The following is a 72,089-nucleotide window of genomic DNA, read 5'->3' as shown; positions in this document are numbered from 1 at the left end:
ATTGAGGAAAAAATAGTGAACTAGCTGGCAATCTTACATGTACATTCACACACACACACACACACACACACACACACACGAGGTGCATCCATAGTACACTGCCATTACTTTAATTTTGAGGACTATCGAAACAAGGGCAGAGAACTGCCTAAGCCGTAGAACTAACTTGACAGATTAGCTTTAATAGGATTTTTATAGTCTCCTTTGGAGACAAGGGTGTTCTCATGTTATTATTTCATTTAACTCTCTTTACCACTGTTAAACTTTTGATACCTGACATCTTCTAGCTTCTCCGCTGAATCCTTTCAAGTTATTATTCTAGTGTGTTTTATTTGTTTTGTTTTTCTTTGACACTGAGCATTAATATGTAGCACTTAAAAATTTTTGAAGTTCTGTGTGTGTTTAAGAATGGGAAAGAAATGTTACAGTAAGTCCCCCTTTTATCTCTTAAGCCTATAACTCTGTTTTCCAATCCACTGGTCATCTGACTATGTGGTTGGTCTTTTAACCAGTTTCCATGACAGTTGAACGTAAATAAAGTGCTGCTTCCACGCTCACCCGAGAAGTTGCTGTGTTATAAACATATATTTTATGCTTTAGGAAATTATTCCATAGATGAACACCTGTGAGCAAACATTCATTTGAAAAAGTGCTGGCTTCTATGGGGCTCCTGGGTGGCTCAGTCGGTTGGGCGTCTGACTTCGGCTCAGGTCATGATCTCACAGTTCGTGAGTACGAGCCCCGCGTGGGGCTCTGTGCTGACAGCTTAGAGCCTGGAGCCTGCTTCTGATTCTGTGTCTCCCTCTCTCTCTGCCCCTCCATGCTCATGCTCTGTCTCTCTCTCCTTAAAAAACCTTAAAAAAATTAAAAAAAAAAAAAAAGAAAAAGTGCTGGATTCTAAATCTGCCTCAATTCGACGTTCATTTGGCATCTTGTAAAATGAGGATATGAATTTTTGTTTTTTTGTTCGTGGTGGTGTGTTGAAATATTTGAATTAGTTGCCAACACTTCCAAATTGGGAGTTTTCATATAACATTCCAGATTCCAGGCTTTAAAAAAAAATTTTTAATGTTTATTTATTTTTGAGAGAGACAGAGTGTGAGTGGGGGAGGGGCAGAGAGAGAGGGAGACACAGAACCCCAAGAAGGCTTCAGGCTCTGAGCTGTCAGCACAGAGTCCAACTTCAGGCTTGAACCCACCAATGGTGAGAGCATGACCTGAGCCCAAGTCAGACATTTTACTGACTGAGCCACCCATGTGCCCCATAAGGCGTTTTTTTGTTTTGTTTTGTTTTGTTTTGTTTTGTTTTGTTTTGAAAATTCAGTTTACTTCACCTCTCTGTGCCTCAGTAACCTGGTCTATGAAACGGGAATGATGATGGCACCCCTCTCACAAATACCACTCATTTGGAAATTGATGGAATGGTTTGCGTATGATGTTGTGAGGCTTAATGAACTGTTGCCTATCAAGTAATGAGTGTAGTTCTGGCACGTAGTCAATGTTCCACTGATGCTGAAGACTGATCATGCTCAGCACCATGTCTGAAATCGAAGGACCAGGGTGTCCCCCTTTTCTCTGGTTTCTGAGGTTGGGCACCTGACCCATGAGTCTCTGGGTCTCAGTGTTTGCTAAGTTGGTTGGCAGTGCTGAACAAGTGTATAAGGTGGGCAGGGGATAACCAGTGAAGACCCTCCTGCTGCACATCTACAGACAGAATGGGCAGTGTTGGAATTTTGTCCTCCTTTGCTTGGGCATGGGACAGAATCTGTATAGAATATGACCCCAAACTGACCAAAACCTGTAACAGATTTAGGGGCGCCTGGGTGGCTCAGTCAGTTAAGCATCTGACATCGGCTCAGGTCATGATTTCTCAGTTTGTGAGTTCAAACCCCACGCAGGATTCTGTGCTGACAGCTCAGAGTCTGGAGCCTGCTTCGCTCGGACTCTCTGTCTCCCGCTCTCTCTCTGCCCCTCCCCCGCTTGTGCTCTGTCTCTCGAAAATAAATAAATGCTAAAATTAAAAAAAAAAACTGTAACAGATTTTAAAAAATTAACAAAACAAAGCTATATTTTCTGACTGTAATGCTGACTTAGAAATAATTTATAGATGCTATGTGTATATATATGTTTATATTATATAGTTAAACAGACTATTTAAAATTTTTTTTTAATGTTTACTTCTGAAAGAGAGAGAGAGAGAGGGAGAGACAAAGGGAGGGAGAGAGAGAGAGAGAGAGGGAGAGACAAAGGGAGGGAGAGAGAGAGAGGGAGGGAGAGAGAGAATGCAAAGCAGGCTCCAGGCTCCGAGCTGTCAGCACGGAGCCCAATGTGGGGCTGGAACCCACAAACCACGAGATCATGACCTGAGCTTAAGTCAGATGCTCAACCAACTGAGCCACCCAGGTGCCCCTAAACATAGACTATTATAAATATATATATACACACACACACATATATATACATATATATACATATATATATGTATATGTATATATATATTTATATGCATTACATCTGTATAAAGTCATATGTCTGAAACCCCAAACAACCATGTTAGTAAACACTTAGGTTAAAGAAGAAATGATCAAAAAATATATAAAGTATTTATAAATATTCCACTATGGTTTTCAAAGAATTTTTGAAAATATTATATTAAAATTTATGTATAGGGACAAAGATCCATAAAGAGTTGAGTCAATTTTCAAAAATAAGAGAAAGTGAAGAAACCATAGAGTGATTATCCATCATATCAGACATTTATAAAACTCACTACACATCTATCATTTTAAAACAATGTAATACTGTCCTGGTTATAGACAAATACACGTAGAACAAAACAGAGAGGTCAGGATCAGAGTGCTGTGTGAGAAGAGAGATATGCGGTACAAGCACCATTCATTGGGAAAAGATGGAGTGTTTTGTATATGGGCCAATGCTGGTACACTAATTGGAGCAAAAGGAAGCTCTTTAAAAAAACAAAACAAAAAGAATCTCAACTAAGATGGATTAAGAGAAAATAAAGTTATACAACTAAAAGATGGGCACACAGGAGAATAATTCTGTCCATTTGTGTTACAGGAAGTTTTTCTTAACGAGACCCTAAAACATAATAAAAAGTTGGATTTTGTTACATAAAAATAATTTTACAATAAAGGTCATCAAGTAGCATTTTTAAATAAATATCACCACAGATTTTTGCATGAATGGAACCAAGTAGGTATTAAATATCTAGATGTACTAGGTACATATACATACTATCTAGAATACTAAAGGAATTTGTAAAATAAACCAAATAAAACCAAACGAAACAAAACCAAAATACAGGAAACACATTAGGAAAGTAGCTAACATTAATAGTTAATAGTTAAAATTGGCAAAAAGTTAAATGACTAAGTGACACACAGGGGGAAGTTCTGAATGGTTAACGAATAGAGAAATTCTGTGAATAAATGGGGCTGTGCAATTAAAACAATGAGGTGTACATGCTCTCTAGCTAAGATTAGCAAAAATGATCAGTACCAATTATTGGTGAGAATGTGGTACAAAATATTCAGTGTTGGTGCTGTAGGAACTGGAATGGTCCTTCTACAGAAATGTACAATTATTAATGAGATTAATATTCATGTAGCCAACACTCAAGCATTCTGTTCTTCACAAATTAACGGTCACAGAATGCATAAGGGGGACTCTTTCAGGACATTCTCAGCAGCACAGATTGTAGTATTAGGGATCTGAAGACGAGTTAGGTGTTCATCACTCTGAAAATTAATATGTAAATAGTTGTGTAGGCATTTTTCATCAGTAGCCATAGCTTTTTCCCAGTTCTTGCTCTTCGCTAGACAGGGCTTATTTCTGTGGCCCTAATTCCTACAGAGAGGTTCTTGACATGGTCCTGGAACCTGCCAGATTTCCCTGATGTCTGGATTCTGATAAATACCACCCCTTTCCCAGTCTTATTCCAGGCCCAGGAGGGGCGTAGCGATCTCCAGCTGTCTTTTTGCTAGTGCTCTCCTCCGGCTAATCCCTGCTTTGTTTCACTGTCCTCATTTTCCTTCTCAGCTTTTCTATCATTCGTCTAATTCTGTATGCTGAATTTCTTACCTGAAATACTAGACTGGTTTTCTGATTGGAATCTGACTGATAAGGTATTTGGGCGGATCCCAGGATACGGACCCTGCAAGTAATACTGAGACTGAGAGACCCATCTGCCGCACCTTTAGCATGGTGATAACTTCCTTGCGAATGGAAATTGAAATTATAGTAATCCATGAGAGGCAGAAAGGAGCATTAAGGCTACAGGGGCTTGAGGTGAAAAACACTGGTTGAAAGCAAGTATTTGGAAGATTGAGTAATGGCTTCATGTAACCATCATGGAAACGGTTCTGGCTACAAGGGTGCAGCTGTTTCCTTTCTCTTTCTTTCTTTCTTTCTTTCTTTCTTTCTTTCTTTCTTTCTTTCTTTCTTTCTTTCTTTCTTTCTTTCTTTCTTTTTATTTCTGAGAGAGAGAGAGAGAGAGCAAGGGAGGGGCAGACAGAGAATGAGACACAGAATCTGAAGCAGACTCCAGGCTCTGAGCTGTCAGCACAGAGCCCGGCCGGGGAAGGGGGTCTTGAACTCCCGAACCAGGAAATCCTGATCTGAGCTGAGTGAAGGTGGATGCTAACCAACTGAGCCACGCAGGAACCTCGGACTACAGCAGTTTCTAACAATGATGGAGAGTTTACAGAAAGAAAAGAAGCTCAAGGCTAGATATCTTTCTTGCTCTTGGTCACACTATGGTATTCAGAGATTTGAATTATTAGCACATTCCAGAGACCATCACACAGGTCAGTTATATTGATGATATTCAGTTTGTTCCTGGGGAGCAGCAAGAAGCAAGCACCCAAATGCTTTAATGAGATACTACATGGTGTCAGATACTGGGAGATAAACACCACGGACATTCAGGTCCTTGCCACTGAGATGTCATGTCCACGGGTCTCCTAGACTGGGGCATATTGAGTTATTTCCTCTAAAGGGAAAGATCACTTTAGATTTGGGTGCAAAACTTGCCATATTTAGTGTGTTGTTTCAAAGAATTTACTGAATAATGTGAAGGCTTTCTTTCGTGTCCTAATTCTGTTTGCTTCAGTATCTGTTGTTCGTCCCCCATAAAGCAATTCTCTCATATGAAACTCCCTCTGAAACACAAGATGGCTTCTATATTCTTGAGTAGCCATTGCCTTGGACAATACAGACCCAAAGACATACTCCTTACAAAGTAGTGAGTTTCTATGTGGCAGATAAAAATTAAAGACAGTATCAGACTAGAAGAGGAAACTATAAAACAGTACAAAAGAAAGAGCTTGAAGAGAGTGTGTTATAAAAGAAAGAGTATGACTCTGATCATCTTAAATGACAAAAAAAAGCGATGTACACAAAACTAAGTTTCTGTGACCCATTTTTAGTGGCAAATTAGAGCTAAAACTCTGATCTCTTGACTCTTAAGCTATTTCAAGGACTCTTGCTACTATGCTATGCTTGCTTCCATGTTTTAATTTTTATTCTGTACTTTTTGAGAGCCTCCTTCAGGGGGAAAAATAAGGATATATATGAAAATGCATACTACGAAGAAACGAGTTTTGAGAGTGGAAATTGTACACTTGAAGGAGGATGGTTATTATGAGAATTTCCATTAAAAACACTGTGCTACATTTTTCACCCAAAGCTCTGTGGTTTATTTTTCTGTCTTTGGGAATTTCACAAACAACTTGTAAAGTTCTAGCCAAACCTTTGAGGTTTGCCTTTCCATAAGTGTATGGAGCAAGCCAAAGGCTGCAACTGTAGCCAAATGAAACAATGGAAACCACAAGACCTGCTGGCCTGGCTCCTCTCTCCTGTACTTGATTTTGAACCCCTGGAGAGGAAACCACCTGAGTCACATTTGTGTATGGTTAGAGCTCTTGAGAACTAAGCCTCCTGACTAATAGTTTTTGCTTAATTTGAAATAAGGGATCAAAGTATTGAACCCTAAGGAAGTAGAAACAGTTTTGTTCCCACCACTCCTGTTCTTTTCTTTTTAAAAATCATTGTCTTAATTGCAAACATTTAAAAGGAATCTCTGCATAGGTGCATGGAGCCAGAGCGTGCTTCTCTTTTCAGGAGTTCTGGAGGGCACAGTGATGCACATACCTTCTCAGAAAACCCTTTAAATGCATGGAATCCGCTGGGCCCCACCAGCTGGGGTGATGGACTGTATACTGCTCGAAAAGAGAGTTAACATGTTTTAAAATCATTGTACTATTCGCTAGTAAATTAAACGTCTAGGATATTATTCAGCAGAAGTTTATTTTTAACTACCTAGCTCAATTTATGTACGAGACAGGGCTGTGTCATACACTACATCTGTCTTCCTTGTCACTAGCCTTTTAGTGCCATGCCCTTCTCCAGTCCTAACCCTTATTACATTATAGTGCAAATTCAATTTAATTAAGACTTAACTATGCAGTATAATCTCTGGAGCCTGATTGCTGGAATCACTTAAACTTTTCGTGCCTCAGTTTCATTATGCACTTTATTCTTCATAGGATTGTTGTGAGATTCAATGAATGAATACATACAAAATGCTTATAACAGTGCCTGGTACGTTGGGAATGTTCCGTAAATATTTGCTGCTGGTAGTAGTAATAGCAGCGGCAGCATAAGCAGTAACAGTCGTAGTAGTAACAGTGGTAAGAGTAGTAAATTCCAATAGCATGTCAGGCATTGGAAAGTGAAGAAAATGGGAAATTCTGAGAAGCCTTATGCAGCATAATTAAAACGTTTAATTGACAGCATTTGATAATAGGCCTGCCTTCCTCTCCAGTGTCATTTGTGTTTTCATGGAGATCAAAAACTAAAGACAAACAAACTCTCAGGCTGCTGCTTCTTGCATTTAGTTAAAGAGAATTCTTGGACAGCTGGGTACTTGTACTCAGTAACCCACTCAATTATTCATTTATTCTTTCGGCAATTGTTGAGTGACCTGATGTTCCTGTGTGCGCTAGGGTAGGGTAACTCTTGTTGCTGTAACAAAGTTCAGAATTTCAGTGGCTTAACAGAATACAAGTTTAATTTTGGTATTAAGTGTGGATGCTCCTGTATTCCTGTATGGCATGCAGCTTTCCTCTAGCTGGTGGTTGAGAGACCCAGCTCCTTTCCATCTTGTGGATCCACTATCCCCCAGAGCCTCAGAGCGCTGTACTTCTCACCGTAAGATGGAGGAGAAAAGGAGATATAAGGTAGCACTGTTGATTAATTGCTTTGTTCTGGAAAGGCCAAATACCCCTTCTACTTGACAAGACTCCAAGAGGACATGGGAAATAAGGACTCTGCTTGGGTAGCTCCTTTTCAAACACACCTCTCTTACACAGCGAGAGGGAGAACAATTTTTATTGTATGGTTATCCATTTCTTCCGTACAAGGATACAGGGATAAATCTAAGACTTGTTGTTATTTATCAAGGGAATAGTGGGGACACAGGCTGGAAACCAAGAGATGCAGACCCTCATTATGCCTGGGAGGTCAAGCAATGCTCTAGAGAGGAAGTGGGCAGCACGACTGCATGGTGAATGAGCAGAGTTCACCAGCACAAAAGGAAGGGTATCGCATTAGAAAAATAGAAACTATGATTTGCAGAGGTAGTGAACCAAGTAACTCCAAAAGACTGGCGCACACGCGTGGATAGCTGACTGAGAGATGAGGAATATGTTAATTGAGTAATGCTTTGTAGAGGACATAAACTAATTTAAAAATTTTACCCTGAAAACAGAGTATAATATATTTGAAGGTGTTAGAGGCTCTGAAGCTAGTTGACAGATGAAGAAACATAAGTGGAGGCGGATGGAGATGGTAGATTATGCAGGAAATTTAAAGAATTTAAAAAATCCTTTTTGCAAGTGATTTCTGCCCTTTTTTGCGTGTTTCATAATACAGACAAAACAAAAACAAAATAGAGTACAAGTCTTATGAGCTTTTGGAGAATTATAAATTACTTTTTGTTCCTTTAAAAGTTATATGGCAAAACAACAATAACGAGAGTCAACATAGCATGTAGGGTGCTGTAATATAAATGGTACAAGCGCGCACACACACACACACACACAATCTATTACATGGGGACCAAAGCAATTAGGAATTGAATATAAAGAAAAGGAACATTTAGCCCTTCTTGTCTTTCTTCTGATCACTTACTTCCCTTACATATTCCATAGTTAATGTCCCAGTAATTGTAAATCCTCTAGGAGACTTAGCTTACATGTGAGTAACCACTATCCGCTCAATATTTTCTGGGAACTTGGCTGTCATTTGGGTTCGTCAAATATTTGAGGGTTATTTTCAAAGACTCCAGGCTGTCCAGTGCCAAGCTATCCTTGGCCTAGCAACTTACCCTTGATTCTTAAGTAGCTTCTTTCTAGAGAAACTTAATCTGCATGTTTCTAATCCATTTAAAATTAGATCATCAAAATATAGTTTTGTTAAGAGCTATCCAAAATCCTTGTGAGAGAGTTTCCTCATTTTTTTTTCCAAATGAAGATGTCTAATTTGTTAAACTTCAAGTGGGTCGCAAAGCTAGAAACCCCTGAGAACGGGATTTTAAAACTTGGCAGTCTCTATTCTGTTATCCCTAAGGCATCTAGTAGGTGCTTTGGAAGTTTCTTTTTGAATATGTTTTTAGAACATTCCTTGGAGTTCATTCATGTAAGGCTGAGTTCCTTCCTTTCCACCAAGCCACAGTTTTCCCATTTGGAATCTTTCCTGAATTCAAAGGAAGCTACACAGGTGAAATGTCATGATGGCTTCACAGAAAAATAGTCTGGGACAGATATTTGCAATTTTCAATTCAAGATAATCTTATGTACTTCTTGAAGCAAGGTTGTGTTCAAAAATCACTTCCTGCCACAAGAATTCTGAATTTCATTGTATTTTCCTCCTGTTTGCTATCAGAATCAATCCCATTTTAAGACAACCCTTTTTGAATCTCCATTTTATGTATTTTTCTTACAGAAACCTAGAAAACTTACCCAATCACCATATACATGCTACATTAATTATAATTGAGTTATTTTATTTGATGTTACATAATTTCTTAGTTTATTGGTATTATTCACAAGTAAAAATAGAAGGTTAATTATTTATATCAACATTACCTCAGATGAATTGCATGATTACCTATCCCTAATTCCATTTATTCGCTGAAAAATTGGCTTGCCTTAATGTTCAAAAGTAATTTAGTTTCTATGGTGAAAACTAAGATGAATAGGATAAAAGAAATTAACATGCAATGCTCAGCTTAATTGTCCAAGTGTGCCGTGCTAACATGGGTTCCAAATGTTTAATGCTTATTCAAAGGAAATCCATAGCGTGTCATATAATTATTACTGATACTGTATTTGTAGATTGTTTAAGAGGGTTTATGTCTCATGAACAGTTAATACAGTTTCATTAAACTTTCAGTCTACAGTGACAAATAAATGTTGGGGTCATGTATCATTCCTGCTGATCATACGGCCTTATCTTCTTCTAGCCCCTTAGCCACTCCTCAACTCTGATCGGCATTGTTTCTTTCATCCCCATTTCTCTGGCCTCCCCACACAAGTCTGGGTCTAATTGTTCCTGCTCTGTTAGCCTTTGTTTACATGGAAACATTTACATTACAATACATTTGCATTTTTCACTCATCTTCTACAAAATCCTACCAAGACTTTTCAGTTTCTGTAACATTCCTCAGCATTCCACTCCATCCTGAGGCACTCTTTTTCTTTCTGTAGCAACAGTCCATCCAGGTTGTCCCCCTGTATGACTGTCCACCTCTTCTCAGTCTCTTAATTTGGCTCCTCCAATACCTAAGTTTCATTAGTTCTTTATGACAACCTAATCAAGCAGGCATTAGTTTCATTAGTTTAGAAGTGATGGATTTCAAGATGCTTTCAGATTACACAAATAATGAATTGCAAAGCTATGATCTGAATCCAAGTTTACATGCCTCCAAAGCCAAAATTTTCCAATAGACACTTTGCCTTCCTGGAGCATGGTCGGGCTGGCTCCAGGGCTTGCCTTGTTTTATCTCTGCTGAAGATATCATGGCACTACTGTTAGCTTTCTTTCTGTCTTTGAGGCTACTTCTCTCCTTGCCTATCTCAGCTCTAGTCATTCAGTCTCTTATATTTCATCCCCCTATATGCCTGGTTTTGAGTAGCACAAGTTCAAGTTCAAGTTTACCACTTTTTTTTTCTTGCTGTTTGAAGACCTTGCTGCAAATCACAATAAGAAAGTAAAAGGCATAACGGTGGGATTGTTACAAAGGTGGAATAACCATACCAAGTTCTTCATGAATCCATATAACCTGCTTACTTCTAAATTAGTGATCATATTTTAATGCCAAAACACTGTAATCTATTTGTTCTCCTGTATAAAGGAGAAACTTAAATGCGCTTAATAATTACATGATATCTCTTACATTTGTTTCCACAAAGATTCACAACCAAATGCTCCATCAGTAGAAGTTATGAAGTTTTAGCCATTTATAATTAACAAGAGGAAAGTCAAGTATAATTAATCTTTGCCAACTCTCTCAGCTCTCCTGTATACTTTAGTTCTATCACTTTGGAAATCATTGAGATTTAGGTGTGATTGTAACTAATACATTCCCATACGTGTCTAACACCTCTTCTTAGCAACCCCAGACTTCCTTATGCACAATCATTCTGGAAAGTGTAGATTTATTCCCTTCTGAGCATTTTCAAAAAGGTGCAAACTGAAGTGTAAATGGCATTCATCTCACCAAATCAATTGGAATGTAGCTGCTGTTAAGGTGGTTTAAAAAAAAAAACAAAAAACAAAACAAAACAAAACAAAAAACCAGAAAAAGGAATATAATGCCTCTCTAAGTGATAAAGATTTTGAAAACAAAGTATCTAGGCACTGACACCAAATGGAGACTTAGTTCAGGCAGTTTGATTTGCATCTTTAATTTGGGGACAGTCATCATTCTGGTGTGAGTTAAAGATAAAGCATGGAAACCTGACAAAAAAATGACATAGGTCACTCCCAGTGTAGTGTATTCCTGCTTCAGGAATGAGTGTGCTTCTGGAAGAGAGGTAAGTGGGACTTTGCTCAGGTGACAAATCTGTTCTGTTCTGTCATGCATGTAAGCACAATCTAAGGCTAGCTGTGAGGGTAATTTCATTTTCAAATAATTTATTCATTAAACACTATCTTCCACATCTTATGAAGACCCAATGAGGATAAGAAAAAGAAAGAAAAAACACCAATGGTTCTATTAGAAACTACAATCAATCTCATTGATTCAAAAAGTAAATTGCAACCCCACTCCCTCCTACCCTTCCAGATTGAGTCTTTTAAATGAAAGAACTGGGATTTAAGAATCTTTGTTCCTCTTGTGCTTCTCACAGTAATGACACACACATACAATAGAAATGCAACAAATGGTTGCTGTAATAAACTACAGACATAAATATTGCTGCTCTTCAGACATATTAGAGGATCAATAAGATGGTAAAAACATGGAGCAGCTTAATAGTCTACTATTACAAGGTTTGAAGTTGAAATTAATTGTTTTCTTATTTGTCAGACCTGGGTTTTTCAAATGGCTAAGCAATGGGTTAATTTTGACAGGTAAGTTTTATAGTTTGGATACACATTAGACATTTGGTTTTAATTGAGGCTACCCCCCAACCACCCTCAGGCCACCCAAAAGCTTCCTTGTAAGAATATGTTTATAACTGTATGTATTTTCCCTGTCACCATTTGCTGATGCAGTATTTAATTTCTTTCATTTATGACCTAAAGTATAATATTCTGCCAATTGAAAAAGAGTTCACTAAGTATGAAAAAATATATTTTCCAGTTTTCCATGAGGAAATCCAAACCTCCGTAGCTCCATTTGGATACTGCATTTCACTATTTTGTCCCAATTCACTAGTTACAGATGTTTTTAAAAGTGCTAGAAGGCATAAGACCAAGATCTAACAGGAATATGGAAATTAACTCAGTAGGTATCCCAAATTTTATTTCCTCTCAACCTTCATGTTAAACTTACATAAAACTAATATAACCAGTGGACTCATTCAATTTAGTCTTTTTAATGCATGAAAATAATTGTTTCATTGCCCGATTTTTAGGTAAAAGACCCCCCCCCCCACACACACACACAGCAAGAAAGAAAGAGAAGAGATTGATTTCTTAACAATTTCTTTCCCAAATCTGGAAGACATCAAAAGTCCTAAAACTTTGCATTTCATTTATTGCTGTCTTCATGAGTAGGAGAGCATCTGTAGACTCTAAGAAGTATATACTCCAGGAATCTGAGGACCAGATCAAAAAATGTCACTTTCCTAGCACAAGAATAAGTTCATGGTGAAGAGATTATTAATTTATAGAATTAACCTCCCCTAAAGAGATGGTTTTTAACTTTGTCATAAATTGAGAGGTTTGCGATTTAATTCATTTTATTTAAAGGAATACACCCTTTCAGGAACATGGCATTCTGTAAGGAATTGTGAGAAAACAAAGTTAAAAAAATAAGTATTTTTCTAGAATTATTGAAATGAGAACAAGACATTATTTGAGAAGTATCAGCACTTGAGCCATTAGAAAGTTGTATTTTATAGAAAAGCAAAGATAATTTTCCAAGCTCTACCACAGCCTAAATGAAATATCCCTCAAGACCACACAGACGTCTTTGCTTGGATTGCATGCTCAGCATATATTTTTATAGTAAGAAAAAGATGCCACAGTTTGCAAATATAAATATTTCCAGGAACCAGAAAAGAATGTTAAAAAAATTGTATTCTATGTGAAAAATTGGTGTTCTATTTCATAAACTAAACTTTTGTTAAAGCATACAATTCAACAAATATTTGTTGATCTAGGCAAATAAATATGAGACATAGTCTCTATACTGAGGAAATTCACAATTTGAAAGGATAGACTAGAAGGCACATATCCAACACTACTAGTCCAAACTTGTTGATGTCCTGATGGTTTAAATGCAGACACTAGAGAATATTGATCCTGTCTGGGTTTGTCCACTGATGGCTTCCTACTTGAGGTGATATTTCAATTTCAATGGATAGTTTTTCTTCATGAGTTAGCATAAATTGATTGAGTTAAATTTCATAAGAAGTAGATCATTGAATAAATTGCCTGTCTCTCTTTACTTCTCTTTATGCTTTTTAACAATAATGCTGTTCGTTGAACATTATTAAAATATAGGTGTATAATCAAATAATTTTAGGTGGGCCCAAGAAGTATGACCTACATAGAATTGGGTGTGTTTGAACCATACTAGATTTTACCTTAGTATTTTATTGCAGTCAAGAAAATAGACACAATTGCATGTACATGTACACACATATATGCGCGTACAAATTCAATGAAAAAATATTAAAAACTGATACAGATTTTCTTGAACTTTTGTTTGGAGGAGGTAAAATAAATATGTACACTGCACATATTTTTGGTGTTTCCTTCTAAATTTGCTCTTGTCCCTAATGCTTCTCAAATCTCACATCTTGTCCTCTGTGCTTATACCCTTAACGTTTGTTTCCATTGTCAGGAGGGGAGAGGGGGAGGGGAGGGAAGGAGAGGGGAAGGAAGGAAGGAAGAAAGAAAGGAAGAAAGGAAAGTCCACTGCTTGCCTGCCTACCTACCTACCTACCTACCTACATCTACTATATTTTTTTTTTTGGCACACATATTTAAAGTGGAGATACAATTCACATGCCAAAATTCCCATCCTTTTAAAAGTGTACAGTTTGGGGGCATCTGGGGGGCTCAGATGGTGAAGTGTCTGACTCTTGGTTGTGGCTCAGGTCATGATCTTAGGGTTCTTGAGTTGACCCCCACCATCAGGCTCTGTGCTGACCGTGTGGAGCCTGCTTGGGATCCTCTCTCTCTCTCTCTCTCTCTCTCTCTCTCTCTCTCTTTCTCTCTCTGTCTCAAAATAAACCTAAATAACAATCCCCTTCTAAAATCTTGGAATACATCCAAGACCACAATTTAAAAATTAGTGAAAGAGTGTTTGACAATATTCAAACCTTGCCCTTAATTAAAATTTAGACTTCTTTTTGTTAGTCAAGCATGATGTGGGGACCACATCACATGTGTAATTTCCAAATGATAATAGAAAACAGTCAGCCTAATTTTCCTTTTTATAAATGTCAGCAGGGAATGATAATAATTACATTTTTGCAATGCTCATTACATATCAGGAACTGCAGATAAAATATCATTTGTGAATCTCACAATGATGCTAGAATGGATAAGTTTTCCCTTATTTTAGCAGATGAGAAAGCTGACACAATTCCATTGAGAACATAGACAAGAACTTAGAGCAAGTTTGTCTGTCTCTAGCATCCTCACTGTTCCCTCTATACTAGGATGATTTTACACCAAGCACTAATGACAGCATATTCTAAATATGTGAGCACAGGCACTCAAAAATAAATTGGCTAACAAAAATATCAACAACAAACTTCCTAAGTCTCCCAATTATCTTTGACCTCTTCATCCCCTCTCTCGCCCATAAAAATGGATATACTTATCTGCATGCTGAAAATAGTCAATTCAGGAATATTCTCCAATTGCTGAATGTCATCAAGTCCAAGGCAGCACCATGGCTTTTGTTTGGAAACTCTCTGGTTGTGAAGGAACAGGAATCTTTCTTAAACTAACCTTTTAGGGAAAAGTAAGCTTTGAAGATCTGATTTCTTAAAATGCCATTCCATGAATGATCTACCATAGATACTCAAAGCAAAGTACTTGAGGAATGAGTCCATCAGTGACCAGGGATGGTAAGTATTGATAGAGGTTATGTGAAGCACAAAAAAATAACTAATGTTAAGCACTTAAAAATTAGCTAGGGCACTAAAATATAAAATTTTAATATGATGGTACCCTTCCACAATTATAAAATTTCTGTGCTGATCTAACTACACCTTTGGAGTTTGTTGGTTGACACAGACATTGATCAGAAAGGTACAGATGGAAAATTTTATCTATTGTATATAGATGTAAACTTTCAAACATCCCATGATGTTTAAGACTTTTTCAACCACCACTAAAACGGCATCAGGAAACTACAGGTTAAAGCATAAGACAAATGAAAAAGGTAGCATGATGGATACAGAGTGTCATGATATTCCCTGAGGGAAGAATTCAAATAACATTGAAAATAACTCAGTGTGGATGTCTACACTGAGAGGAGGCAAAGGATCCCCTACAACAACTAAGAAAAATATTATCTGCTAATGAGCCATTTCCAATTGTAACTGAGTAATGTAAGAATACTAGATAGAAAGTTTTAGAAATAGTTGTTTTCTAGTACTAACCAGCTAGATATAAAATCATTTTTTCTTTACTTCAGAAATGTGTTGTACTGTACAGAGAATTTACAGTTTTAAGAAGAATGATTGATGTGTTGAATTTGAAAAAGTTCACATAATTTAGTAATATAACCTCCTTTTCTGTTATGATTTGAAGCGTTTGCAGCTGTAATGGCCTTTGAGTCCCTGGGATAAAGGACTCAGCTAAAGCCAGGAGTTGCCTATAAAGTTCTCTTTGACAGAAACTGGGATGGAATCCAGGCTCATTTCAGCAATATTTGTGGAGAAGAGGATTGAACTCAATATATTTGACCCAAAAGTGCATTTTTGGGGCTTGCACCATATTTATTAAAGCCTTGCGGCAGAAGTAGAAGTTATTGAATGGCTGAGAGCTGGCTTATAAAGACACAGTTCTTAGCAGGCATAGTTCAATTCGACATACTTTTACTGATCACCTACCTGGAGCCATATCCTAGGCTAGGAACTCACAGCTATAAAAAAAGAAAAAAAAAAAGCAAATATCATCCATAGACTCAGACAACTCAAAACCTAGTAAAGAAGGCAGATATAACTAACTATAGCTCAGTATGATAAAAGATTGTACAAGAGGAAACACAGCACAACTGACAGTCATATACTGAAAAAAAATCAGGACTACAATCACGGAAATGTAGCATTTCAGCTGGGTGCTGAGGAAATGGTGCATGATCAGTGTGTGTGTGTTGAGAGATGAGAGAATGGGGGGCAGGATTACAGCTAAAAAAATTAGTAAATTCAGAATATTGTCCAGGAATTAAAGTTAGTATTTCAGGAAGCAACATTTTGGCTGGATTATAAGATACATATATTTTTAAATGTTTTATTTTTGAGAGTGTGAGTAAAGGAGGGGCAGAGAGAGAGGACAAAGGATCCACAACAGCCTCCCTATTGATAGCAGACAGCCTGATGCCGGCTCAGGCTCCAAATCAGGAACCAGTGAGATCATGACCTCAGCCTTAACTGGATGATGCTCCATTGAACCATCCAGAATACATATTTAATACAAAAGTAAATACATATTTTTAAAGGAAAATATCAGGGTAAATAAATTATTTGACACATGGTTTAACAATAGTATATTTGAAATTAAGACTTTCATGTCATTGTCAACGATTCAGCTGTAGTTGGAAAGGCAGGTTGGCCATATAAGAAGAAAGATGAGAAATTTGGAAATCAAACAGAGAATGGTTAGTTGTTGTTTCACTACTTACCAGTCCTGTGATCCTGTATATAGTTTCTTATTGCTGCTGTAACAAACTGCCACAAGCAATGGCATAAAATAATGCAAATCAGTTATCTGACAGTTCTGGAGATCAGAAGTCCAAAATGGATCAATATATTTCTTCTAGAGGTGCTGGGGGAAATTTTTTTTTTTTTTTTTTTTTTTTTGCCAGTTTTAGCTGAGAGAAGCCACCTATATTCTTTGGCTAGAGCACTTTCTTCCATCTTCAAATCCAATAATACTGCATTTTCAAATCTCTCTCCTCTCTGACCACTTCTGTCATCCCATCTCTGACTCTGTCCTTTTTGTCTGTTTCTTATAAGGACCCTTGTGATTACATTAGGTCTACTCAGATAATTCAGAATCATCTCCCCATATCAAAATCCTTAACTTAATCACACCTGCAAAACCTTTTTGCCATGTGATGGAATATATTTATATTTACTGGGGACTAAGATGTGGACATCTTTGGGGGACTATTATTCAACCTCCCGTACTGTGGGAACATTATCTAATTCCCAGACTAACTTTTTCTCATTTGTAAAATAGGGGTAATAATAGTACTATCTTACATGGTTGCTCTGGGGCTCAAATGAGAAAAATAGTATAAAACAGTCACCATAGTATTCAATAAGAATCATAATAACCATTGTCATTGCTGTTAATGGTGTTGTCATTTTGAGGGCTCTGAATGCCAGGTTGAGTTTTACCCACTTTATTTGGCAACATAAATCTGACCCTTTTAGGAACAAGGATTATGCTATCAGAATTTGATATGTCATAATGTTGACCATCATAAAGTTTGTGTAGGGAGATTGAAGACATAGGGGGCTCTCAGGGAAGGGGGACTAGTATCAATATTCAAGTGGACTATAGGACAAACTACAGATATTTGCAATGTATGTGATAGGTGTGGAATACTTAGGATTTTTGGAGGCCCTGAAAGTTAATAGGAAATAATATTATTCCAATAGAAATCTGGGGAAGAATGTGACAAAAATTCTGTAAGAAAGGATCACTGGTTAACAACAAATGTTGAAGGTGTATATTCTAAATCAATAGAAAACAAGTAAAAACAAAACAATAAAATGGTTAATTGACAGGGTTTTTTTAGGGTAATGCTCATTGTTTAGGAGCATTTGTAGATGAGTTTGGAGGGTAAACTGACAGCTACAACCTTACGGAACATTTAACAGATGTGTACCAAGAGCTTTAAAATAGTCACAGTCTGGCCAATAACTGTGGACACTCTGGTGTTGAAAACATTTTTTATGCAAAAAATGTGTTTACTCTTTCTTAGTTCTTTTTTTGCTAGAGCAAGAACACAATAAACATTAAATTCCAATGTGGATTATACAACGGACCACCATGTGCAAATGTCAAAGTAGATTCTAATAGTCAGTAAGATATTCACACATATTGGGACCATAAAGGAGGCAATTTGTTGGAGACAGAGAGAAAGATAAATAAGATTTCCTAGAGAGACTCCCCTGTGTTCCCCGCCTTGAACCCACGGGACAGTTGGACCGACCTTTTACTTCAACTGGAAGAGGAACACCAGTGGCACCACAGAGAGAGCTTAATATTGTATCTCTGTCATTAGTGGAATACGATGAATGTCTATGGTCCAGGAGATTTAGAGGATGAGGGGTGTAGTGGCTATTTTGGTGAAATAGAGGTGCTACTGCCTTATAATAGGCCTACAGTATTAGAATTTGTTTAAATAAGAAATGCTTGAGTTTTTGCTATGATCCATAAATGGGCCAAGAGAAAGAAAGAACTATTAAGGGCCAAAATAGTGAGTAATGTCTCTTTAATGGGTAATGAGACCTCACCTTTTGGAAGCTGGAGGGGAGCTGGCCATATTCACAGGGGTTAATAAGAAATCAGAGACAACTGAGAGGCACATTATGCAAAATGCAGTAGAACTTGCTCAGTGGTGGCCTCTGGTAAATTTAGAAACATATTCACAAAAGCATAGACTTTAAGCATCTGTCAGGTCTTGAGAGTACCAAGCTAGCTTATAAAAATTCCAAGCAAGTTAAAATGTCTTGATTTCCTTACCTCTTTTTTTTTTCTTTTTCTACTGCAACCCCAGAAAAGAAACAAACAGAACAAAACAAAACAAACAAATAAGCAAACAATGGAAAACATTCAGTAGCTCAGAGAAGGAGGACTTTCAGAAGAAACAAAAACGCCAATCATCTTTCATTCCTGAAGTCTGGTGTTCCATCTGTTGAACAAGATCTGAAAAAGTTGAGAATATTCGTCTTTGAAAGAAGTTCAAAGTTTCTATTATTACCTGAGGCTAAATTCATTTAATTGCTGAATTGAGATTGCATTCAGTGATTTAAAGTTGTAATAAGACTTTCTCTTACTTAAAAATGATTTAAAAAACCTTAAATGTGGTTTTAGAGGGAGAGTGGGAGAAAACACAATGCAGCTGCTTTTTATTACACTCTGTGAATACTGGTTATTCAATGCACTTACTACACATACGTGTAAATTGACTCAAACCATCATTAATATTAATGCAAACTGGTAAATAATCTAAATATTCAACAAGGGAGGTCAAATAAGTGATGAGATAATCATATATAGAACTTTACATGGTTCTTAAAGACTATTATTTTATCATAAGATCTTGGGCAACTGTTGCACAATGTATCTGTTTATTTTAATATAAAATTAACGTAAGTTATTTATCAGAGAGGACTGTAATAATATTTTCCATTGTTCTGGAGGGTGTGTCAATTTGGGCTAAATTGAAGAGAACTGATACTGCCCATTAGGCTTAAGGCTTAAATTTTTGCCTTAAATATATAATATTTTGAGGAGGGAAGGACATAGAAATATACAAATTCAAATGACAACTATCCTATTACTGCCCTATGAATTTCGTCAGGGCAATCACTGAGAATTTACTCAGAATATTACAAAGGATAATAAAATAGTAGTGATTGTGATCCTGCAATTTTTAGATACTTAGTATCTAGTTGACATAAAAAAATACAGTCTTATAATATGAAAGAGGAACAATGTCTGTGATTCACTGAATAGTCTCTTCTCTGTCAGGGAATGCTCCTCAAAGAAGTTCCTAAAAAAGAAAGATTTATTCTTTCTTTCAACACATATTTATTGAGTGTCTATTATAAACCAACGAACAGACCAATTTCTCGGAATAGGGAACCTAACATGCATGGTTTTGGTATAGTAAGAGACCTAGATGTTAATCAAATAATTACTAATGCCTGTAAAATCAACACTATGATAGTGCTATTAAAGACAGCATGAGGTTTTCAGAGATCATACATTAGATTGCTTCTCCATCTTTTGGCTATGATCAAGTATAAGAGATCATATATCAGAAAAGCTTCAGTTAGTGAGTGCTAATTCATCAAGTTTTTACATCAGAGAAGTGGAAAGAAGAGCATTGGGGGCTGAGAAAATTGGATGTGCAAAGGCCAGGGTAGAAGGAACTTTACAAAGTGAAAAAGGGTATGTGACTCGACATTTAACACAAGAGGAAAGGTGTTATGAGATATAACTAGAGAGATAGATAGTAAGCAGGCCACACAGGACTTCATAGGTCATTTTGGAGTTTTAAATTTTGCAGTGGTAAACATTTTGGTTATTTAACATTGCTTTTAGGTTGAATATTTTGTTTAAAAAAGTAAAGGCAGTAAAGACATGAACTCCAAGTGTTGAAGATTCCTTAGAGAAGTCTAACAATGAAAGGAAGGAACCAGGGCAGTAGCTGGAAGTTACTGTCAGTGTGATGAGAAGTATTTTCAATTGGCAGAGACATCAGGATACTTACAAGCCAATGATGGGATTTGTGGCGAAAGATAACGAAAGAAAAGCATCTTAAAATTTTACTGTCTATTTTCACACCCGCCAAAAACAAAAAGACAATTTTTTCAAGAACAAGTACAGAACAAGTGTATCCTTAATGAAACGAGCACATTGGTGTGATATTTTCATATTCATCAATGTGTTTTTATTACTGGAATTCTATTTTGCTCCCATCTTGTCTTCCCATTTCAGGATGCAGTTATGTGAGTCTAGGAACATGGGTCCAAAAAACAGAAGTTGAACAGTGGCACAACAGAGAAAAAGTTCTTGATTTTTGAGCTCAAAAAATTGTTACCTAAAACCCATAACAGATAATAATTTGAAAATATTTGATTTGTCAGAGATTTTTTTTTTTAGTTACAAAATATTTTGAAGTAAGAAGGACAGAATGTGTATAGATTAAATACAGATTTGGGAATAATGAATACAGATGTAGGTGCCAGTTTTCCCATGAATTTCATAAAGATCCCATGATCAGAAGAGAAAGGCTTAGAGAGGCAGGTTTTGAGAAGGAACTAGTTCCAGAGAAAGGATGTGAAGAAGGCAGATGTCTTGGGGTAACTCTGAAGGAGGAAGAAACTCATAAACAGTTTTCATTTGAGCCCTTGTGACATCAGACTGTTAGATTTTCCTCTACACCAGCAGTCTGGTGATAGGATAAATTATACATATAAAAACCTCCAGAGACATATGGGAGAGATGTTCCTACAAAGAGTCACATGCCACCGGAGTATTGTGAGAAAGCAGTCCTATTTTCTCTTGCCTTGAGAAAGGCATAGAAGTTTGAGGATAAACTTCCAGGGATCATGAAGGGCAGAAGCTGTTTCAAAACTTGTTTGGTTGTCAGGTTCTAGAAGATATCAATGTGGTACTATCGTTAAGTCACCCCGATGACACATTCAAGACAGTGATGGGATTGTTAACCTCAACAGATACCAGAATGAACAAACTCTAAATCATGTGGTTTTACCTTTTCCAGATTCAAGCTTGATACATAAGCCAGGAGGAATTTGAATGGCACTCTGGGGAAAAGAAGGAGGGGGATCAGTGAAAAATATTGGTTGAATCCCGAAATAATGAATACATCTAAAAGTAACTAGATTAATTTTTATAATCAACTTTGGACTTGAAATATAGATTGTTATAGAAAATAAAGCTGTTTTTATTGAACCTCTGAATTTTGTTACTTGCAAAAGTTGTGCTCACTTCATAAGGAATCAGCTACAATTCAAAATTATAAGTCACAAAGTGTGTCTTGTGATCTAGAATGTTAGAAATTGAAAAATGATTCATATTTGCCTAGACCTTGAGTAGAGAAAAAAAAATTAATGAAAGTTTCTGTCAAAGATAGGACAAGAGCAAAGGGATCTAGCTAAGTTTTAAGCCAAAAATAAAGCCAGAGATATACATTTGGAAAACCAAGTCATATCACTGAAAGGTGGTGAGGGAGAACTAAAAGATAAATAACATTGGCATATCATTATTAATTGTTTACAAACTAACGCACTAGCTGAGGGAAACTTCTGAAGGTAACACAAAGAAAGGGGGTGATGAATGAGGATACAATAATCAAGAAATTGGAATTTGACATACATAGTGACTGCTGAAAATTGAGTGAAGATGTGCTTTGGGATAGAGAAAAAGGCATATTTAGTGAAAGCCTACAAGCCACAATCCCTTACCAAAATCAAAGTGTACCAACTCATCCCCCTGCCTTCCCCAACTTACATTACTCCCTCTTGACTATACCATTATTCAACAGATAGGTTACTCCATTCAAAACTAAAAGTCAATAAAGGAACCCACAGAAGACTTAACCATAGATTGTACACCCCCATGCTCACGTTCCCCAGTAAAAGGCCTGTGGTTTACATATCTGCTGCTAACAAATCAGTAAATTCCCCTGGAGTTACAGGGATCCCATTAACAGAAGCATCCCCTTGAACAATGGGGAAAGAATTAATCTGTTCTATAAACTCAAAGGTAAATTTTGAGCAATTGAACTATTTTCGTCTTTTGGAATATATAAATTAGGTAATTTGTTCAGTTATTCTTTATACATAATTTGATTGAATTCTGTATTTAAACCATTTTTGCATTTTTATATTCTTGGGGGAAAGCTCAAATCATTTATTTGACTGAGGAAGAGCAAATTAATAAAAAAAGTATTGCCATATGCACATTGAAATTTTCTTGAAGTATAGTTGACATACGATGTTAGTTTCAGGTATACTACATAGTGATTGGACAATTGTGTACAATGCACTATGTTCACCCTGCTAATTGTAGTATTCTCTTTTTCTTTAATACTCTGTAAGAAGAATGTATTTTTCATAATGTGAAAAATTTCATTTAAAAGACAAAGTTTAGATGAAAAGTTTTTGGTCAAAAGTATACTTTGGTCAAAAGTATACACACACACACACACACACACATATATATATATTGCATATATATATAGTCCCAGATCTCAGGGTCTTTAAAAGTTTCTCACTTATACAACTTAACCAGCACATATCAGCGGGTTCTTCTTATCACTGTTGCTCTCCATTATCATTGCAGTAGAGAAAGAGTAGCAGCAGGGTAAAACATGCAATGCCTGAAGAGCTTCCATCCAGAATTTTCACATAACACTTCTCTCCATACTTAACTGACCAAGGGAAATCACATTGCATGGCCTACTTTCCGGGAATGCAGGGAAAGGCATTCCTACCATGTAACTGGAAGCAAGGAAGACTGAAAATATTTCAAAAATACTAATGATGGCCTCAAGTGGTAATGATTATTTTCACTAAAATGGTAAAAAGGGGGTTAAGGAAGAAGAAATGCATGCAAAAAACCATATATAATATTATATATATACATTCATATATACACATACATATGTAGCTTCAATATATATAATGATTTATGTATAATTAAAGACAAGGAAGAGGAAAAACAAGAGTAATTCAGGGATTTTTAGTTACAGTGACTGCAAAAAAAGTACATTAAGAGGAATATAAGACCCCTGAGAATTATGTAAAAGATGGTAATAGATAATTTGTTTTGGAGAGAGAGTGTGCAAGTGGGGGATAGGGACAGAGGGGCAAAGGGGGAGAGAGAGAGGATCTTAGCTTCATGCTAAACACCAATCTCACTAAGGGCTCCACTCCAGGCTCCATCCCATGACCCTGGGATCATGGCCTGAACAGAGCTCAAGAGTTGGACACTTAATCAACTGAGCCGTCCAGGTACTCCAGGGACAGATCATTTAATTTTAGACTTACTGAATTCAGTGTAGATATAACATACAGTTAGAAATTCAGCTGTTTCTTAGGAAAGATTTGGAAGTGACTGATTTGGAGATGGTAGCTGAAACTGTGGACTTAGCCAAGATTCCAAAGCAAGAAGGTGAACATAAAAATGGCTGTGGGCAGATTCTTAGGAATTAGCATAATAGAAAGATGGAGGGAAAAGATGCATACATATGAGTAAGGGAAGAGACACTAAGAGGATTGCAAGATAAATGGGATAGTTCGATGTTAGGACAGCCAACAGATATCTTTGGAATGACCTATCATGACAAATGCTGTGGATTTATTCAGCAGGAGGCAACTGAAGGAAAATATTTAGTGTTTTAGGTCAATGGGAATTTCTGAAGAAAGATTTCTAGTAGAGTGGGAAGGACCTATACCAAAAAACAAAGGGTTAAGAAGTGCACTCATAGTGAAGAAGTTAATTGTAGTCCTTGATTACAATTTTTTGAAGATGAGGACTATGGAGAAAGTGAGAGGTTTTTAGATGACAGCTACCATAGATGAGTGTAGTATTACATTGGCAAGGAAAATGAACAAAAATAGAAATAGAAATTGTGATATATAGAAAAGTAGATGATAGAAACTGATGTAATAGTGAAATAAAAATGAAACACACACACATATAGTCCTTAATGGTCCTTGTCCAAGTTTTAATCAGTCCCTGATAGCTATCAAACATTTATCTAGGATATTCCCTTCACTAAATAATTGTTGACATGAGTGCTAGTCATATGAACACATTATAATATAGCCCTTCTTTAACTATTTTGCTCTATCAGTAACTGTGAAAGGTGTGTGAACATTTCTGACTATAATTTTGAAATTATTTTTATTATTTTTTGAATTTTTCTCATGTAATTTGAGTTTATTCTATTGGGGCATAAACATATTTTTTCCTCAGCAAAATTAATTGTGGTTCTCAGCAATTTTTTAAAAGTTTATTTATTTTGAAAGAAAGAGAGACAGAGAGAGGAGCGAGCGAGCGAGAGAGAGAGAGAGAGAGAGACAGAAGGGGAGGGGCCGAGAGAGAGGAAGAGAGAGAATCCCAAGCAGGTTCTGCACTGTCAGCACTGAGGCCATCGTGGGGCTCGAACTCATGAACTGCGAGATCATGACCTGAGTTGAAATCAAGAGTTGGACGCTTAACCAACTGAGCCATCCAGGTGCCTCAGTTCTCAGCAATTTTACTATGATATGCATGAATGAAGCTTTATTTTTGTTTATCCTGCTTGAAACTTGTCTCATTTTTTAAATCCAGGGTTTGATGTCTTTCATCAGTTTGGAAAATGCTTAGCCATTATTTGTTTGAATAATATTTGTATTCCACTGTCTCCTAGTTCCTTTCGAGATTCCGTTTTTATATAGATTTCTTCTTCTCTATTCTCTATGTCTCCAGCTTTCTGTTTTGTATTTTCTCTTTTATTTTTCCTTGCTTCATTCTGGATCTTTTCTCTCTTTGCTTATGTCAGTTTATTAATTTTCTCTTCAGCTCTGTTTATTATATTTTTCAGTTCCGATTTCCATTTCTTTCATTTTGTAATTTCCAATTTGCTGCTAAAATTTCCAATCTTCTCATTTCCTTGAATATCTCAGGAGTAGCCAAAGATTGTGTCTGATAACTCTATTGTTTGTAACTATTTTACATCTAGTATTTATCTTAGCCATTTTTAATGGAGAAAGAATTTGAGATCTGAAATAATCACTTGAAGTTGAGATACATTTCCACAAGGACCTTTCTTCCTCAGTTCATTTTTAGAATATAGGTCTTAACAGTCCCATCCCAGAGCAGGTAGTTATTACTCTCTACTTGGTGAGCTCTGAACTCACCACCCTCCCAAATACCTTTTTTTCTGAAATTCAAAGACATTTTAAGGGAAAATTAGCCACAAATGCTGGATTCACATCTCTGATTTTCTGTGTTCCTCTGAATCTTGGCCTTATTATTTTCCCTTGCCTTTTAAATTCTCCAAGTACATTTTTTTCAAGTATATATATATATATATATATATATATATATATAGTAATGTCAAGTTTTCTCACTCTCTTCAATAAGGTGATTGTTTCTAATTAACCTGGTCAGCCATCAAGAACCAGCAGAACTAAACCCCTATGCTGAATTTTAAAGAAACATACAGATGTGAGTATCAGCTAGATTGTGAGATATTTTTAGGACAGAAACTCTAATATATTCACCGTCATTACCAATTTGTTACATAGAAAACAATCAATAAATATTTAAAATTGAACATTAGCTGTTCTCTTAATTTCAACTACCTTCATTTAATAAGAAATTTGAGGGTTTTTCCCTAGATACTTCTGCTTACATGATTCTTCTTTTTGACTTGCAATGATATGAGATAACTTGCATTTTTTTTTTGCTGCCTATTTACTCCATCTAGATTTTTCCTGCAATTATGTCATCACTTGCTAGCCAAATTTATCCTGGATTTCAGGTTCTTGTTTCCAGCTACCCCTACCCTCCTTTTGCCCATCTGCTCAGCAGCCAACTGCTTAGACTAGTCTCCTTCCTACTTGACACCTATTTTTTAAATCTGAAAACTACCCTAAAATGCACTTATAGCAAAGGTTAGAGACAAGTGTTTATTGCTATAGCATTCTTCTTAAATTCAGAGATCTTAAAAATAACTGGATTGAGAGAAATTTCTAAATAATATAAGGCATTATTCTTATATTTCAGGTTTCATGTTAATTGTTCAGACATTTGAAATCTGATTTCCTTTCTCAAGGCCATTTTTATTTTCAGTTTGCAGGGCATGTCTGAGATTCTGTGAATTTGGGACAGGTTGTAACTTGAAATGACAGGCAACACAGTATGATTTAACATTTCAGAAATAAAGATTTGTTATTACTGTTGTTTTTTTAACTTACATGCCTTGTGAAACTTGTTAATGAGAAAGTTAATTGTTTGATTGGTTAGTTCCCTGGGGTCTGTGGTCCTTTTAATGTTTGTGAACTGGTTTGTTTTAAAAAGAAAAACTAAGAAACTATTGCAAAGTTATAGGTATCCATGAAAAACTTCTTATTTCAATCTATATTGAATGCTGTGTAAGCTTTAAGTATTGCAATATGATAAAAACAAAATATTAACTAGAGAAGGCAAAGACTGACAAACATATTTTATCATCACAGGAATCACTGAAGGTTTAGAAACAATTTGTACCTTTGAATAAACAGGTATCACATAGTAGTTTACTAGTAGGATAACCTTTTGAATCATGATTTATTTTTACCTGTATCTTTCTTTAAGCCAATCTTTTCCAGAAATGTTTTTGAAATACCTTGCCATTCAACATGATTATAATAATCAAAATCATCAGTAGCAATCTATTATTACATTGTGCAGAACCCTTGACTAAATGCAGAGAAACATCTTTTTAAATGTTCTCCTGGAATAATTAGTTCACCCTACTTAGCATTTTACCTTTCATTGGCCCAAATGGAAATAAGAAGGTAGAAATGTACATAATGTACATAATGGGATGATTTCAAACTCTTGAAATATATTCAGCAATTATCTCTGAGTGGTAGGTTAATGTGATATATTTTCCAAATTAGCCCCCAAGGTGGATCAAAATGAGCAATGAATTAATGCACATTTAAGCCCACCCAAATTAAATGTCCAGTACTTGTCATTGAAAAATACAGATTCTAGTTGTGTATTAAGTTAGAAACATGTGCTTCCTTATGAAACTGCAGGTAAATTCTCCATATATAAGCTCAAAATGGGAAAGAAAAAGTTAGTAAGCAGTTACTTTACTGATGTCAAGGAACAAACTCCTTACTGAACTTTGGAATTTTCCTCTTCACTTTTAGATGGAGTATCTGAAGCTGGACCAAAGGAATATTGATTAAATTTACCTGGGAGAAGCAAATCAGGTACATTTTCTTCTGTAATTTGGAAAGCAATAACATGCTTTTGGGCTACTCTAAAATTCAATTATCGATCTGCATAACTAAACTCTCTCCAAATGATTAGATCTATAGAGTGGCAAACCAAATCAAGGATAACTAAAATAAACAGAATTCTCTGTCACATAGTCATTTTATGTACATAAATTTGTTCTTTAATTGTTGCCTTTGGGAAATTCTTTTACAGATCCAGAGAGAAAACCCTACAGACTAGCCTAGCTATTTCATTTAAACAAAGTAAGAAAGACAAATTATCTTTTCTCCCACACAAGAGAGGAAAATGTTCTTTCAGGCAAGAGTGACCTATCATTTTACTGAGTTGGAGATGTCTTTGCGATCATTCTATCTCAACGCACCCATTTTTGTGGTTAAATGCACATACTGAACATCTGTGATTTACTAACTGATAAATACCATTTCTAATACTGAGTGTGATAAAGGACAGAACCGTGCTCAACTGGTAGAACGTGTTCTTAAATGTCAAAATGAGCTTGAAAAATACAAACAGAATAGGCTTATCTTTTGTCACAATCTGAGTAAACAGGTATGAGTTTTATAAAAACAGTCATAGAAACGAAACAGAAGCAGTGAGACGAAGACAAAACGATCTACGTCAGAGAATTAAAAACCAGCACAAAATAGTCTTCTTTTTAGAAAGATGCTAATTAATAGTCTCTTTTGTTTTTAACCAAATCTGTTTACCTCTAGAGAGAGGGAGCTATAAAAGGAAAACCTCATCGATATTATAATAAACAGAAGGCCTGAAGAGTAGAGATTTGCCAGCTAAGATTATGCATCAATATGCCCAGAAATTGATGTTGGCATAACTGGGGGCAGATCCAAAGACCAGTGCCAGAGGTGGCGCAATTATAATAAGATCAGATGAAGGGGTTCATTACGCTCACAAATGGTGAAGAGATGCCTGTCTCTTTTCTTGTTATATCTCCTCTATCTCGATTATGCACTTGGGAGCTGGTGAATACAGTTGATAGAATCAGGGAAGAAGTACGCCCAACAACATATTTGGAGCGAAAGGAGATTTTCAGAGAAGTCTAGAAATCTACACTGGCATTTTGATGAGATTTTTTTCAATGGAATAAAAAAAATATATATGGTAGTGCACCCATGGTAGTACAAAGGAAAATTCTGTTTCATTTGCCTATCCTTTATCACACAAGTGAAAACCTATCAAAACAAAAAAGTAGGTCCAAACAGGATTATAAAGTAAATCTTAGGTTTCTTATCCTTTTTTATAATTTTAGTAGTTAATAACCTATTTCTCAAAATGGGTTATTGCTTGTATTAGGCTACAATACAAACTGGAAGTACAGAGATGATTATTGTATCTATGCATATATCTTAACTACACATATATCAATTATCTATCTATTATCTATCTATCTATCTATCTAAATATTTGCCCAGCTAGCACAATCAGGCAATCAGTTTTTCTTTTAGCCTGTATTTAAAAACAATTTTGTTTTAATGTTTATTTATTTTTGACAGAGAGAGAGAGAGACAGAACATGAGCGGGGGTGGGGCAGAGAGAGGGAGACACAGAATCCGAAGCAGGCTCCAGGTTCTGAGCTGTCAGCACAGAACCCGATGGGGGGCTTGAACTCAGAGACCACAAGATCATGACCTGAGCCGAAGTCGGACGCTCAACCAACTGAGCCACCCAGGCGCCCCTATTTTAAAAATTTTTTAAATGTTTAGTTATTTTTGAGAGAGAGAGAGAGAGAGAGAGAGACCGAGTGGGAGAGGAGCAGAGAGAGGGAGAGAGAGAAAATCCCAAGCAGGCTCCGCACTGTCAGTGCAGAGCCCAACGTGGGGCTCCAACCCACAAAGCGCGAGATCATGACCTGAGCTGAAATCAAGAGTCAGATGCTTAACCCACTGAGCCACCCAGGTGCCCCGACTTTTAGCCTTTATTTAAATGGAATTAGTGTATAATATGATTATGGCAATAGGGGGTTTTTATTGAGGTATGATTTACTTTCCTTTAAAAGCACAGATGCTTCAGTATGACACATTTTCATAAATATATAAACCCACATAACACCAACCTCAATCAAACTATATAACATGTCAATACCCCAGATATTTCTTTACTTTCTCTCTCAATTAAATCCCCCTTGCCTAACTCTATACACAACTACTTTCATTTTCATCATTAAAGATTTGTTTTTGTTGTTTTAGAACTTCTCATAAAGGGAATAATACAGTCTATATACTTTTGTGTTTGGACTCTATTGTTCAACATAATGTTTTGAGATTTATTAATTACTTTTTTGTTATAGTAGGCAGTTATTTTTATTGATGACTATTGCTAAGTATGATATGAACTTACCACTGGCAAGTGTTTTTCTTGCAGGGCTTTTTATCCCCAATGTATTAGGCTGACAATGGGGAGACCTGAGTTCTAATCCTGTCTTTATTACTCACCCATTTTGCTAATTCATGCATGTCCGTTCATCAAGCTAGACCACATCCTCATCTGTCCATTTAAAGAGTAGTGCTAAATGATCTCTGAATCTATTTCAATTCAAATATTCTATGTTTTCTTGTTCATGGTTTTTAATAGCTGAATATCATTTTTTTTTCCAACGTTTTTTATTTATTTTTGGGACAGAGAGAGACAGAGCATGAACGGGGGAGGGGCAGAGAGAGAGGGAGACACAGAATGTGAAACAGGCTCCAGGCTCTGAGCTGTCAGCACAGAGCCGGACCTGGGGCTCGAACTCACGGACCGCGAGATCGTGACCTGGCTGAAGTCAGACGCTTAACCGACTGCGCCACCCAGGCGCCCCTGAATATCATTTTAATAAAGAACTATTTCTAAATTACTAGCAGATGCATTAATCTTAATTTAGTGACTGTCATCTTCAACTCAGTTGCTAAACAACAGAGTTATTATTTCTTCTCTTCCTAAGATTAGCTTTTCAATATTACTCTAAAGGGAGGAGAATAAATGGTGTGCATCCGGTAATAACTCCTAAACTTATCGTTCACTACTTTGATGCAATACTTTTAGTCCTTGCTAAACCACTTTGATCAAACTGCAATGTACTTCACCCATCTCTGTCTTCAAAATTCCCCATATCTTGGGGTGCCTGGGTGGCTCAGTTGGTTAAGCGTCCGACTTCAGCTCAGGTCATGATCTCACGGTCCGTGAGTTCGAGCCCCGCGTCGGGCTCTGGGCTCTGGGCTGATGGCTCGGGGCCTGGAGCCTGCTTCTGATTCTGTGTCTCCCTCTCTCTCTCTGCCCCTCCCCTGTTCATGCTCTGTCTCTCTCTGTCTCAAAAATAAATAAACGTTAAAAAAAAAAAATTAAAAAAAAGAAAAAAAGTAGTTTAAAAAAAAAATTCCCCATATCTTTTAAAGATACATTTCAATTGTCACATTTTCGATAAAACATTCTCTAAGTAGTGAAGTGAGGAGTAAGTGAATCTCTCACCTTTGAAATCTTATTGCATGTTATATCATTCTTTCCCTATTTTAACCATTTGCTCGCTCATTCATTCATTCATTCAAGCACTATTTCATGTGTCTAGACTGTGATAAGTGTAAGGGATATAAGAATTAACAGAAAAGATAAAGTCTCACTCTCCTGAGCTTACATTGTAGTATGGCAATCATGAAACAACCATGCTCAGTTACAAATAGCTAGTACTCTGAAAAAAAGAAAATTACTGATACTACTATGCTGCACAACAATAAGATCTGGTCTAGTCTTGGGTGGATCTGGGGGAGATCCTACGACAATATGATCTTGAAATTCAAGTCTGAAGATAAGATTTAAGCATCTGAAGGTGTGTGTGTCTGTGTGTGTGTGTGTGTGTGTGAGAGAGAGAGAGAGAGAGAGAGTGTGCATGTGCGGTTGATAGTGGTGGATAATGTAGACAGAGTGAATTGATTTCCTGGCACAGTAACCTGTATCAGGAGGCAACACAACACAGTTTAGAAATCCACAAGATTTTGAGGTGCCTGAGTGGCTCACTTGGTTGAGTGTCTGACTTGTGGTTTCGGCTCAGGTCACGACCTCACAGTTCACGGGTTCGAGGCCCATGTCGGGCTCTGTGCTTATGGTGTGGAGCCTGCTTGGGATGTTCTCTCTCTCCCTCTCTCTCTCTGCCCCTCCCCCACTTGTGCTGTCTCTGGCTTTCTAAAATAATAAAAAATAAACCTAACAATAAAAGAAATCCACAAGATTTTGAAAAGTAAGGGTGAGAAAATTGTGAGGATAGCTAGAAAGAAACTAGAAAGAGGTAGACAAGTACAAGACCTTTTACAATATTAGAGACTCTTTTTAAGGGTTTGGTTTTTACCTTATGAGCTTTTCACAGGGTTTTAAACAGATCAAATACATAGGTTTAGAAAAAGAGTTTTGGACTGAATGTGTACATGAGGAGGTCATTGGCTGATGGATGACAAATACAGTTGTCCATGTTGATGAGAAGCCCATGGAGAGTGTTAAGAGTGAGAAGAGGTGTCAATTTTGAGACTTCAGAATCTCCCAAAATAAATTTACATTTAAATGTATTGTAGATATTTGTAGAAACATCTCATTAGCTCCTGTTAATTTTAAGACAATGAGACAAAATTAAAATTTTTTAAAGTGTAAAGATTTAAATCTAAGCAGTCTTGTGTTCACATTAAGACATTTTCCTTTGCTGGCTGTGTGACCTTGGACAATCTGCTTAATTCCTATTTTTCTCTTTTTTTCCTCCTTAATATGCAGATAATAATAATTCTACTATGGGAGTCTTAAGAATCAAATGATTCTTATATGGAACAAAGAGAATAATGCCATGCACAGTCTATACACTGATACCTGTTAGTTTCTTTTGTGTTCCAATTTTTAAAAACACAAGGCAGAGCATGGATCTTTAAAGAAAATATTTGTTTCTTAAATGTAAGGAACAAAACAGATGAACATGGATGGGGGAAGAGGCAAACCATAAATCCAACTCTCAACTATAAAGAACAAACTGAGGGTTTCTGGAGGGAGGGTGGGCAGGGGGATGGGCTAAACGGGTGATGGGCATTAAAGAGGGCACTTGCTGTGATGAGCACTGGGTATTATATGTAAGTGATGAATCATTAGACTTTACACCTGAAATTAATGTTTTACTATATGCTTTTTGATTGTTTGTTTTAGAGAGAGAGCACAAGCAGGAGAGAGAGGTAGAAGGACAGAATGGGAATCTTAAGCAGGCTCTAGGAGGAGCTCCTCAGCGAGGAGCCCAATGAGGGACTTGATCCCACAAACCTGGGATCTTGACCTGAGCTGAAATCAGGAGTTGAACACTTAGTCAACTGAGCCACCCAGGCGCCCCTACACTATATGTTAACTAACTGGAATTTAAGTAAACATTTAAAACAAATTTCAAAAGTAAAGTAAATATTTGATAAATAAGTATTGAATAAGTGAGACCCCTAATGAAGTAACAGAAGATGGAATCATGAAAAAAAAAGACCCAAGTGAACACAAAGTGATTACAAAAATTGTAAAATGAGTGTATGAATTCAAGATTTTTCTTTTAATCTTAATTATAATGTGCCATATATTAATACAGTAGGACCCATAGTTTAACTGTATTGGTCTAAGTTTATACATCAGCCCTGATTTCCCCAAGGTCTTTGTTGCTTCTCTGGTTCTTGTCGAGTTAGGAGCTATTAAGGGTCTAAGATTTTACCCTGACTGCAAACTAGTAAGCAATCCTGCTATGGATTCATATGCACATACCGACAAAAGAACACAAACACCCTGGGTCAAAGTCACAGACAACTTATTACTCACTGAAGAAAAGGTTCAGCCAGAGTAATACCTTGCATTAGTTCTTCATGGCCACGTTCCCACAGGGCAATTCCAGGAGGACCAGATGTTTTAGGGGCACATGCAACACGTTGCACCACAGATGAAAAATCTTATGGTTAGAAGATGGGAAGATTTTATATGGCTACTGGCATATCTGCTCATCTTCCTCTTCAAAAAAAAAAGAAAAGAAAAAAAACAGTTTATTTCTTACCTTGGAATGTAACAAAATGTTCCCAGAGTGGAAAAAGCAACTTACTACCCTCAAATACTCTGGAGTCTGTATCTCTAGGGAGACATTAGTTTCCAAAGCATGTATATTACTCAAACATGTCTTTGTTCCAAAGACCAAAATGAGGGAGAAATCGAAGAAATCCATAGAGGATTGTTGTCCAACAGATTTTTTTTTGTTTTTCCCTGAGAGGGCCCAGGTACCAAGCCCACTCTTCCAGTGGTTGGAAAGCCATGGCTGCCATCACAGTCACCTTGTTTTCCAGCTCACCCTTTTTGCTTACCCTCCAAAACTAGGAGGGTGGCATTTCCTCCTCTGCTCACTCTGAGATGGGTTGATGGCAGCTGCAGTGTCTGTGGTTGAGATACTGGACACATTACAGGTTCTGGCCATCTTAGAAATAACACAACTCAGAAAAGTGGCCAACTTCAACCCAACGAAAGACTTAAAAGAGAAAAAGTCATAGAGCACCTGGGAGACTCAGTCAGTTAAGCTCTTGGCTCAGGTCATGATCTCAAGGTTCTTGGGAGATCAAGCCCCACGGTGGGCTTTGCACTGAGAGTGCAGAGCCTGCGTGGGATTCTCTCCCTCTCCACCCCTCCCCTGCTCTTGTGTGCTCTACCTCAAAGAGAGAGAGAGAGAGAGAGAGAGAGAGAGAGAGAGAGAGAGAAGTCAGCCAATCAATTTTTGACCCTTTCGCTTCATGGATAGACTCTTTCTGGAATAGGTGGTTGTCTATGGCCTCTCAGGAATCTCCTAGTGACTGAGAAGCCAGCTGTGATTTCTCAGCAATGACAATTCCCAGTATTTGTGTTTTCCTTCTTCCCTGTCTCACTTTCATTGTCTGCCCTTTTCATTCTCTCTTCCCCTGCTCCCTCCCCACAATAAACCATTAATGTATGACCTTTGCCATGGACTTGCTTTTTTCAGCAAGCCAGGCTAGCATGTTAACATAGTGGAGTTTTGGCTGTGTGCATGTGATGTATACATCTTTTTATAGGAAAATGAAAATCTATAGAACAAAATAAAGGGAAATGCTAATGCAGCCATTCATTTAACACACACATTATCAATCTCAGTCATACCAAAAAGCTCTGAATTAGGCGAAATGTCTCTTTGCATTTACATCTTCACTTTTTATTTCCCTAAACCAAGTGCGCTACTCTCAAGCCTGGATGTCCAGAGTCTCACAGGATGGTCACATGCTCTTGGGATTTCCCTTCAGTTCTCTGTACTTTTCACATTTCCTTACCTCACACCTCTGCATGATATTCTTATGTAACAGGCTAATTGAAACATGAATGGTCATGAATTCATGCACGAAACTTTCCGAAGAAAAAAGCTGATTTTGGGAAACAAAATTTTATTTCAATACAAAGACTTTACTGTTAATAGCTGTTAGTTTAGGTAGAAGGATAATTTAGTAGATAAATGAGTTATTTACATCTTAAGTCACACTATGTAGGCAACATTCTACGTGGTCTATTTGTATATAGTCTTCCCTTGGTATGAAAATATTCAGAAAATCCAAAACGAGCATTTGTGATACTTTGGATAATTTTAATATTGATCTGTCTCTGAATACTAACTTAAGTATGGACATACTTATTCCTTAAATAATTCTAAGGATCATTACCACCTCTGTAACAAAGTTTTTATTTTTAATTTAATACTTTTTATTTTTTATTTTATTATAATTTTTAACAAATTATATATATTTTCAATTGCTGCCCCCTATATATTGCCATAATTATAATTATAATGGTAGTTAAGTAATGTGCTTATGCATTAAGTTCAGTTGTCTATAATTAGGTATAACAGTTAAAGTAAGTCAACATAATATGCTTTATTTCATATACTCCATAAACGGATAATAGGTTACCAGACAGTATGTTTGAATGAGGAAATAAATTATTATGGAATATCTCTGTAAAAAAGGTGGTCAATTAAAAAATAAAACTGGCAATAATAACACCATAGGAATACAGGAAGTAGTAAATATTTCTAAGGGATAGTGAGGCCATGGTAATGTCATGTGCTCAGCAAACTTGTTTTCTTTTTCTGTGCCCCATGGAAAAAAAAATCAACTATAATTTCTCAGGCCAGATATCAATTATTCTTGGACTTTGTGGCAGGTATCTGGGCAGTGGAATATTTGGCATAAGTAAAGACATAATTTTTAGTCTTGATCATAAAATGTTTCATTTGGTCATACACTGTTCCTCTCTCCCATCAATGTAGCAGTTTTTGAAGACCTCTAGATAGAGACATAAAATTATATAAACTTCATTCCTTATATTTACCCCTGAAAGAGAAATTTCCAGAAGAGCCACCCATCTTCATTAGACTATGGCCAGAAAATAAACTTTTATTTTGTTAAGCTACAGAGATGTTTTTTTTCCCCCAAACAACTAGTTTGCTTATCCTAGTATAAGTAGAGTTTCTATAATATGTGTAGGGAGGAATGGTCAAATTGAAGAGTTATTGTCAAAGAAGTATTGACAAGATAAAGGATATTTCATCTGGTGGAGTGAAAAGGAGTGAAGAAAAAGGAGAAATCAGACAGCTTCAACTTCTAAAATATCAGGATAACAGATTCTCCTACAGACATGGAAAGTTTGTGAAGAAAGACTGCTTAAAAATATGTCACTTTGGGGTGCCTGGGTGGCTCAGTCGGTTAAACATCTGACTTTGGCTCAGGTCATGATCTCACAGCTTGTGAGCTCAAGCCCCACATTGGGCTCTGTGCTGACAGCTCAGAGCCTGGAGCCTGCTTTGGATTCTGTGTCTCCCTCTCTCTCTGTCCCTCCCCTGCTCGCATGCTCTCTCTCTCTCTCTCTCAAAAATAAACATTAAAAAAAAAATGAAAAAAAGTATGTCACTTTTTGTCACCTGAAAGGGACTAAGTTCCAGAATCAGAAATCCCCGTCTCTGTGGTGACAAATGATCTATGTGACCTCGATAATTAGTGCAAAAAGACTTGATTAATTCTGGTGTATATAGCTTTAAAAAAAGGATATTCTATGTGTCTGGGGGGAGGGATCATTTCTATTTTCTACGTAACTAAAATATAGTAATACATGTAGAGAATATATAATTTCTATTTCTAAATCATAAACCACAAAACAGAACACACATTGAGAAGAAATTTGGTAATTTTTTGCTTTGCTAAAGAGACGATGTTCTCAGACTAAATAAATCTGAGTTCAGCTGACTCAGTACCCTAAGGGTGAAAATTTATGTCATCTATGAATTTACTTAACTATACTACGTTAAGCCAGCATTTATTTTCCATCTTGTGTGTCTTTGTTTCAAACGAAATCATCCACGGTGTGAAATTGGTAAATTTATTTGATTTCTCTGAGCTTCAGTGAACTCGTCTGTAACAAGGATAGTTATCTGTTTTATAGGATGAGAACAGATATGAGAATTATCTACACTTAGGGGGCTGCCTAGGTGGCTCAATTAGTTAAGTATCTGCCTTCAGCTCCGGTCATTTCCCAGTTGTGAGTTTAAGCCCCAGTGGGACTCTACTTTCTGTGCAGAGCTCACTTCAGATCTTCTGTACTCCGTTTTCTCTCCCCCTCCCCCACTTGTGGTTTTTCTCTCTCTCTCTCTCAAAAAAAGAATTATTTACACTTAGAAAAAGGGAGTCCGTGTTTTTGTATAATATTGATGCAAAATTCGAATATATTATGCATATTGTGTTACCTTGATCAATCAGTCTAATAACATGAATAGGAAAGAAAAAATTACTTTAGAATCACATGTTCTCGGAGTGTATACTTGTTCGTAATGCTCATGTCTTACTTTTCTAAATGTTAATAAAATATTTTTATCATGTCAAGTTTATTATCAGTTATATGAGTTTACTTTTTTAAAAATTGTGACATTTACTTGTTTTGTGCCATGTTTTCCAACATCTCACCAATATCACTCATTGCCAGAAGTTCACAAGAAGTTATACAGAGGAGTCTCTCCAGAAAATGCACGATGTTTATTATCGTGTCTTTGATTCTAAAACTCTATCAGTAAATCTTTGTTTCTTAACAATACCAAATATCTATTTCTGGCTCTGCTAATTGTTGTCTTCATTCTGGAACACAGGAGGATGGAGTAGTGTTTATCTGGGATATTGGTGGTATTATGGCAGATAGATAAAAAAAAATACTTAGGAAGCCATGTGCTAGATGACAAAGTTCCTTCCCAGAAGTGACATACGAATTTCACTGGCCAAATTACATATACACTTCTGGGATGCAATTATGCACATAAAACTTCTATAAGAAGTATATCAGACTAGGAGACTTGATGATTCAGGGCAAGGTAATATAATCCACCACAGAAACTCATGTATGTTAATGAAGAAATTTAATTTAGTTGTGGAACTAAATTTAATTTAGTAATAGAGACAAGGAAGGAGTAGTGAAAGAATATTAAATACTAATTATGTAATTCTGGCAATTTAACCTCACTGACCCTCAGTTTACTTACCTGTAAAATGGGAATTTTAGTCTCCAGCTCCTAGAATCATGTTAAAATAAAATGTGTTAATAAAACTAAAGTATATAGAAGTATATAGCATAGTAACTAGAGCTTTGTTAAGACTCAAATGTTAGCTATTATTATCTTTACTTTTACTTCACTATTTTAATGTAAGAGCATAATAACAAAATATATTTAAATTAGAATTATTAAAAATAAATATATACCTTTTTAGTAGTGTATATGTGTTGTGTTTGTTTCCTCCACACCTCTCATTTCATCTTCTTCTGGTAAGCGACCTCAATTTTCCCGGGGAAAGAATCCCTCCTTTACTCTCCGTTCATGCCTTTGGAAGGGCCATCTAATCATCCCCCATCCTCCAGGAGCTTGAGAAGAGAATGCATGGTTTGATGAATCCTGTCATTCCACTGTCCAAAATGATTAGCTTTCCAATGGGCATGTGGCTCAGGCCAGGATAATGAGCATAGCTTCCTGGGCTGCATTTGAAAATAAATATGAAAGGGAAGCTATCTTCTGCTGAAATTCAAGACAGGAAGACAAAAATCTAGAACTGTGTTCCAGGTTTGGGTACCTGGGAAACAGATTTTGAGTGGGGATATGTTCAGGAAGTTTATTGTAGAATACTCTCAGGGTCAATAAAATAAAGGGAGTGTTTTAGTTTGTTCAGGCTAGTATAACAATACAATCATAGTCAGGTAACTTATAAACAACGGAAATTAATATCTCATAGTTCTAAAGACTGGAAAGTCCATGATCAAAGTGCTTGCATATTTGGTATTGTGCTAGAGCTAGCTTCTAGCTCACAGATAGCATCGTTTTGCTGTACTTTGACATGGTGAAGGGGGGCAAGAGAGCTTTTTCTGGCCTCTTTCATTAGGGCACTAATCCCATTGATGAGGGCTCCATTTTCATCACCTAATTACTTCCAAAAGGCTTTACTTCCTAATACCATCACCTTGGGAGTTAGGATTTTGACATGTAAATGCATGGGGGGCATAAACATTCAGACCATACCAGGGAGTGAGGGAAGTAGAATTAGGCAGAGGGAAGATTGAGTTGGGATGAGCCACAAATGCCTCAATTGACCCTCCAGAGCTCTGGAACTTTCTAAAGGGCCACTTCAGGCAAGAAGCTAGGGCCTTTATATTCCTTGTGGAGAAGTTATTGGATGCAGGTGGCCTCCAGGGAAAGGCAATGTGCTTGGGAAGGTAGATCTCCTCAGATGTGCTCAACTCCTGGAAAGGGACTCAGTTGCCATGATCAAAGGAGGAATAAATATATCAAACTTGAAAAGATAATCTAATGCAACAGGTTTTTCATGCTTGCTCTGTTTTCAACAGGGATCAAAGTTTCACAGAGAAACATAGCTAGAGACTAAAAGTGAGCAGTAGACACTGTATTTGTGCTCCTGGCTCTAGCCACTCCTGAATTACTTACCGTTAGACTTTTTCATATTATCAACTTGAAAATATCCCATCTATTTTTTTGTTTGTTTGTTTGTGTGTTTTTTTTCCAGTGATTTTTTTTGTCATCAATGGAGACATCATTCTTTCATATCATCTTCTCTTTCTCAAGGTTTTTTCTCTTTCATTTTATTATACTCATACTTTACATTATAGAATAGGAATATCCTGAATGAAACTAAGCTGAAGAGGAATATCAGAAAGTGTGTTCTTTGAAATCTTGTGAAAAAGAGTTACTCATAGATTATAATAGTTAATGGCCTGAGCAAGGTTGTAAAACTAAATTCTGTCTTTCATAGATGGGCATTGTTAAATATATTGCTCTTAATGAGAGGGAATAAAGATGGACAATAAACTTTCTGAAAACTGAGTGACTTTAGGACAAGGCAGTGCTTTTTTTTGAGAATAATGACAATGTTTCCCCATTCATGTACTAAACAGTGCTGTATCTTCAGGTCTCAATGAAAACTCAAATGCTTTGGGTGTCCAAGTATTACTTTAAAAAAGAAAAAGAAATTGCTCTAAATATAGTGCATCTCAGAAAGAAGAATGATGTGACTTGATATTTAGAACTGTGTCTCTACTGTGTGCCATGCTTTGTAAGTTAAATGAGTTTAGATCTCAATTAGTAAAATTGCTTATAAGTATACAGGGCAAGAAAACTACATGAGCAAATATAACACTTCCTCTACAATGGCTTTTAAAAGCCAGAATTAATTTCACATTGTCTGTGATCAGTTGATCACTGCTTCAGGGCAAAAGCTTGAGGTAATGTAAATTGTAATGATAGACACTATACATTTAGTACTGTTTGACAAAAGCAGTATATTAAATCAAAGTCTGACTTTAGAAGAAATATTCCAGCTCCAGGTATTTTTGTTTTTCATGCACATGATATCACTTGTTTCAGGAAGCTATTAAAAGAAAACAGTGGACAAATTTGGGACCTGGATAAAAGAGTACATTATTAACAGGGAATATCATGGTAATCATTAATTACATTTACTTTAGTGGTCAGTAGTGAGTCTCAATGTTACAAATGTCAGTGGTTTTAAAGAGAAAAAGAAAACAACTAAATGTTCTAAAGCATCTGGTTCAGGCCAGTCTACTTCAGTAGGCTCAGACCTATAAAGGCTGGGAAGGTTGCAAGTAGGTATCGTACTTAATTTTCTACTTTGGTTAAATGATTTAGATTATTGTTCTAGGCACATAGAAGGTATAGTTGGGAGCTACATATTATAAAAGTCAAGTTCAAATGTGCTTTCCTAGCCAGATATTTTATCTAGGTAAATATCTTATTTAAAAAGAAAGAAAGAAAAGAATAGGTTAAAAAAATAACAAATAGTTACATATCAGATACTATGTGCCAGAAACTTAGCAAAAGACTTTAGAAATATTAATTCATTGAATGTGCATTGTAATTTTAGTTAATGGGTGCTCATCTCATCCCTCCCCCAAATGAAAATGAGGCATCTGTGACACAGTTTAAATAACCTGCTTATGCTCCCAAGTGCAGACCTGGACGAGCCAGTTTGGACCCAGGGAAGTCTGTATTTACTCCGATACGGAGTTCAGCTCTCTGACCACTATGCTTTGAAAGGCAAGTTTTGTTCTCTTGAACCAAAATGTGAATATTATTTGCCCATTTCTACTCCAACTCACAAACCCAAGTAGAAATTACTAAAAGAAGTAAGGAATTACTAAATTACTAGAAGGAATACAGTTATGTTCTTCTAGAAAAGATTCATAGGAAATTACAGTGAGGACATCCTCTGTTGTGGGCTTTTCTCTATTTAAAGCAAGAAACTTAGAAAATCTTTCTCATTGCTTAAAGTAGGATGGTGAACTGATTTCTATAAAATATGTTTTAATCAAACATTAGAGAGTTCTTGATGCAGAGGGTAAACAGTTCATACATATTCAAATGAAAGGAAAGGAAGAATTCAGAAAAAAAAAACTCTCCTAGAAATATGAAAAAAAAAAAAACTCTCCATGATAACTATAATTGACTTTTAAAACATTCTTTCCTACCAAATATGTTTTTCTGTGGAACAATACAGTCTTCATCAAACAATATGTACATTGAGTTGAAGAGTATATGAGGCTCCTATTTCTTTCCCATAGCCATTTTACATATATATTTTTTTAGATTGCCCTAATTATTTGAGACACTGTGATGTGTTATTTGATTGTTTAGTTCCTTTTCTCTCAAGTTTTTTGTTTGCTAACAGCCGCTCTCCAACTACAGCTAACAGAGGGACATTGTGCAGAGCACATCTACTTGTCCGGTGCTCTGATGGGCCTGGGGGCTTACAAGACACCCCTTTGCTTATCTTGCCCTGCAGAGGCTTTTCCTTCTCCCAAGCCAATGCCTCCAATCACCTGCTAACAACAAGTAGGTACCTGTTTATCATGCAGTATATTTTTATATTTTAAAAATATTTTTCTCGATTAGCACTCAAATCCGAAACAGTCACCAATTCCAAGGCAAAGCAGAGTGTCTGCTTCACTAATTACATTTTCAACTCTTTTCTGTCATTGTGCTTCCTTATCTGTAACTTTTGCTGTTTGTGCTTTTGATTTGTAACTTTATGAGACTACATTTAGATAGCTGTATCAGTCTAAATTTGTACAATTTACATCATTTATGAAAGGATTATTTTGGATTTGTTGTCATCTCAGTCTCTCTTTTTTATGTATTCTTTTTTCAAGTTTATTTATTTTATTTTTGAGAGAGAGAGAGAGAGAGAGCACAAGCAAGGGAGGGGCAGAGTGAGAGAGAGAGACAGAGACAGAGACAGAGACAGAGAGAGAAAATCCCAGGCCGGCCTTGTGCTGTCAGCACAGAGCCCAACACGGGGCTCCAACTCATGAACCCGGAGATCATGGCTTGAGCTGAAACCAAGAGTCAGACACTTAACTGACTGAGCCACCCAGATGCCCCTCTTTTATGTATTCTTGCTATAAACACCTTTCTTTCTATAATCTATCAACCAATTACTTTTCTCCTTTTCAATTAACTCTCCTGATAGAACCCAGTGACGATATACCATCTGGTATCTGCTCTTCTTCTTCTTCTTTTTTAAAATTTTTTTAATGTTTGTTTATTTTTGAGACAGAGACAGAGCGGGAGCAGGGGAGGGACAGAGAGAGAGGGAGAAACAGAATCCTAAACAGGCTCCAGGCTCTGAGCTGTCAGCACAGAGCCCGATGCAGGGCTCGAACCCACGAACCATGCCCACAAACCGTGAGATCATGACCTGAGCTGAAGTTAGATGCCCAACCGACTGAGCCACCCAGGCGCCCCAGGCATCTGCTCTTAAACACATAAACCCACAGCACCAGAAAACATTATCCAAGTTAGTCAGAGATTTGTTGAAAAACAGCAATAACCAATTCTTGGAACTTTTATTATTATTATTATTATTATTATTATTATGAATGTCCTTCCTCCCAACCTGAACAATCCAAAGCCCTCTGAGGTACTGAAGTATGGGAGGCAGAGGCGCCCCGCAGCAATGTCCAGACTACCTAGAAATAACCCTGTGATGCCTTTTTCTCTCTCTGTCTCTGTCTGTCTGTCTGTCTGTCTTCTCTCATCTGAATGCTCTCTCACCTATGCGCAGAGAAAATGGGAGCTTTACGAGTCTATCTCTGAACGAGTGTCTGAAGTCTTTGACACAGTTTCCCCAGGGGAGAAGGATGTTCCCTGAAACTTGTATTAGAGACTGAAAATATAAATTCTGAAGTGTCTAACATACTTACTGTGTAATGTTCTGCAAAGACGTGACTCGCTAAAGCATTCAGCGGGGACTAATTTTGCAAATCTCAAAGCTTCCCCTTGCATCTTGTGCTAACCTGTCAATATTCTGATATTCCTAACAGCTTGCCTGAAGCAACTAGCACACTCTGGACTTCAGCAGTGATTGCAAAGGACATTTCACTTTTAACTCAATTCTGGGATTCAACTGTCATTTATGTGATTAGTTAGACTGACATTCCTGAATGGTGAGCTCTCGGGATCATCAAAATTTAATTTTCTTTAGGGATAGAACACAGGAGATTATGTTCAGTTTATTAGCTCTGACCCTTTACACTTAGACAATTATCCAGTTTAATTTGGCTTATGGACTACATAATTCATGTGGCCTGGTTATTATGTACTTTTTTTTTCTTACGGATGCTACTTGAAATGCCTGAATTAGAGGTTCTCACTTCCTTCACTACTGCAGAAAGTAGCATCCTGGACGGGAAGCAGAAGAGAAGAAAAAAGCAAGAGGCAAGAGATAGTTTTATTTTCAAACAAAGAAGAGTTCAGATGAAGAAAGAAAAAGAGATATGAATTATAAAAAAAAAAACCTTAAAATAATACTTATATTCTTATTGCTAGATCTTATATTGAATTTTGTCTTAATTCTTAGCTCTGGACCAGAACATAACATTTTAAATTACAAGTCTTTTAAAGTTTTAAAAAACAATATAGTTATTGTAAAACTATACAGTCTAGAATTGCAATGTTTAGTTCAGTTCAATATTAGCCACATAGAGCTCTCTGAATTTAAACATTAATAAATTATAAACTATAATCACATCTAGAATTTAGTTTTCAGTTGCACTAGCTACATTTCCAGTGTGTAATAAGTACGTTTATAGCCAAGGACTTAATAGCCAAAGCTATCATATTGAACAGCACAGAAAAAGAACATTTCCCTCAGTTATTGATTGTTCAGTGCTCACCTAAAATGCAGGCGTAATACTTCCAGTAAATCTGACTCTTTCTATCACATGTGTTAGTGTTTCCTCTTTAAGCTTAGCTTGTTGCTTATCACTGAGTCTACCGTTTATGGTCCTGAGAGTGACAATCTAGCCTTGTCCAGGGAAAATGTGCCATGGCTGATCTTAAGAGCAAGTACAATGTGCAAGCCTTCTGAAAATTCCCAATTCCAATCCAAGCAAAGGCCCGATAAGAAGGCAAAGCTGAGAAGCAAAGTTTCTTCCAGGTGGATTGAGAATTGGTTCTGAAGACTAGAGCGTGCGAAAAGAGAAGGGGGAGAAAGGCATATCGGGATTGGAAACCCCAAAACATATATACAAAAAAAAAAAAAAGAGACTAGGGCCTGGCAGTTTAAATTTGTGTAAACCAAAAGAACTGTGATCAGGGCAATACCTTCCAAATCTACACACATGAATTTTCCTAGAAGCAGAGTGACAGTTGCCTGATTTTGTGAATTACATTCTCTGAAGCAGGTGTCAGGATGAGCCATTTGCCTGTGTTGGGTCATTGCTCATGACCATTCCGCTAGCCAACCTATTATTATGCCTTTTTTGACAGGGAAGGAACATGAAAGTTTTTCAGATAAAGTAACTTTTTCAAAACCTCACTTTTAATAAAGACTAAAGTTAAGGATTGAAACTCAGGGCTCACTGGCTGTCAAAATCATGATGTTTGACATCACACATAAATACCGTTTTGAGGAATGAAAGAAATTCCTCCGTACCCTGAAATACTTGACACAAATCATTCATGCGACTTAAAATCCATAAAAAATCCATGTCTGGATCAGATCCTGCAGTGGGATCTGGCCCACGGTGCAAGTACCACTTATGCTCATTATTTTTTTAATACATATTTTTATCTGTTTATATATTTTTGAGAGAGAGAGAGAAAGAGTGAGTGGGGGAGGGCAGAAAGAGAGGGAGACAGAGTTACCAAAAATGGGCTCTACGCTGACAGCAGAGAGCCCTAAGAGGAGGCTCGAACTCACGAACCCACAAACCACGAAATCATGCCCCAAGCTGAAGTCCACCGCTTAAGCGGCTGAGCCACCTCGGCAGTCCACCACCTGTATTCATTCTTGACAAAAGCCCAGAGTCTTTTGGAAGTCTGTGCTGATTAGTAAGCATACATTAGAAATAGCACATCCCAGAGCCCATACTTCATTGGCATTTCCGATCTTTTGGGGGCTCGAATATTCAAAGTAGAGAGGCTTTTGCTAGCTAATGATTTTATGACGTGAAGGCTAACAAAGTTAGAATTTAATAGTGCAGGAAAAATTGATTTTGAGGCTTTCTTATTCATAGGAATATAAAAACTGGAGATAATGGGAATAATTACTAGACTATTTTATAGTTTCAAGGGAACTTCCAGTCTTTTGGGAGAGCTATATCCTTATAGAACGGAAACTTCCAGTAGGATATATATTTTATTACATATTTTGAACAGTTGTTTTCCTTGATTTTAAAATGAATTGAATTTTTGAAAAATGATTTTTTCTAAAAAAAAAAGAAAATTAAAAATGAACTTTTAAGACGAATTTAAATGTTTCTTTAAAAATTACAACATTTGGGGCGCCTGGGTGGCTCGTCGGTTAAGCGTCCGACTTCGGCTCAGGTCATGATCTCACGGTCCGTGAGTTCGAGCCCCGCATCAGGCTCTGTGCTGACAGCTCAGAGCCTGGAGCCTGTTTCAGATTCTGTGTCTCCCTCTCTGCTCCTCTCCTGTTCATGCTCTGTCTCTCTCTGTCTCAAAAATAAATAAACGTTAAAAAAAAAAATAAAAAAAAAATAAATAAAAAAATAAAAATTACAACATTGAATATTCATGCTTCCTGTTTTTCCTCTACTTTTCTTCTTTTGGGGTAGTCCTCTCAAATAAAAAAGACGAAAAATATAAAATGAAAAGAAATGTAAAAATATAAGCATTCAGGGTCTAAGTCACCTTCTGAAAAGTGATAAGCCTGTATTAGGCATTAAAGAGATGCCTGTATTAGGTATTTAGCATTCTTTAACGCTTAATCTTTTTAGCAGAAAGTTTCATGTATGGTCAAGGGATGATAAATAGGACAGGCCTCTACTTTTTGATGTGGGAATAGAAAAGGACTCCAAAAAGTCCCGGGAGTTTCCAGGGAACATGTTTATCAGAGGGGGGAAAAAAACAAAAACAAAAAACAGGAACCAGTAACCCCAATTGCTGGTTTGATTTTTAGCTGTGTGAGTAGGGTTAAGTTTCTCTGCTGTGTAGGGGTTTAAATCTCTCAATTGCAAAATGAACAACTTTGAACAGATGCTCCCTAAGGTTCTGTCTGTTGCATTCTGAAGAGTAAAATGAACAAGAGGAAAATGCCAGCCAGCAAAACACATAAGACTCACTGTAGAATGCCACAGCATTTTCAACTGAGCAAAACAGTGTTTTATGCTGCCTTGACACAGAAATGAAGCCTCAGAAAATTTCCATCAATACAGACTGATTAAAGATATTAAAGCAAGGAGCGTATAATGAGCCATCCTTGTCCAGAAAAGGGGAACTAGTTACATCATGTGGCACAGAATTCTGTCTCCGGCAGGATAATAAACTTCTCAGTTTCTACTATCTAATAAAGAAAGGGGGACTGAGAATTTAAGTAAATTAAGCCAAAATTAAGCAAATGTATGTCCAGAGGCAGAAGGAGATTAAGAATTCTTTTTCATCAATATTTAATTTACTAAGGCACTCTTTAGTTTAAGTAACTTTCTTAGGATGCTTGACAGCTGGTTGACTCTACAGTGACATGAGCCAAAGCGATTCCAAAAATAACTACGCTTATGCTATAGCATCTCATCAAGGTTTTGCCAACATGTTTTGTGTGACATGGGAAAAGATACAGCCCTCAGTGCAAATCGTGAACCTAAATAAAGACGAAAAATCCTTGACTTCAAAGTTCATGCTGTGTGCATGACTCAGCCCAGCCAGCACTACAACTGTTTTATTACATGTATTTCTTTGGGTTCTATTTTATGAAAAACATTTAATTTAAGCAGAAGAAAGTTGGAGTTCTCTCCAATCATAAAACCTAACATTGCAAATAGCCTTCAGACCCATTATTGTATTGCTAACATCAAGACACAACATAATTATCCATCTTTCTTACTCTTTCTGTTGGGCCCAGCTGCCTCCAAAGAAAATGGAAATGATACAGTCTTACAGGGAAAGCAAAGCAGAATAAATCATTTATCTTTCCAAATTTGCAGGCATATCCTAATTTGTATACACTCTGTATTTCTCTTGTGCAGGTTGTTATTACCAATCTTGGATATCTTAGGTACCTGATGGGCTGACTGAGCCTGATGCCCCCTCTCCTCAGTCTTAAAGCTATTTCTTCTCCTTAGGAACGGCTAATTCATTTTACACAGGCAAAGTTAAATTTAGCAAAAAGAGCCTTTTCAGAGCTGAGAGTTCTTGCTGATCTGGGAGCCTGTCAAGGTGATTCCATGCCAACTTGGACCTGCCTGGAGTTGAGGTTTCCAATCTTGCCAAATGTTGTGCTTATTTTGTGACAGAGATGAAAGTCACAGTTGGATTTAAAAGGAGGCCATCCAGTTTATTTTATTCTCGTCTCAACTCTCTAAATCTATGTCTCCATGACTGAAGGCTTTGTAAATAAACAGGTGTCCACATGTCCCAGTGTGAACTAACATTTTATGGAGCCAGAGAGGGAGTTGATTTATTTTTAAAAGAAAAGTTATTGTAGTACTTTTCTTTGGTAACTAGAGGTAATAGTTGTTCTACAGTTTGTTTCCATACATTTCCATAGTAATTTATTACTATCCATACTCACTATTTCCATGGGATTTAGGGTAGAAGTGTTACATAAAAGGGTGTGGGTTTGACATATATCTTAGAAGCTAGACAAACTCTAGTCAATGTAAGAAATGTTTATAGACTGTTAAGTTTTTCAGTAAGTACTAAAGAGAGGCCAACTCCCATATGTATGGTTTCATTTATGGTATGAGATCTATACACTGAAATAGATATGTAAACTCAGGTATGCTCAGCCAGAGTGCTTTGCCACTTTTTTTCTCAATACCTAAAACTGCATTTTTTCTCCTGCTGCTGCATAATCAGTAAGTAAAATAAATATTCCCAATTATTAATAATGTCTGATATATCAATGCACACATATACATGCACAAACATTTATGCAAAGTTAACTAATGTTCCAAAATACCTAAGAATTCCCTATTCGAACATTAGGCATTTTAGGTACCTGCATTTATAACTGCTTCACCAAACTAAATGTCAAGGGTCTAATTTGCAACAGCACAATAATTTCAGCATTGAGAGGTATGTTCAGGGAGGTTACATCGTTTTTACGATTAAATTTAGGTGTTGGCAATGGTGTAATATCTACTGTACAATTTTTAAAGTTTTGAGATATATAATATTTATGCACTATAGAAAACTTCCTATCTTGAATTGTCCTAGTAATTATATCCTTTAACACATTTAGAACCATATATGTGCATTTTAACCATGTATGTGCTCATTTTCCAATGTGTTCATCTCATATATAGTATGCATAAACTTGTTACATAGATATTTAAGGAAATATTCACGAGTAGGTGTCTTTGTCATACACTTCATTTGTTTTGCAGGCATTCGTATTCCCTGGTTGGAGGTTTAGAAATTTTGCAATGGAATGATCAATTATTTAATTTAAATATATAAATTATTTAATTATGAATACAATCACAGCAGGTTTTCAAAATATTACACAACCAGAAGCCAAAAGAAGCCAAGGTTTCTGGTTTTTGAAAACACCTTAATAACTCATGTCTTGCAACTTTCATTATTTTAACCTCTTAATTATTTAAATCAATTAGTGAATGAATCTAATGCCACAGTAATGCAGTTTTACCCTAAATATACAAAACAACTTTGTTTATGGATCTCCTAGCAGCTAGGTGATCTACATGGCCTTATTCACATGTGTCGTATTTGGAAGCTATAGGTAAAGAGTAACAGGGGTCACAGGGCCACATGGTTCTCATTCCACAGTTGACTATCTCAGACATTTCACATGGTGCTCATGGAATTCCAATAGTGGCAAGAATATAAGCACTTTTCAAGTCCTTGCTTGGGTTACGTTTGTCACTGTCCCACTGGCTAAAGCAAGTGAAATAGCCAAGCGCAGACTCGGTGTGGAAGAGCCCTACGATGGCCATCGGTACAGGAGACAGAGGAAAATTTGTGGTCTTTATTGCACTGTACCACAAAGATTATTCCTAAAGACTTACATCCTTCTGAAGGAGCCTCCCTTGTTTTGAAGGGAAGAAAAATGAGCATAAATGGCAGCTTGATAGATACAACCAAAATATAAATGTCAAGAAATGTAATTAGTAAATAGAAATGTCAGGGACGAGATGTCATAGAAGAGCAAAACAGTGTGAGGCATCACAGGGTGACTGGATCCCTTGAATGTATTCATTATATTGTACGTAATTCGTACTATAGCTGCAAAAGATTAACATCTCTTTCTTACTCACACCACCTAAATACAGTATTTTCCAAATGTGGTCTCTGAACGAGCTGTAATGATACTGCAAGGGTACCACCCGAGATTGTTAGTAAGAGTACTACCTGAAGTGTTTGTGACAAATGCAGCTTCCCAAGTCCCATTCTTAGAGATTTTTGACCCTGAAAGACTGGGATGGTAGTGAGTTATATGATCCGTAGCAAGCATCCCATGCTATTCTATGACGAAGAAACACAGGTCCATAGAGCAAGGATATATAGCGGTCATCCTGAATTCTCAAAACCCAAGGTCAGCACTGAGAGTTACAGTATATCAAATATTACCTTAATAATTAGAAGAGTTAATTTTGTTTCCTTGAAAAAAATATTTCCTTCTATTCCTGGATCAGATACCAATAAGAATTATTTAATTGTTTTCTTTAATCTAAAAGTTTCAAGGCATTCCTCCTCCTTCTAGATGCCCAGATGTGTAATGGCTCCTGTTAGCAAAGGAAAGAGAATATTATTTACAATTCAAAATTCGTTTTTAATTTTAAAATTCATTTTTTACATAAAAAACTTTGAATATCAACCCCAAGAAGGAATATGAAAATGAAATCAATGAATTACCATGATATCCTAATATTAAAAGAATATGCTATTTGTAGTTTATAATTTCCAGAGTTATTTTTTTACAAAACTAGAAAGCGACATCATTCTTCCTGACTCACTTTCTTTCAAGGGAATTTTTCACATACTTGTATCTCATCAGTGTTATCTTACAGATAAAAAGCAAATCAGGTAGATTTTATAAGCGTAACGTCATAGAGCAAATAACTGTTTTAAAAAATAGAAGTCAGATCTTATGCCTTCCTATAGAACATTCTTTTAACAACACAACATTTCAAGGCACTAGACTAGGTATGAAAATGATCTGAGAAGCCTTCTTTCCTAAGGCTATCCATATGTTGGGGTAGGCTTGGATCCAGTCCTGCCTAGAAGTTGGGGAACTAACTAATGAGTCCTGGTGTTTCCTCCTGCTGACAATTCTATATCATTATAAATCTTTCAAGATATCCAGTTCCCCCAACAGATTCTGAACAATTAAACATTAATTTGTTGTTGCAGAAGGAGACAGTGCACCCTCACTATCATAACTTCCAAAATTAAAAGCTTTCTTGTCACCTTATTTACTTATCTAAGTATGAGTCCATCAGGGTTGAGGTTTCTTCTTGAAATGTAGGGGTGCATGAGCTCTAAGCAGAGTGGGGAGAAGGCAAGAACAGATTGTCTTGAACATCAGGAAAGCGTGTTATCTTGGCCTGTCTGCTCAGCCTGAGGTGCTTTGAAACTTCTTTCTAACACACCTAAAAATATCTTTTTTTTTCTCCTGCTGCTGCAATTATAAGTATGAAGTCAATCAAGGAGACATATAATCTATCTTCTGAATATATCAATGAGAGGAATCCTCAAAGACCTAACAACACTGGCTTTATTGAGGGAAAGCAAACAACAGTTCAAAAAAGAAAGCATTTTCCTCAAATCATCTCCATAACAGAATTGAAAACAAAACGTGCATATTTCTATATAAAAGAATGCATAGAAATTAAGACCACAATTTTATCTATACAAATATTAAGAAAAGCAAAGAAAATATGTTTGATTCTTGGGAGAATTACATAAAAAATTAATAAAAGATTATGTTTTGAGGACATGAATCATTTACCAAAAATCAACAGCCAAATAAATCTGCATTTTAAGCATCAAAGGACACACATTGCAAGACACACATTAATTTATTTATTTATTCCAAGTATGCTTTTTGAGCACTTACTGCGTGCTAGATACTATGTAAATGCTGAGACACAGGACTAACATCCAGAGCTTGCTCTCTAGTGGTAGAGGCTTATATATTAATGTGATTGAAATTACAAAGAAAAACAGAGAGAGGAAGGATAGTCAATACCATAGCTATGTAATCAGACTCAAGGAAAGCTTCAGAGAGAGAGATATTTGAGCTTAGATCATTTTGCCCTCTAGAAAATCGATCACCAGCTTTCTTATTGCCTGAGTTACTATCTTCTCTATGTTTCCATAGCAAACCATATTGTATAAGTCAGGCATAGAACCTGATAAATTGTTTTCTGTTGATTTAACATCCAGATTTGAATGGGAAGTTCATGGGGAAGATATACCGTGCATTTCAGTCTTTTTAAAAAATGTTTATCTATTTTGAGAGAGAAAGAGGGGAGGGAGGGGCTGAAAGAGAGAATCCCTAGTAGGCTCCACAGTCAGTGCAGAACCTGACATGGGACTCGATCTCTTGTCCATGAAATCATGACCTGAGCTGAAATCAAGAGTCAGACCCTTAACCGACTGAGCACCCAGGTGCCCCACATTTTCAGTCCTTTGATTTAATTTAATTTAATTTATTTAATTTTATTTTAATGCTTATTTATTTTTGTGAGACAGAGAGACAGAGCACAAGCAGGGGAGGGGCAGAGAGAAAGAGGAAAACACAGAACCTGAAGCCGGCTCCAGGCTTTGAACTGTCAGCACAGAGCCTGACACGGGGCTTGAACTCATGAACAGCAAGATCATGATGTGAGCTGAAGTCAGATGCTTAACTGAGCCACCCAGGCATCCCACATTTTCAGTGTTTTTAATCTCAGCACATGAAATATAGAAAGCCCTCAATAAATGCCTGTCAGATAAATGAATGAGTTAAGTTGATACCTACATAATATTTTTGAATATTCATATTTTTAATCTCTGCAAATATGCATTTATAGATATAATTATTTTATCAACCAGCACCAAAATTCTTCTTAGGGAAGGAATGTTATTTAGGAAATTAAGCTCCTTTGATGTGGAAAATGAGACCCTGAGGTTTACTTTGAAAATAAATATCAAAATAAAACTAAAAGATAAATGTCTATGCATAAAAAAAAAAAGGATGATGAGGCTTTTGGAAGTGGGAGAGTAGAGGAAGAAGAGGGAATGAAGGTAGAAGGAAACAGGTCAGCCATGTATAAATAGCCCGAAAACTAGACAGAAAGATGATTAGGCAAAATTTTGCAGTGACCAAAAATGAATTAAATCACAGGAATGCCTAATAAGTAATTTAAAGTCACTTGCATTTATGTGATGTAAATTCTTCTCTCTTCTCCCAAATTCAGTAAATTCTATAACAAATACAAATATCATGTCTTATTTTTGGAAAACTCAAGTAGAAGTGTCTGAATTTCATTTACATGTCAGTGGAGAAGAGAGAAAAGAAAACATCCACGTGGGATGAAATGCAATTGAGAGTAAGAGCTCAATAAAAAGACTTCAAATCCTGGATATTATAGAGTTATTGGTACTGGACTAACTATCTTACAGCAAATAATCATAAAGCTGGGCAAAATATATAAGATAAACTTTTTTCTTACACACTCAAAGTATAAACATTTAGCACTCTCTCTGAGCTAGTCACTGTGGAAGTGTTGACAACAGAGGCACAATTCTGTGACCTCTGGCAGAATGAAACTCACAGAGAGGTTCCATATGTTCCCTGACCAATTTTTGTATCTGTAGTGCATGAACCTAGAAACCAAGAAGGGCAGATTCACCCTGCTGAGATAAGATTGGAGCTTGGGACAACTGATGTGGCTGGAAAAGAAAATTGTGCAGGGACAGTCCGAGGTCCTTTATGAATTGGACTACACATATGCAGGCTGGCTTATCAGAAAACGTTTCTTCTGGGTTGAGAATGGAACTGAGTTCCTAGAATTTAATCAGAACAGGCAGATTTGGGGGTATGGCCCAGCCCAAATGGAGAGACATCATTAACACCTCATTAAGACCAAAGGCATTGGACAGAGACACAAATAGATGTAACCGTTCAACTACGGACCACACTATAGAGTAAATCATTCTCTATGTCTACCTTAACAAAGCCCAAAATCAAGACTCGAAGAAATCCACCCTTCAGAGTTTGAGACCTACCAAATTTGAAGGGTTTGAGGAATACTGAAATTTCTACAGATTGCCCTTCACAAAACATAAAAACAAGACTATGTAATGTTAATGATCATCCAATAATTGTACTGTCTATTAGGAAACTCAACATTCTTCAGAGAGATGATAGAATCTAGAGTCTCTATAATATATCATCCACAATAGCTAGTACATGATCGGAAATATAACACATACTCAGAAAAAAGAACATTCAAGGGATACTAACACTGTGATGATGCAGATGCTGGATTTAACAGACAAAAACTTTAAAGAAGCTAATACGTTTAAAGAATTAAAATAGAGTCAACAAATTAATGTAATGTTTGGTCTTATTGAGTAAACAGATATCTCAGGAGAAAATTAGGAACTATTAAAAAGACTCAAATCAAAATTGTGAAGTGAAAGACTCTGGAATTAAAACGTCACTAGATGTGTTTAACAGCATATTAGAGATGGTAGAAGAAAGTGTCTGAGGATTTGAAGGAAGATTAATAGAAATAATTCAGTCTGAGGAACAGAGAAAAAAATGAAGGAAAAAATGAACAAAGGCTAAGGGCAACATCAATGATTTAACATACACTGTAACTGGAATCTTGAGATAAGAATAGAAAGAAATATCACACAAAATAAAATCTGACAATTTGTAAAATATAATTAAAAAATGCTACTTCTCAGATCAAAGAACTTCAGCAGGTCTCAAGCAGCATAAAGAAAACAACACATAGATTTATCATAGCCCAACTGCTAAAAAACAAGCCTAAAACCACTAAGAAAGCACAGAAAATAGACACTTCACATGTGGAAAAAAAAACAATGATGCAAGTTATGACTGACTTGCTTTGGAAACAATGGAAAGCAAAAGAAAATGGAATGCCATCTTTAAATTGTGGAAAAAATAAAAGATAATTACCCACCCAGAATTTTATATCAAATGAAAATATCATTGAAAAAATGAAAATGGGGGCACCTGGTAGGCTCTGTCAGTTGAGAGTCTGACTTCAGCTCAGGTCATGATCTCGTGGTCCTTGAGTTCAAGCTCTGCATATGGCTCTATGCTGACAGCTCAGAGCCTGGAGCCTGCTTCGAGTTCTGTATCTCCCTCTCTTTCTGCCCTCTCTTGCTCATGCTCTGTATCTGTCTCAAAAAAATAAATAAACATTAAAAAAATTTAAAAAAGAAACAGAAAAATAAGCAACAGATATTTTATTTATTTATTCTTTATTTAACTTTATATATATATTTTTTTTCTTCCAAGATTTTATGTAAATTCAAGTTAGTTAACATATAGTTTAATATTGGTTTCAGGGGTAGATTTAGTGATTTATCACTTACATATAACACCCAGGGCTCATCCCAACAAGTACCCTCTTTATACCCATCACCCATTTAGCCTATCTCCCCACCCAACTCACCTCCAGCAACCCTTAGTTTGTTTTCTGTAGTTTGAGGCTTTTATGGCTTGCCTCCCTCACTGGTTTTATTTTATTTTTACTTCCCTTCCTTTATGTTCATCTGTTTTGTTTCTTAAATTCCTCATATGAGTGAAGTCCTATGGTATTTGTCTTTCTCTGACTAACATATTTTACTTACCATAATACTCTAGTTCCATCCACATAGTTGCAATTGGCAAGATTTCATTCTTTTTGATGGCTGAGTAATATTCCATTATATATATGTGTATGTGTGTGTATATATATATATATATATGTATATATATATATATACATATACATATATATATATATATATATACATATATATATATATATAAATTCACCACATCTTCTTTATCCATTCATCAGTCAATGGACATATGGGCTCTTTCCATAATTTGGCTACTGTTGATAGTGCTGCTATAAACATCAGCGTTCATGTGCCCTTGCAAATCAGCATTTTTGTATTATTTGGGTAAATACCTAGTAGTACTATTGCTGGGTGGTAAATGGTTCTATTTTCAATTTTTTGAGGAACTCCATACTGTTTTCATGTGTAGGTGCACCCATTTGCATTCCCACCAACAGTGTAAGAGGGTTCCCTTTTCTTTGCATATTCACCAACATCTGTTATTTTCTGCATTGTTAATTTTAGCCATTCTGACAGGTGTGAGGTGGTATCTCATTGTGGTTTTGATTTGTATTTCCCTGATTATGAATGATGTTGAGAATCTTTATGTTTTCTTCCCACTTTTAATTAGCATCTTTATTTTTTCTGCCAATTTTTAATTTGTTTTTGGGTGTTGAGTTTGATAAGTTCTTTATAGATTTTAGATACTATCCCTTTAGCCAATATGTCATTTGAAAATATCTTCTGCCATTATGTACGTTGCCTTTTAGTTTTGTTGATTGTTTCCTTCACAGTGCAGAAGGTTTTTATCTTAATGAGATCCCAATAGTTCATTTTTGCTTTTGTTTCCCTTGCCTCTGGAGATGTTTTCTATAGTTTGAAGAAGAGATGGTAGTAAAAAGTTTCTATGGCTGAGGTCAAATAGGTTGCTACTTGTGTTCTCCTGTAGGGTTTTGATGGTTTCCTGTCTCACATTTAGGTCTTTCATCCATTTTAAATTTATTTTTCTGTATGGTGTAAGAAAGTGGCCCAGTTTCATTCTGCATGTCACTATCCAGTTTTCCCAACATGATTTGTTGAAGAAATTGTCTTTATTTCATTGGATATATTTTCCTGCTTTGTCAAAGGTTAGTTGACCACATAGTTCTGAGTCCATTTCTGGGTTCTTTATTCTGTTCCATTGATCTATGTGTCTGTTTTTGTGTCAGTACTGTACTGTTTTGATGATTACAACTTTGTAATGCATTTTGAAGTCTGGAATCATGATACCTCCAGCTTTGGTTTTCTTTTTCAATATTACTTTGGTTATTAAGCTTTTCTGATTCCATACAAATTTTAGAATGATTTGTTCTACCTCTGTGAAGAATGCTGGTGTTATTTTGATAGGGATCACATTTAATGGGTAGATTGCTTTGGGTAGTATGGACATTTAGACAATACTTCCTCTTCCAATCCATGAGCATGGAATATTTTTCAATTTTTTGTGACTTCTTAGATTTCTTTCCTAAGATTTCTATAGTTTTCAGAGTACAGATCTTTTTACCTCTTTGGATAGGTTTATTCCTAGGTATTTTATGGTTTTTGGTGTAGTTGTAAATGGGATTGATTCTTTGATTTCTCTCTTAGCTGCTTCATTATTGTTGTATAGAAATGCCATAGATTTCTGTACATTGATTTTATATCCTGTGTCTGCTGAATTCATGTATCAGTGCTAGTAATTTTTGGGTGGAGTCTTTTGGGTTTTCTACATCAAGAATCATGTTGTCAGTGAAGAGTGAACATACGATTTTGCCTTTGCTGATTGGGATGCCTTTTATTTCTTTTTGTTGTCTGATTGCTGATGTTAGGACTTCCAGTACTATGTTGAACAACAGTGGTGAGAATGGACATCCTTGTCTTGTTCCTGCCCTGAGAGGAAAAGCTCTGTTTTTTCCCATTGAGGATGATATTAGCTGTGGGTCTTTCGTATATGGCCTTCATGATGTTCCTTCTACCCCTACTTTCTTGAGGGTTTTTATCAAGAAAGTATGCTGCATTTTATCAAATGCTTTTTCTGCATCTATTGAGAGGATCATACAGTTCTTATCCTTTCTTTTTTTAATGTAGTGTATCACATTGGTTCATTTGTAGATACTGAACCTCCCCTGAATTCCAGCAATAAATCGCACTTGATAGTGGTGAAAAATTCTTTTAATGTACTGTTGGATTCAATTTACTACTATCTTGGTGGGAATTTTTGCATCCATCTTCATTAGGGATATTGGTCTATTTTTCTCCTTTTTCGTGGGATTTTTCTGGTTTTGGAATCCAGGTAATGCTGGCTTGATTTTTGAAGTTCTCCTTCCATTTCTATTTTCTGGAACAGTTTGAGAAGAATAGATATTAACTCTTTTTTAAATGTTTGGTAGAATTCTCCTCGGAAGCCACCTGGCTCTGGACTTTTGTTTGTTGAGAGATTTTTGATTTATAATTCAATGTCTTTGCTGGTTATGGGACTGTTCAAATTTTCTATTTCTTCCGGTTTCACTTTATGTAGTTTGTATGTTTCTAGGAATTTGTCCCTTTTTTTCCAGATTACCCAGTTTTTTAGCATATAAGTTTTTCATAACATTCTAATTGCTATATTTCTGTGGTGTATGATCTCTCCTCTTTCATTCTTGATTTTATTTATTTAGGCCATTTCTCTTTTCTTTTTGATAAGTTTGGCTAAGGGGTTATTAAGTTTTGTTAATTCTTCCAAAGAACCAGCTCCTAGTTTTGTTTATCTGTTCTACTGTTTTTTCCCTATCATTTATTTCTGCTCTAATCTTTATTATTTCCCATATTCTGCTGGCTTGGGGCTCTGTTTGCTCTATTTGAGAGTTTGCTTGCTTTTTGAGGTGAGCCTGTATTGCAATATACCTCCCTCTTAAGACTGCCTTTGATGCATCCCAAAGGTTTTTTGGACTTTCATGTTTTCATTTTCATTTGCTTCAATGTATTTTTTATTTCTTCTTTAATTTCCTGCTTCACCCATTCATTCTTTAGTCGGATGTTCTTTAACCTCTATGTATTTGTGGTCTTTCCACATTTTACTTGTGGTTCACTTCAAGTTTCATAGCATTGTGGTCTGGAAATATGCATGGTATGATCTCAATTTTTTTGTAGTGGTTGAGGTTTGATTTGTGACCTAGTATGTGATCTATTCTGGAGAATGTTCCATGTGCACTCGAAAAGAACGTGTATTCTTCTGCTTTAGGATAAAATGCTCTGAATATATCTGTTAAGCCCATCCAGTCCAGTGTGTCATTCAAAACCATTGTTTCCTTGTTGATTTTTGGCTTAGATGATCTTTCCATTACTGTAAGTGAGATATTATAGTCTCCTACTATTGTATTATTATCAATGAGTTTAAGTGTTATTAATTGATTTATATATGTGTCATAAAGATTTATAGTTTTTTTAGATCATCTTGTCGTATAGATCCCTTTATTATGATATAGTGCCCTTCTTCATCTCTTTTTAGAGTCTTTGGTTTACAATACAGTTTGTCTGATATAAGTATGGCTACTCCAGCTTTTAAAAAATCTCCATTAGCATAATACATTTTTCTCCATCCCCTCACTTTCAATATGAAGGTGTCTTTGGGTCAAAATGAGTCTCTTTTAAGCAGCATATTGATGGTTCTTATTTATTTATCCATTCTGACACCCCATGACTTTTTAATGAAATATTTAGTCCATTTACACTTAGAGTAATTATTGCTAGATATGAATTTAGTGTCATTTTATTACTGGTAAAGTTGCTGTTCCTGTAGATTATCTCTGTTCCTCTCTATTATTTGTTGCTTTTTGTCTCTCTTTCCTGCTCACAGGGTCCCCTTTAATATTTCTTTCAGAGAGGGGCGCCTGGGTGGCTCAGTCGGTTAAGCGTCCGACTTCAGCTCAGGTCACGATCTCACACTCCGTGAGTTCGAGCCCCGCGTCGGGCTCTGGGCCGATGGCTCAGAGCCTGGAGCCTGCTTCCGATTCTATGTCTCCCTCTCTCTCTGCCCCTCCCCCGTTCATGCTCTGTCTCTCTCTGTCTCAAAAATAAATAAACGTTAAAAAAAAAAATTAAAAAAAAATATATTTCTTTCAGAGATGGTTTAGTGTTCAGAATCTTGTAAAAACTTGTGATAGTTCCTCTGAATTCCCCATTGAATGGTTTTGGGGGAGTGTTTTTCTTGAGTGAACCCTACATGCTGCTTTCTCTCTCCCACCCCTGTTTCTCTCTGTCCTTTCTCTGTGAAAATGGTTCCTTCCCCTCTGCGGCACCATGGCTTTTCTTTCCCCCAATTCACATCTCTACATCTTGTACTTGCCTCATTCTCTCCCTCTACTTAAGCAGATTGTTCTCCGAATTCCTTAGATCAGTTTCCTGGGTGTTCAGAATGATTTGATACTGATCTACCTGTGTTTGAGGGATGAGGCAAGCTTGGGGTCTTCCAACTATTCTGCCATCTTAATTCTCCTGCAAAGATATTTTAAATTAAACAAAAACCATGAAAATTTGTTACCAATTGACATGTAGTATGCAAAATGTTAAAAAAAAAAAGGTCTTTAGATTGAAAAGAAATGGCATAAGATGTATCTTAGATACAGAGGAGTTATTAAAGAGCACTGGAATTATTATATAAAATATTGTAATTTTTTCCTTGTAATTTCCTAAGACAGCTCTGTCTTTAAACACAAGTAAACTTTATAAAATGAATTAATAACATATATAAAAGAAGAAAATATGATAAAATAGCATACATTATATAATTAATTAAAATATACTATTGTAAGGTTATTTTACATGGGTCATGTGGGTCATGTGAATTTTGAAGTGTCAGGGTGGTGTGTTAACTATGAAGTGGGAAACTGTTAACTCTGAATAGATTTTTACAATAAACTTTTTACAATTTTTGATTATATACACTACAGAGATTTCCTGCATAGTCCACACTGTTTCCCCTATTACTAACATCTTACACTCATATGCTTCATTTGTCACAACTAATGAACCGACATCGGTAGGTTGTTATGAACTAAGCTCTATGCTTTATTTGGATTTTATTAGTTTTTTTTTTTTCCCACCCATATCCTTTTTCCATTCCAGGATTCTATCCAGAATATCACATTACATGTATTCAGTATGCCTCCTCAGTTTCCTCTGGTCTATGACAATTTCTCAGACTCTGATTATTTCAGATGAGCTCAATAGTTTTGAGGAGAACTGATCAGGAATTTTGTAGAATATCCCTCAATTGGGGTAAATATGATTTTATTTAAAATGTTTATTTATTTTTGAGAGAGAGAGAGAGAGAACATGCAAGTGGGGATGAGGCAGAGAGAGAGGGAGATAAGGATCTGAAACAAGCTCTCTGCTGACAGCAGAGAGCCGGATGCAGGGCTCAAACTCACTGTCAAGATCATGGTCAGGCACTTAACTAACTGAGCCCTCCATCCATCCCGTTTTTTTGTTTGTTTGTTTGTTTTTTAAGATTAGGCAGGTTATGGATTTTGGGAAGAAAGACCAAAGAGGGGAAGTGCCATTCTCATTACATAATATCAAAAAGACACACTATTGACATACACTTATTACCAATGATTGTCATTCAGCTGACGGAAGTAATGTTTGCCAATCTTCTCTACTGTAAAATACCTCCCTTGACCCTGCTTTTCGTACTGCACTCTTTAGAAGGAATTCACTCTGTGCTTCCCATGCTTAAAAGGCAGTGAGTTCAACTGTTCCTCCTTGAGGGATGAGAGTCTTCTCTATGGATGATATGCCTCTTCACCTTATTTATTCATTTATTCAATATTTTATTTGTATCTGTATGGGCTCATGGATATTTATTTTATATCTGGGATTATAACCTATTACTACATTATTTATGTTGCTACTCACATTTTATCCACTGGGAACGTTTTAACTTGACTCTTGTGACATTTTGTCATATCCCACCATTTTCTTTTTTAAGAGTTTTCTCTTTCTGGCATGGTAAGATGTTCCAGGCTTATGTTGTATATTTCTGCCTTATGCCTAGTATCATTTATTTCTCCAAGGAGGACAGATTATTAGAAATTCATATCTGGGCACTGGATGCTACTCCAATATAACTGTTCTACACCCTCTCAACAGATACAGCTGGGAAGTGTATGTGTGTATATTAACACATGACTACACATGCATCTATAATTTTTTGTCTATCTATCCACGTACATTTATATTAAGCTAAATGTAGCTCATGTTTATGTCTCTGACTCTAATCTCATATTGAATGCTTATTCTATCCTCTCCTTGTTATTTATCTGTTACCTTCCTCTCCAATGGTAAAAAACCTAGCTCTTACCACTGGTCATCCATTTATTTATTTACTCAATCCTAGAATAATGTCAAGTGATTTCAGAATTGTTAACCTATACCCCAGTAAGAAACAGCTTATCAATTAAAGCATAGTGTTTATGTATAGTTTATTTTGTCGTTCATCTTAAAATTTTCACTCATTTCCAAAATTATTTAGGTCAGTATTTTTACCTACCCTCCTCAGTGGAGGTATGTCATACATTTACAACATGGTTTATTCTGTTTCCATCAGCATTCCTGAGATCTTCCAACTTCTGAGAAAATAATTTTTAGATTTTAAGTAATAATATAATAAAGTTAATTAATGGAAAGGTAAAAATTATTCCATCATCCAAAGGGAATTCAGAAAAAAGAATGACAGAAGTCAAATATAGAAGAAAAACTATAAAATAAATAGGGTGATAGATTTAATGTATCAATAATTATAGTAAATGTAGTTGAATTCAACACTCCAATAAAAAAGAAAATAATATATTGAGTGGATAAAGTTAACAAGAACTCTGTGGATTTTAAAAGAAATATGTTAAACAAAAGAACAAGTTAAATTTAAAGATATGGAAAAAGATCTATCATACAAACTATACACATGAGAAAGATGCTGTGTCTATATTTATATCAGATAAATTAGACTCCAAGCCAAAGAATGTTATATGAGATAGAGGGCATTTAATAATGCTTTAAGGGGCAATTCATCAGGAGGACATAAAAATCCTAACTATGTATGACTTAATAGTTTCAAAAATCACGAATAAATGCTGATAGAATAAAAGTGAACAATGGAGAAATCTATGAACATAGCAGAAGATATTTTTTAATAGTCCCCCTTTCAATAATTGATTTAGCAAAAGATCAAAAAGTATATAAACAACGCCCTCAGGTTGGATCTCCCAAAGCAAGCCTTAAGCAAGATTTTGTGGCAATATAGTATTTCAAGATCAGCACCTGTGAAAGGAAGAGGAAAGCAGAATTAAGAATAGAAGTCAAACTCTTATACAGGTCTGAGAAATTCTCATGTGTAACTCAGAGAGAATTTAAGGAGAAAATATGTCCTGTCAGAGTTGCCAACATTTGGCTGATTCAGCAATACCTTTATCTATTCCCCCACCTTTCTTAGTTACTACATGTGAACTTCCAAGGAGTGATGTGACCTCCTGTGAGGTGACTTTTTGGGGTGAGGCAGAATCTAAAGGGGCTGACATCTAAAATTGCACATAGCAAGTTAATCCTGGAAAGGAAAACTGGACAGCCCCTGTCCACGTGTGCCCCAAACACCACCACCGAATTTGACCTAATTAATGACAGAACATCACGCCTATCACTAGTGGAAAAATATATTCCTTTCAACTGCCCATAAAAAAAAAATAAAACAAGTAGCAAGATGATAGATTTAAATACAAGCATTTCAACAGGTAGAAGATAGAACATACAGTGGACCATGAAGTAAGTCTCCATAAGTTTGAAAAGATTAAAACTTTACAAAATAGATTCTATGACTCTAACTAAATTAAATAAAAAATTTAGAACAAAATTATATCTATAAAATACCTAAGTATTTGGAAATTAAATAAAATAATCCTAAATTACCAATGGGTCAAAGAAAATTATACAATGGAAATTAGAAAATGTGTCAAATTGAATGGTAATAAAATAGAGTGTATTTGTGGTGCTTTTAAAGCAGTGCATAGTGATAAATTTATAATTTGTTTATATCTAAAAGGAATAAAAGCTTAACATCACTAATTTAAATTTATAGTTGGAAAATTCTAAAACAGAAAAGCAAATAACAAAAATGCAGTAAGTAGAAGGCAAGTAGTTAAATAACAGCATAAATCACTGAAATAGAAAACAGACAAATGTTGGTTCGTTGAAAAGATTTATAGACTTGATAAACACCAAGAAACTGTAATTAAGAAAAAAAGAGAAAATACAAATTACCAATACCAGAAACAAAATAAATACAACTAAAATATTAGTAAATAAAAGGGAAATATTAAAATAAAATAGAAGAATATTATTAATTATTTTAGAACCATACATTAAGAGGAGAAACAGCTAGAGGAACATTGAGACTCAAATTCCTGGGGAGCTAAAAACATATCTTGAATTAAATTAGACTTTGTGTTTAAGAAACTCAAACACCTTTATGTATTAAGGACAGGGTCACCTCAGCTGTTATTAGATGATATTAATAGAGATCTATTTTATATACTATGAAACTGACTCTGCAGGTAGCTTTATATTTTAATTTTTAACTTAGGAGCATTTTCACATCTTAATACTTTTGAAAACATGAATTTTTATTGCTAAATAATACTGTATCATACAGGTAATGCAAAATTCAATCAGCCATTTTTCTATTATTGGTTATATTGTTTGTTTTTATGTCCTTGCACTTATAGATTGCTTCTAGAGCAAGCAATTCATTTCCTCTGAATAAATTTTTAAAGGTGAATCCTGAGTTAAGGGTCAGACTACATTTCGGATTATTAAAACTAGTCCAAATTTCTCTTAAAAGTACTTCCAACAATTTACTAGTACAGTACTGAAGTAATCTTTTTGATATACTTTGAACCAGATTTTCTCCTTTACTAAAAAATCTGTATCAATTATAGAAGTTAACAATTATGTTTCTGTTTGCATTGGCGTTTATTATTTATAAAAATGCATAATTTGTGTATTGTGATTGCATTTCTCATCTTGCTAATTGTTTGTTTACACTAATCAGTTGGTCTTGACTGTGTACAAGCCAAAGGAGATCATATACACAAATCTCTGTATTCAATACCTTATTGTATAAGCACCAGTTGCATTAATATACGTCATGAAAAGTGCCAAGTATGGTTGTATTATGTCAATGGTCAATGAAGTTATTATCCACATTATTTTTTTTCAATTAACTAATTAATGAAGTCCTTATGGGTTCTTAAAGCCTACAACAAGCACAAAATTGATCTTGTGCACAAACTGAAATCTGCCTTGCAAACAGGCCTCATGGAGATTCTTTTCATGGAGAAGCTTCCATTTCTTATCACAAGGTAGAAAAAACTCTTGGTGGGATGGCATTGAGTCAAATTCTGAGAATTCTGTCCTGGAACATTAGCTGGATTACATAAAACAGTTAAAATAATTCCTAAGTAATTATCTGAGTCATGTCTAATTATAGCTAATTATGTGTTGCTATTCCCCCATTTCTCAGAACCCAGACATATCAGTTATAAAATATCTTTTGGTTCATAAGAGAAAGTAAGACTATTTCAGTAGATTTGATGACAAATAAAAAGAAAACAGTTACCACTTGTGTTTTACAACTCTTATTGAATATTACAAGGTACAACTGAAACCAACAAGCCAACAGGCTATAAGCAGAGTATTTCAAAACGTTTTACAATGTCAGGCCAAGCTATGAAGCATGACTTTCCTGATTTGTTGGCATCACAAATATCACAATTTCACAGGGTTCCCCCATCTTTCACCACCATCTACACCCAAGGATTTGATTGAGCACTATGATTATTATCAAAGACTAACTTATATTGGGTCTAAACCAAGATTACATAGAAGCGAAGCTGCCCCAGATCTTTGGCTGTATCTGATAGGCAGTGCTGAAGTGTTTCTCTATTACTAATTGTAAAGGCTGATTCAATTTGTTAAAATGAAGTAAAAGGAAAACTAGAAAGTAAAAATCTAAAGCAGGATACAAGTAATACCCTTTATGTTCACAGTGACATTTAATTGCCAAAGGAGGGCTTATTTGCCAAAAGTCAGACAAGTGCTGAGGAGTAAGAAAGAAAGCAAAGAAGCTTTGTTGCCCAAACTTCTTCACTAAACCACTTTGGTACATATTCTGGGAACTGCATCCTGTTTTTGGTTTGAAGATACTAACATAAAATGATGCCAATTCAGATGAGGTTCCTGAATATAAATGTATTAAATACACTGGTTTTACATTTTTAATGGTCAAATGAAGTAAGAATAAAACTAGTATTGAAGGTTTACTACAGTATTAGTAATAACCCCCAAGTAAGGCTTTCTATATCCCATCATTTTATATCTATGAAAAATATGTGATTACCTTTTTCATGCCTTAAGGCAGTGAATAACTGAGGTAGTAGTTATTATCCAAGGACGTTCAATAGCCCAACACACTTATTCCTACAATAAGCTATGGTAGATATAAAAATATCTGCTCATTAATCAAGCATAATCTCAGTGAAATAGTGTCATGGGAAGCCTTTCTCCTGCCCTGCTTATCCAACAAGATATGCTCATGAGGAAATTAAAATTATATAACTTGGAAGAGGTATGCTCTATAATGGGAAGTGATACTTAGGGCTTCTAATTACAAAGTCGTGAATTTATACATTACTATTCTCTAAAATAATTCAGAAAGCAATGCATGTTTTCTCATTTATTCTCAGTTGAGCTGGGGTTAAGAATCAATACAGAAGCCTATTTACACAGCCTCCAAAAAGATCATCCAGAGGAGACAGTGTAAGATACTCTACTTAAAAAAGCAAGGAGACTATGTATCCAAGGCTTGCTATCAATGAAATGAAATGCTCTAAGTTATTTTTGCCCTTCCCTCTATTAGGTGAGCAAACAGTTTATCGAGCATATTGATTGAACTGTTTTCTATTTTCTCCAGGTTTTCTGCAGGTAGCAAAGTGCCTACAGAATCTATATGTTAAAACTTCAAATGTTGAAGTTGATAGTTGGAGGGAATTAGTTTTTCAAATAATGCAGAACAATGCAATTTTGGACTCACATTGCCAGAATCTCTTTAATGCTTCTCTGAATTTATGCAATTAGTATAAGCTTTTAAACACATTGCTACATATGGATTCTTAGTCATTTTTAATTTGAATTTATCTGCCATTTGATTTTAAGCAAATCAAAGGCAGGCAGAACATTTTTCATTCTTTTGTATTATACTATAAAATCTCTCATGTTTTATGACATAATGTGACAAATTAAAGTACTAGTTAAATCGCCTTTTTAGGTCATTACACTTCATAGGCCCCACAGACACAGACATACACAGACACATATTTTCTATGTAGAGAAAATATATTGTTTAGGAAAGATTAATAATTATGTAGTAAATTAAATGTTAAAAATTAGGTTTTTAAATTTTCTTTCTGAAAATATAGCTGGACTTAAGGATTTCCTTTAATTTTGGACATTGCTAATATATTCTGGGTAAGTTACGAAGAATGCAGATACTGATTTATATGAAATATATTTTTAAGGGAAAAACTGTAAGCAAAAAGCATAAATGTGAAAAGAAAGATAAAATTATTTGAGAGAGATTTTTAAGACAAAAGCTTATCCAAAAAGCATATACAGTTTATTTTTTTTCCTTTCAAGGAGTTAGCAGCAATTAATATTTTTATTTTATTCAATTCAATTTTACAAATATGCACTGAATGGCTTCGTGTCAGACACTTTATTAGGTAGATACTTGAAGCAGAGGAACAAATGAAAGAGGCTTGCTCTCCATTTGCTCATGGTCTAGGTCAAAAACAAATTTAAATACTGTGGTAATTTAATGTTAAGTTACCAATTTTTACTCTTTTGTACTTGTTTATTTTTAATTAAATATTTTTAGAGCAGTTTTAGATCCACAGTAAAATTGAGAGAAAGGTACAGAGGTTTCCCATAGTTCCCCTGCCCCCACACATGCACATCCTCCCCTGCTATAAACATCCTCTACCAGTTTGGTACATTTGTTGCAACTGATGAACCTACATTGACCCACCATATCGCCCAATGTGCATAGTTTACATTAAAGTTCTCTCCTCATGTTGTCATTTTTATGAATTTGGACAAATGAATAATGACATATACCCATCATTATAATATTATGCAGAGTATTTTCACAGCCCTAAAAATCCTCTGTGCTCCTCCCATTCATCTTTCCACCTCTCCAGCCTCTTCAATCCCTGGCAACCACTGATCATTTTGCTGTGTCCATAGCATTGCCTTATCAAGAATGTCATCTAGTTAGAATCACATAGTATGCAGCCTTTCCAAATCAGCTTTTTAAATTTAGTAATATGCATTAAAATTTCTTTCACATCTTTTTATGGTTTGCTAGCTCATTTCATTTTGGCACTGAATAATATTCCATTGTCTAGATATACCACAGTTTATTTAGCCATTTATTATAAATCCACTTGTTACCAATCAAGTTTATTTACCTGCTGAAGGATATCTTGGTCTCTTCCAAGTTTTGGCAATATGAGTAAAACTGCTGTAGACATGTGTCTACAGGTTTTTGTGTGTGGGCATGTTTGCAAATTCTTTGGGTAAACGCCAAGAAGTGCCGTCTCTGGATTTTGTATTTATTTCTTATCCCATACATTCACTTAAGTAAATTTCAGTAATGTAAGTTCAGGAATAAAAATGACTTGTCAGTTCTTCATTTCATGATTCAATGACATTTAGATGTTGAGATTTTGTTTTTTGACACAGTATATCAAAAAACAATGAAGCTGCATCCTTAACTTTATTACTTCCAGTGTCCACAATTGAACCAGGCTGCTAATTAAATGAGCCCAAAAAGTATCAATGGAAGGCATAAATGGAAGAGAAATAGTATTGTGCTATGCCCACTCATTTACTACAGATAGATGCATTTGGCCATAGTGGACTAATTAGCACAAGAGTCACTTCTATTGTTATTTTAAGGACTTTGAAGGATAGGGGAATGATAAAGCACACAAAAATAATGTATTTTTAAATGATCTATGATACATCTACGGTTATCATAGTAAGTAACAAGGTATCTATTTCTAAGATGGCATGATTAAAATAGTATTTCCAAATTAACCAAAAATTAAGAGAAATTTGTAAGGTAAATAGAGTTTTATATCTATTCCACTGTCGTCTATTAAACATAGTATCAAGGAAGTTTATAATAACTGAATACCCTTACAACCTCAATAAAGATTTTGCATGGTAAAACTTTATACTACGGCCTTGCAAAGATGAGACTTGTTCACTTCATAAACATTACATTTACTTCCCAGGAATTTGGTCCTGCAAAAGTTTTCAGGAATGCCTGAACTATCACATTAATGGAAAGCAAAAGGAAATACTTGTTTTTCTCACTATCACTTATGGATGGAATTTTATGCAAAAAAACCATACATTTCATTTATTATTTTTAGGTCAAATGGTGTCCATGCATGGTGATACATGTGGAGTCAAAATTATGTATAGAACAAGATACAGCAAATGCGTATGGCTCTCTCCAGAGGCAAGTTGTTGAGACACTATTTTCAGGATAATTCCCATGTTTGACTTTAATAAGAATACTTACAAGTAGCCGTAGAATGTTCTTTCTGTGCTATCATTAATTCATGTGGTCAAAATGCTGCCGAGTCGGCAGATGAGTGCAACCCAAAGCCTAACTTTCATAACTCTGGTAATGATCAGTGGGGTACACAAATATCTTCGAGTCACATAATTGTGGTGATCTCAGTGGGCTCAGTTCTGGTGGACCGTTGCCCATACCACTAAATCAGCATTCGCAGCACCATGCACATATGGCACAGTTGGAGTTCAGTGGGAGCCTAGGATTTTGTTAGCTTGGGGGCCAAGTCACTCTTAACCTCCATAAAAGGCATCTCTTTAAAGAATAGGGTAAAGGTCACTGCAGCTCATGCCAAGTGTAAAAATGAGAACTACAGACAGGAAACACTGTTCAGATGTTGTAGGGCTGTAGGCCTGTTTTATGTCTGCTCTGAGCCCTCTGCAGCTACAGGAGACCAAAGACATACTCACCATCCCCATTTATACTAGGTCAGCGGCCAAATGCGCCCAGACATTAAAAGCAGGGGAAATCCAGGGTCTAATCAGGGATCGCCAGTCTCAGAGGTACGACATGAAATACTGCAAGAGGACATTGTGTGATTGGAATTGCAACTGTGATGTGTGGCTGGGGGTTGTAGATTGAGTGTTCAACATTATGAATGTGTGGCACTGAGGCAGGCTGAGCGTGACTGCATAACGGCTTACCCCCAAGTCACTCATAAAATTGAGATGTGCATCTCCAGAGAATACCAAGGAGCAAAAATTACAAACAAAATAAATGTTCAGTGTGTCTGAATTAATGAGCATATATTAAGATCATATATAACTTGAGGAAATAAGAAAACAGCACAACCGAGATTTCCCTGATTAATAGACAGAAATAGGGGAAGTTATTTTTAGTATCTAGTTGGTAAAAAGTTTCCAATCTTTCTGTCAAAGTTTATAAAAGACAAATACACACAGGTTTCAAGGCAGGAGTGGGGGACACTATGTGTGGTAAATGTGGAAAATCACTCAGTGGGGGAATACATTTCACACACAAACACATGGTCATAGATAAAAATCGAAATAAAAACCAGATTTACATGGCATGAGTTTTCAGATGATGTTTCTTCATTAAACTCAAAATTACGACCAGTTTGGTGAATAAACTGGTAACAGGATGTTTTTGGTTTGAAGAACCAATCTTGTCCTAGTCTATTCTGGTCAGTAATATTCACCCTTCATCTCTATTCAATGCTCTATTTCAAGTTCTTGACCTTTCTTTCTTCCTTTTCCCTCCCTCTCTCCCTGATTCCTCCCTCCCTCCCCCCTTCCTCCCTCCCTCCCCCCTTCCTTCCTTCCTTCCTTCTTCCTTCCTTTTACTCCTTTTTTTCCTTTTATTTCTTTTCCTTGATTTCCTTCTTTCCTTTTGTTTCTTTTTTCACTCTCCCTCCCCCCGCTCAGGTCATGATCTCACAGTTTGTTAGATGGAGCCCCATGTGAGGCTTTGCGCTGACAGTATGGAACCTGCTTGGGATTCTTCTCTCTTTCTCTGCGCCCCCCGCCCCCCTGCACCTGTGCATGAGTACTCTCTCTCAAAATAAATAAACATTTTTTTTAAAGTACAGCTTTAAAAATACAATAAAGTAACTGTTGTGATGACCACACAGACAGACACGAGTGAGGAAACTACTTTTAGCCATGCCTTCAATCGATGCCAAAGCAGAGAACCAGATGTGTGATGCATATGTCATTTTAGCAAGCAATGTGCCTCAAAATGCTGCAGCTACACCCTGAAGTTGGGAGGATAGATACATATTTATTAAAAATTATCTTCCAGTTCACAGACTTAAGAAATCTGTACATATTTTTGTGAGGCAAAGATAGCTGTGCAGTCCTATAACAAGAGATCTTTAAGTCGGGTAACAAAATATATTAAATCTAGAGTGAGATTATAGGAAGCAGTCCGTTTTGCAAAATTTGATCCAGTAATATAGTGTCTTCCTTCTCCTGTGCATCTCTCCAAAAATCTACCACCTTCATATGTCCATTCTAGTATGTCTAAAGACTGACCTAGTTTCTTTTTTTTTTCTTTTAATGTTTTTATTTTTATTATTGAGAGACAGAGAGAAACAGAGCATGAGCATGGGTGGGGCAGAGACAGAGGGAGACACAGAATCTGAAGCAGGCTCCAGGCTCTGAGCTGTCAGCACAGAGCCTGACGCAGGGCTTGAACTCATCAACCACAAGATCATGACCTAAACTGAAGCCAGACGCTTAACTGACTGAGTCACCCAGGTGGCCCTGACCTAATTTCTTTAGTTGGACTTATGCCCTTTGCTCTTCACACACATTCTCGATTCTTGGATACATTAAGAAATGCGTTTCATACCCTTATGACCAAAATATCTCCTCTTGCTATTGATCTTTGTATTTTTATTGAAAGGAGAAAAAGCAAGATACTGTGTATTGTACCTCACTACCATAAAACACATACACATGAAAATATATGCAGATGTGTCCATATGAATGCATATGTACATAGGTGTATACAATTAAGTGCTCTACTTTCATTTTAATATTTTGAAATATAAGATTTTTGTACTAAAAAAGTCTTAAAAATTATTTCCTCCAGCCACTTGATATTAAAAATAAGGAAATTGAGGGGGGGTAAGTAAAGTGTTCCGTGCAAGACCACTTGGATTGTTAGTGGCAGAGAAAAATAGCAGGAATCAAATCCGTGATCTCTTTAGTCAGGGTCCCTTTCACCATGCCATATTACTTGAGTTTTTATTCAAACCGGAGATACTTGTAATGGTTTCATTCATGAAAACCCTGCATTTTTCCTAGTATT

The sequence above is a fragment of the Neofelis nebulosa genome, chromosome 5 (genome assembly GCF_028018385.1).
Source record: "Neofelis nebulosa isolate mNeoNeb1 chromosome 5, mNeoNeb1.pri, whole genome shotgun sequence".
Lineage (NCBI taxonomy): Eukaryota > Metazoa > Chordata > Mammalia > Carnivora > Felidae > Neofelis > Neofelis nebulosa.
Note: the sequence above shows the minus strand (reverse complement) of the source record.